General features: G+C 40.7%; 3 protein-coding genes across 4 annotated transcripts; 2 read left to right on the top strand and 1 right to left on the bottom strand.

Moving 5' to 3' along the window:
• Nucleotides 1-1,987: 1,987 nt before the first annotated feature.
• Nucleotides 1,988-19,343, bottom strand: CHMP4C (charged multivesicular body protein 4C). The gene is made up of 5 exons (XM_065668512.1): nt 18,990-19,343; nt 11,746-11,923; nt 10,684-10,798; nt 7,761-7,869; nt 1,988-5,224 (listed from the first exon to the last, which is right to left on the bottom strand). The coding sequence occupies exons 1-5, from the start codon at nt 19,183-19,185 to the stop codon at nt 5,163-5,165; spliced, it is 660 nt and encodes a 219-aa protein (XP_065524584.1). The 5' UTR covers nt 19,186-19,343; the 3' UTR covers nt 1,988-5,162.
• A 225-nt stretch (nt 19,344-19,568) lies between these two features.
• Nucleotides 19,569-31,615, top strand: ZFAND1 (zinc finger AN1-type containing 1). The gene is made up of 8 exons (XM_065668511.1): nt 19,569-20,161; nt 21,262-21,304; nt 23,378-23,417; nt 23,780-23,907; nt 23,993-24,084; nt 24,871-24,995; nt 30,755-30,910; nt 31,065-31,615. The coding sequence occupies exons 1-8, from the start codon at nt 20,107-20,109 to the stop codon at nt 31,233-31,235; spliced, it is 810 nt and encodes a 269-aa protein (XP_065524583.1). The 5' UTR covers nt 19,569-20,106; the 3' UTR covers nt 31,236-31,615.
• A 7,286-nt stretch (nt 31,616-38,901) lies between these two features.
• On the top strand, nt 38,902-53,070 carry IMPA1 (inositol monophosphatase 1). Of its 2 annotated transcripts, none has more exons than XM_065668509.1 (9): nt 38,902-38,979; nt 40,724-40,804; nt 42,019-42,152; nt 44,068-44,172; nt 45,469-45,514; nt 45,653-45,761; nt 46,483-46,591; nt 48,107-48,258; nt 50,460-53,070. In XM_065668509.1, exons 2-9 carry the CDS (start codon nt 40,742-40,744, stop codon nt 50,576-50,578), a joined length of 837 nt encoding a protein of 278 aa, XP_065524581.1. In that variant the 5' UTR covers nt 38,902-38,979; nt 40,724-40,741; the 3' UTR covers nt 50,579-53,070. The 2 variants fall into 2 exon arrangements, with proteins under 2 accessions (XP_065524581.1, XP_065524582.1); XM_065668510.1 differs by lacking the exon at nt 38,902-38,979 and adding an exon at nt 39,017-39,344.
• The last annotated feature ends 7,878 nt before the right edge of the window (nt 53,071-60,948 follow it).

The raw sequence follows: 60,948 nt of genomic DNA, 5'->3' as shown, positions 1-60,948 counted from the left end.
TTTAGAAGCACATTTTAGCTCTGAAAAAGAGGGGATCTGGGGGAAAGTCAGAGGGTTCCCCCCCTTTTTTTTGAGCAGCACTTCCAAGCAGGCCCTTTTCCCTCCAGCACAGTAAGACTGAAACCAGGTCCTGTGTGAAACACAGCCTTCTGAGCCCGTTGGTGTTTACTGCTGTACGCTGAATCCAGAGCTCCTCCTGGAGGTCCGAAGAGTCCAAGCCATGCTGCTGATAGAGCTCATCACTGCTGCTCGTCCCTAACAGCGACCACCAACCACCCTATGTACATATAGTGTGTATAAAACAGGTAGGCATAGGATAATTACAGTAATCTTACATACACCTACATGGAGGCAGTCCTAGGTGACTTCAGTTAGTTCAACAGCTTCACCAAGCTACCTTTGGCAAGCTGAACCCAAGCACAAAAGATAATAAATCTGGATATATTCACACACTAAATATATCTGAAGAGTTACATTCCTCCTTTATTTTTTTGAGGAAAGGGTGTTTAACTCAGGGGGTTCAGGTAAGTAAGGGGGGATGTGCATATAAATCCTACTAGAACCCACAAAACACTCCTCACCCAGTCAGACAGTACATCTTTGGAAGCTGATGTAGCAATGATAAGTATTGAGGCTCATTACCTCCATGGGAAAAGTCAGCTAGCTCAGACCAATTAGCCTCCCACCTCTTCTATTAAATTTAGCTCACTCGCAAACCACAGCTCCTCAATTTAGACACACATTGCTATTCAATGTGTGCCTAGCCGGGGGACAGAGGGAAGTCAGCTAAGCATAGAACACGAAAACACGAGGACACGTAGTGTGCAGGAGAGGGGAGCAGGGCAGCTCAGGGGCCATGGTGCCAGCCGAGTTGTACAGGGGTGTTTAGAAATTTCTAGGCACATACTAACATTTTACAACTCCATCTGTTACACTGCAGCTATTGATCCCAAGAGTTCAGTGATGGCCAGGTAATTACTTGTTGATAACAAAACAATAAACCACTTAAACCATGATCAGCCACATGAACAAGGCAGGTTTTCCCTACACTGCACGTCTGACTGTACAGTGCTACAACGGTGGGTCTTGTAATGGTCTCTGCAACACAGACGTCAGAAAATATGACAGCTATATTAGACTTCAAGTATTTGCCATTTCTTAAGATGTTCAGGCTATTCCCTGCTGCTCAGTCATTTTTGAGACTAAAGCTTGCTCCTGATGTTTCTAAAATAATAATTTAGGTTCCACATCAGGAAAAATTGAGATTTCCTCATCAGAAACACTCACCATCCCTGCCCACACACCCACAGCTGTACACACAGCTGCACGTGGACACACTGTAACAGTTCCCTGAGGTTTTGTGATGGAGGCTTTAGGCTCCATAAAGAAGTAAAGATGAGGTGCCCAAGCAGTCGAACTCTCTCCACATCAGATAATGAATGTTGGTCTTAAGTCACTGCTCCAACACTGTATACATGTGCAAACATACATGTATGCATGCACAGGAAGTGTGAAATGCTATGCACACACACTTCAAGATCCTAATGAGCTGCATTAAAAAGCGCATTACTTTATTTGCTTCAATTCAGCCTTGCCTGTAGTAATTTTTCATGTTTAAAAGACCTGGCTATTCTTCCTTTCCACTATGGGTTGGAAAGTGAAATAAATATATTTATGAAACAATGAAGAGATCATGGGTTGGGGTGTGGGGAAGTGAAGTAGGTATTTTGGACATGTTAAAATAAAAGAAGCGCTTGCTAAACAACTGTTAAGTGTGAAGGAATGCAGCCCAAAAACCACAGCATATGCTGTTTGGGTTTTTTATTGTTTGGTTGCTTTTTCAAACCATACCCCCTTCAAAGAATTCCTGGATTCCAGCCTGATGCTGAAAGATTAATACATTAAAACAATATTTCCTAATATCCAATATCCTCTAAGGAGCACTGTATCCTAATGACAGTGTAAGGAGAGTACTTACAGTCTTGCCTGATAGGAAAATAAATTTAATACAATCATATAAGACAAATATGACACCAAAATACTTATTTACAGCATATATTAACTCTCTGTTTATTGATACATTTCCCCCCCTTTTAAAGATATCCAGTTTAAAAACATCCAAGCCTGTTCAGAGAAGAAAACCTTCTCAAAACAAGCAAGAAACAAGAAAGGAAGCAGTTATAGTGCACCATCTGCTGCCAGTCCTCTTGTAAAATATGTTCCAGTCAATAGACAGTATATTTACAGAAACACGTTGACACTGTTCACTCTCATCTGCTTACATATTAAGCAAATATCATCTTGGCACGAAGAGAGACATATGTTCAAAGAAGGAAGAGCCATTTGTCATACTGTCATCTGAATTTATGAAGGAGAGAGCTGCCACCTCAGCTGAATTAAATCCCTAGAACCCCTCTGCTTTTGAAGAAAACCCATCACCTACTGCCTCCCAGACAAACCTGTCAACAAGCACTCCTGGAGACCCATACTGTATTTTGGTGTGTACACATGCCTACAGTATCCCTGAGTATAGCTTCGCCAACCACTCACATCCTAGCCTATAAACTGGTATGTGACTCTCTCCTCCAGAGCCACCAACCACCACACACAGGCTTTTATGGAAGCTCATCTGAATGAGCAGCTTATTTTCTTCACCCTTCAGAAATCTTGTTCCTAAAGTGCCTGGTTTGAAATCAGTAAGCTGAAGACACTTGAAGTTTCGCAGTATCAACCCTTGGCCAAAACATTGCTGAAGGTCAGCAGCCAGATGCTATCTTGCAAAGGAGAAGACTTTATCTAGATTTCTTCACCCTTGCAGAGTGTTCACATGGAAAGTTCTTACATAAAACAGCAGATCCACATTTTCCAAAGCAGACTGAAAATCACTTTAGTTTCAAACTGGAAGCTTAGAAACCTCTTTTGGCTAGGTTGTAGAGCACTTTAAATATATCAAGTGCTATGTGAAGTGCCAAGTATTGGAAAGCTAATTCAACCAAGAACAGATGCTAGAAGCCAACTTCTCCAAGCTACGCGCAGCACTATGTTAGTATGGCCTCACATTTAGAATACTAGATGTGTCCACAGGCACATAGCCAGCCTCACACAGTGGTGCAATCAGTGTACGTTAATACTTTCTGTACCCAGTTCAGAGACTTGCATAAACTGCATACCTTGAAAACAGGGTTCCAGCCAACAGGATTAGCAATTGGATTCTAAGTAACTCCAAATACTTGTTATTTTATTAAATATGCCTGCTCATCCTGAATATCAGCAAGCATTACAACTGAGGAACATTTTGTTAGTGTTTGATTTCCTACTGAGAGTTCAAAATGTATTTTTAAATTTAAGGCAGGTTGGGGTTTTGTGGTTTTGTTTGTTAAAAAAAAAAAAAAAAAAAAGAAAGACATAAATTAAAAATTATACAGTTCCAGGTTTTCTCCACTTAGCAGAAAGGCACAATTTTCTGGTACCTCCAAACCTTGGGACAGAATTAACACACTTGTGTTCTTTCCGAGTAAGAAATGCATCCAAAGTAAAGTGGCAAAGCTTGATTGTCCTTTCAAATGGATGCAAACCAAAAGCAATTCCACTACAGAGAATAAAAAAGTCCTGAAAAACTGAATCGCTCCACAGGGTTTGTAAATGTGGTGTTTCATCCATGAGCTCAAGTTGAAAGGTTCTGAGCACGCCAGCATGCCATGTCCAGAAACACACATAGCTTATGCTTTACCTAAAATCTAAGAAGCTGAAGCCTATTGCAGCCTATTTAAGCTGAACACCCAGCACATAGCCTAAAGCCTACAGCAGAAGGGGTCAGTCTTCCACTGAAACAGAACTACAGAAATCAAGTCTCTCACTATACCCCAAGTGGTTCAATCACCAATAAATTTAAATTAATACAGAAACAAGAAGAGTGATTGATGTCACTCTGCTTCCCACATTCCTCAGAACTCCACAGTGTTTTACTATTTCCACGTGACTGACAGCAGACTACTAGCATAGAGCTTAAGTTTCATTTAATAGAATTTCTTAGTACAAAGCAGCCTATTCAATTCTTGTTTTGTATTAGAACAGTGATTTCTCTATATATGTAGTAGTTTAGCACTCAGAGTGGCTTTTTTTCCTCAAGCTATAAAGTTGTCAGTTGGACAGCAACACTTTACAACTTTACAACTAACCCAGAATCAGCTTTTAACCAGGGTTAAAAAGGCATTTTGAATGCCACATGCTGGTATCATTTCTGTTCAGAAATTGAGTAAGAAAAAAAAACCTGAATGCTCAAAAGATTATTTTGAAATTGTATAATTAAAAATGTGTTACTAATTGCTTGGAGGATGGGTATTATCATACAAAGTAAAGACTCAGCCTAGAAAGAGACAGTAGAGTAAAACAAAGGAAGGTCAAATCTCTTCCGGATCTTCGACGGGGTTAGCAGAAATCAGTTTTGTTTGGCAGAGATCTGTAAGAACTTGGACATTCAATTTTCCCCAATCACTGTAAAACTGTTCTTTAACCAAGAAGGAAATAGTTCAAAATACAATTTAACCTGACCTACAGAAGTGCAGGGGATATTGTGACCAAAGTTAAACCAAAAATACCTATCCCACTTCAAAAACCTGCAGAAGAGTCTCCTCTTAATATCTAGGTCACCATAAATTGCTCCAGGCAGACTGTTTAAATCTCCATGTCTAAATGAATGGCTATTAGCTCTTGGGCTCAAAGGAACTTGCAAGTCAGGACATGAATAAAGCTTTGCTAATATTCAAATAGTCTGAACCAAATAACCCTCTAGGACAGGGCCTTAATGACTAACTTTTGCATTTCAACAACAAATCCAGCTGTGTGTGAGGTACATAGGTTTTACAAATCAGCCAGACATAGTACAACATCACCCAATAAAAACTGATACTGATAACAAAACAAATCTCTGGCCAAGGCTGAAAAAAAGTTTGATGCTTGCAGTTATGGCAACTATTGCATTTTTTAATTGTTTATTTTTAAAGTGGTTTTGTAATATGGCAGTAACACTACTCTTAGCAAGATTGGCCACAAAAAAACAGCCTTCACGAAATGAAACCACAGTACATCAGTAGCTATAAAACAGCTTTACAGCTCTGTACATCTGCACTGTAACATCCAGTGCTATAAAAAAACCCATGGTCTTATGAAGCCCAGGCAGCAAGCTTCTTCATTTCATCTTCATCCTCTGCTCTCTTCCTGGTTGCTGCAAAGAGAGAGTAACAATAACCATCAACTAAATGTGACAGTCAGAACCATTTTATTTGTTAGCATGAGGACTGGCATAGTGCTTCTCAGTCTAAATATCTCAGATTAATTTATTGAATAGCAAGCTAAACCTAGATAATACAGTAATGAAGCTGCTGAGGGATGCAACTACTTTGCTCTCACTGTTATCTCAAATATAACCCCAAGGTCAACAATATGGGTCTGATGTAACTCGGAGCAATCCCAGGCACAGCTACAGGCTGGGCAGAGAAGAGATTCAGAGCAGCCCAGCAGAGAAGGACTTGGGGGTGTTGGTTGATGAGAAAATGAACGTGAGCCGGCTTCAGTGTGCGCCTGCAGGCCAGAAAGCCAAACGTAGCCTGGGCTGCATCAAAAGGAGCGTGTCCAGCAGGTCGAAGGAGGTGATCCTGCCCCTCTATTCTGCTCTTGTGAGACCTCGCTTGGAGTATTGTGTGCAGTTCTGGTGTCCTCAAAATAAAAAGGACATGGAACTGTTGGAACAAGTCCAGAGAAGGGCCACAAGGATGATCAGGGGACTGGAGCACCTCCCGTATGAAGATCAGCTGAGAAAGTTGGGGCTGTTCAGCCTGGAGAAGAGAAGGCTGCATAGAGGAGACCCCATAGCAGCCTTCCAGTATCTGAAGGGGGCCTATAGGGATGCTGGGGAGGGACTCGTCGCTGGAGACTGTAGTGATAGGACAAGGGGTAACGGGTTAAACAGGGGAAGTTTAGATCGGATATAAGGAAGAAGTTCTTTACTGTAAAGCTGGCGAGGCACTGGCATGGGTTGCCCAGGGAAGTTGTGAATGCTCCATCCCTGGTGGTGTTCAAGGCCAGGTTGGACAGAGCCTTGGGTGAGGTGATTTAGTGTGAGGTGTCCCTGCCCATGGCAGGGCAGCTGGAACTAGATGATCTTAATGTCCTTTCCAACCCTAACTATTCTATGATTCTATGCTTCCTACTGAAAGGCTCCCAGAAGAAATACATTTAATCTCTAAGAGTTGTCACATAAAGCAAGTGTCCCCAGGAATGCTGCCAATTCTCTCACTGCCACTTGAGCAGGCGCAAGTGACCGATCCCTGGCTGGCTGCACATCCTGCTATCTTTCCAAATAGCACTGAAGAGCTCTGCATGCGCAGGTCCAGCCTCACCGCGTTTTAATGGGAGCTGCCATTTGTTAAAAGGAAGAAATTCCTGAACTGTCTTTGTTCAGATGATATCAGTTAACCAGTCCCTACTCTGCAAGTGACACTGACTCACTGTGCGACTAGGGAAGATCACTATGACTTGCTCCATCTCAGTTTCTTCAGTTCTGAAATCAGGAAGGTAACATGTATCTCCAATGAGAAATACTAACAGTTCTTATTTTTCTATTGCTGTGTAACAGTAAGCATGGAGTTTCAGAAAAGACAAGCTGGTTTTGCAAGGCCTTAAACTATAGAATTGTAACCAGATAATTTTGCCTGAAGCAGCCATACAGATAGATGAAGCAGCAAATTAAAAGAAGCACACAGAGATGGCCTGGGTTTAATAAAAAAAGTCAATTGGCACAGCTATATCTGGAAAAGGATGTATGAACAAGTCATAAACGCCCAGACTGTAACTTGCACTGGGTTTTCCTAAATCTGCTTTTTATTAGCTGTTTTACAACTGACTTCAGTAGATGAGGCCACAATCCCAATCTGAACATTTGCAACTGCTTCTCAGGATTTAAGTGCTGTCTGCTAAAACACATGTAAGAGTCTCTTAGCTGAACTGGTCTACATAACCTGTTCTGCAGCAGAAAGCACCATAAACAACCTTTGTAACGTGTGTGCTGTCCTTACCATCAAACATTTATACTGTTTTACTAGCATCAGTACACAGCAAGTCTTTCAGCTGGTAGAGGACAACAGGGACACAGTGAAAGGTGTATTAAAAGTCAACTGTCTCTGGCTTAATTTAAAATGAACAGGGCAGACCTACAGAAAAAGAAGGCTACTGCTTAATACCAGGAATAAGTCTGCTCTGTAGAAAGCAAGCAAAGGAATGACAATATTTCTTTAAATGTGTACTTCCTGCTGCTTCCTTAATTTCTCATTAAAATACCAGTTGTAAATATCAAACCCCTACCCTACAAAGCTGGATCTTTGTGATGCAAACATTTTCAATATAGGTCAGACTCCAATTTAAAAAGACTAAGGATTTAATTGTTAAAAAAAAAAAAAAAAAAGTATTCCCATTCCTCAATAATCTCACTCTGTTTCAGGAGATGCATCAGTACATGCCCAAGGTCAAGTTCCCCAAGTTTTTCTCCCCAGATCTACAGAGAATTTAGTGCTAAATGCTTTCATACAGGAAAGCAGAGATCCATTCTGCTTTTCCTGATAAAAGGATACAAAAATAGGAACAGGAATCTATAATACTTTAAAAGTTAAACCAGAGTTAAGTATATCTTTGAAATTCTCTCTTCCTCTCCTTCTCACATCATGGCTTAATCATGAGTAATGTAAAATGGCAAGCAGGCAGTTTACCAGGGTGAGAAGGCAGCGATGTGGACGGAACACTTGGCAGCCTGACATCTCTCATTCCCTTGTTCAATTCTTCTTGCTCCAGTTCTTCTAATTCTGCCATCAACTCATCCTAAATTCAAGGAAAACATTTACAGTTTCACTGACTTGACAGTGACCTCAGGCAAGGGCACATTTAATCACCATTAAACAAAGCACTACTGAAACAAACAAACAAACAAACAAAAAGAACAAAAACAAAACAGTTTACACCTGAAAATAAATATGAAAGACCAGCATATCACAAGTATGATTTTTTACTAAATGTGGGTGGTAAGAGTAAACCTCAACTGAAAGTTGCAAGAAGGATAATGGAAGTTAGAAACAGGACAAGGAATAAAATTAGAAAGAAAACTGATAGCAGTGTGATACTTATCAAAAAGGCAAACACAGGAAAAAGAGAAATCCCACTGCCATCCTCAGGTTTGTTCCAAACTGGAGCCTGTAGTCTTTAACAGATTCTGATTTTAATGTGCAATTTCCTCCATTTTAAAAACAGTTTCCACTGGTTACACAGTAGGCTGACACTGAATATTGTGCTTCAACCCTATCACACAAGTCCAGGATTATATATGATTTCAAAGTAGCACTAGAATCAGAGCTGTCCTTCTGGGTCCTGTTATTCACTCGTGAAGCATGTAACACACTTGGACTTTTAGCTGCAGAAGCTGATTTGGACAGATGATCTGATCCACTTGTATAATACTAAAAATAAAAATGGCTATACACTTTTTTTAAAAAAGCCTATTTGTTTGCTGGACTTTCTCAAAGAAAGGAAGCTAAATATTACATATTTGTAGAGCAATGGACCTTTGCCACATTAATAAATGGTTTAAAAAGAAACACTTGGCAAAAGTGGCTGGGGAAAAAGTGGCTGTAGGAAAGTGAGATCTAACAGGAACTGAAATGGGCTTTGCCTACCCATTTATACCTAACTTATCACCAATGTGGAAATTCAAATGTTAGCCACATAGTCACTACAGGCCTTCTCAGACTTGCTTCCTCATGTTTTTGTATCTTGAGGCCAAAGAAAGGCTAGTTTGCCTACCTGACCTAGTTCACAATGCAAATGCTGGGATACCATCTATAAATTTCAGCATCAGGTCAATAGCTGATGAAGTTCAATTGACAGCTGATCCCTCAAGGAAATGCGCAAGTCTGGGACCTCATATCTAACTTAGGCATTTAGCTGAAGAGCTAATGTGTCTGTACTTTTAGTGCCCCAGGCAGTGCTGTGAATACAAGCTTCTTTAAAAGTTAGTATCCAAGCTGCTGTAAGGTCAATGGAAACAGGTAATTCAGAAGACCTCTACATGATCATCTAACACCCTCCAATACCAAATTAGCCCTTACCAACCTCTGCTGAACACAAACAATTCAGAGGCAGTATCAGCCAGAACAGGCTCTCTTTAAAAAAAAAGAAAAGAAAACCATGATCATGACTCCTACAACTTTAACATAATAATGTAGTGGCTAGAATATTTGCTATTGAAGTGAGACAAGTTATTCTCATCCTCAAGCATGGATTTAACTTACATTTCCCACAACTCAGGAACTGCTTTACAACTAGGCTGTGGAGAATTGCAATAGCTATAACAAATCTCCTCTCTCCTCTTATCCTAGGCCAAAAAGAGCACAGGGGGAAGATACGTGAACTCTCAGGTTCTAGGCTTTGTCCATGGGAATGTATTTCACATCAGAAGCAGGCCTCCAAGAAAGGACAGCATCTCCTAGTAAGCATCCTGCTCAGGCAGGACAGAGCTTTTTTGCATTCTTCATGACATACACTGTATCAATGCAAAGAGAAAGAACCCTTAAGTTTCTGTGTCTTTCTGGAACAGTAGAAATTACATGCTTCCATGATCTCCTTACACCCATGCCACACATATGAAGAGGAAATCCAAGTGTGTGGTCAAAATGTCTTTCAAAAAAATAAAATTAAATGTCATTCTCCAACACAAATCACCTCCTAACCCAGCAATTAAGTCACTGATTCCAGTGCTCTCAAGCTGAAGTGTCCTGGAGACCAAACTTGCCAGTTACTGGAGAAGGGCTACAAGTATTAGGCCCCAGTACAAAAGCAGGTGCTGATAACATGATGCCCTATGTGACAGCAGCTTAGTCTCCCAGAACAGGAAATGTGCCCATCAACTTAGACTAGCATCTCTTAGGAACTGCCAGGTCAATCTACAACATGCTTACTAAGTCTAGATTCCTACAATTTAAGCAATGGTGAAAAGTAAAAGACACTGTATAGCTGTTTGGAATGGCAGTGTTTTTCAGTTGCTTGAAACCCAGTTTATACAGGTCAAATCCCATTCCTTGTGCCAGTAACAATTAAACTGTTTCTTCAAAAGTCTATTTACATTCAAAGTGGAAAAACAGGAAAGCAGATAATGGGAATAAAATACAGAGAATCATTACTGTTCTCAACAAATTATAACTGCTGAATGAAACCTCCCTTTCCCCAAAGTCAACCTAATGGATCTACTTCTGCAGAAAATCTGGAACACAGGGAAAGCACCTGCATCTCCAAGCACCAAAAATGACTTTAAAAAAAATGGTCCAAATATTCAGAATTGTGAACAGTTCATGGCATACAAATATGCACTTAGTCAAATGGATGTTTATTTGGAGCACAAAAAATTGTATGTTTCAGTGTCCACATGTAGCAGTACAAATCACATGTTTTAGTGACCTCCTCCCTTATTATATATATAAAAAGAATGCGAGAAGTAGGCAAACATCCTAGATGGGGTAAGCTAGAACCAAGGAATTTCACACCAACACCTTTTGAGAAACAAACCACCAGAACAAGCCACTAGACAACAACAAAATAGCTATGGAATCATTTAACAGCTATAACTCGCAGGCCTGAAGTACTAACCTCATCAAACTCATCACCGAAGGCAGCTCGGTTTGAGATAGCGTCTGAAATTTCCTGGGCAACATCTTGCTGTTCAGTGATATCTTGCATTAAATCATCGATTTTGTTCAAGTCCCTGGCAAGATAACATAGAAACATTTTTAAAAGACAGTTCATCATTCAAATCCTACAAAAGAGACTTAGAAAACCTTGAACAGATTCTATCTTCTTTTTATGCCATGGCTGCATATAAACAGCAGAATTTACAGGGAATAATTTCGCTCACCTACACCTTAATGTTTCCTGGCAAGCTTCTGTGTGTTTCAGCCAGTCAAATTTCTTCCACTTTGCGACTGTAAGAAAGGTCAAACTGCAGCAGTTTGTGTCTCTCTCCCTCTCTGTGCTTCTCAGCCAAGAGTCTCATCCTCTGGGCAGATCCCATCTCTTTCCTAAAGTCAGCATCTTTACAGATGGATCTTTTTTGATGTTAAACCGGGGGGAACTTAACAGGACTATACTCCATTTTAAATCTTCCCCTTATTGTTAACTTCATTATTGTTTCAGTTCCTGTTTACTTCTCCCAGAACAATCTTTCTCATTTAACTGTTTATTCAGGCAGGAAAACAGCTCATGAAACATGGAACATACAAAAATACTACATAGACAAAAAAAATGTCCCTCTCCTTTATTCAGGTCTAATTTGTACTTTGAATCACACAGCCCAGCTTACAGACTTTGAGGAAAAACGTCCACTTAGTTTCTTCAACTAAGTTTGCTTCTGAAAAAAAAAACCCAAACAAAAACCAACCAGGGATAGAGGCCAATCTCCACTGCCAAGGCAGACTTAACAAAAACCAGGTACTACATGGATCTCTCTAGTTAAGCGAGCTTCCTTCAAGACTAGCTGTTAAGAAAAGCCATTTTTCTGCCAAATATAACACCACTGCATCAACAGCATTCCTGACATTAAATGTCTGAGCCAAAAATAAAGTCAAAACAGTCTGATTTGTTAAAATATTCCTCAGTGATGAAACAGCTTGAAAGTGGTTAGTAGAGCTCAACTTGAAAGCTATTAGCACTTACATATTTTCATGTACTTTTTTCATAGCTTGTGCAGCATAGCCCATATTCTTGAGCACTTCTGTGTTGGTGTGGGAATTCTCCAATGCCTCTCTCTGGAACTCAATGGTTGAAAGTGTCCCATCAATTTGACTCAACTGTTTCTCGTATCTCTTTTTTCTCTTCAGTGCTTGTAAGGCAGCTGGAATGGGAAGAGGCAAAGTACACTGTGTATTTTTACAGCAAAATGCAAGGACAAGAAATTCAGCACCAAGCCAACCTGCAGAATTTATAATTCTCACCCTCCTACCTTACTAGTAGGGAGACAAACTTTGACCACACCAGATCAGCAGCCTGTTTATCACCAACATGCTGTTGCATGAACATGCTGGGAAGCCTCTTTTAGATTAACTCCTTTGAACACCACAGGGAAGAGCATCTTCTTCCTCCACTGCGGGAGATCGTGAACTCCATCCTGTGCACACAGGCAAAGCAGGGAAGACAGGGAGGAAAAAGAAAAATGTCAGAGCGAAGTCAGAAAGGAGGAAAAAGGGGAAAAAGAAGAGGCTACAAAACATAAGTAAAAACTAAGGAAGACAGTGTAAGAAGATCTGTCGTGATAACCACACCTCCATCTGTGCTGCTTTCTAAACTTGGTCTCAGCAGCAGAAACTGTCAGATGCAATGGAAAGCCCAAACAGCCTAACCAAGCAAGTCATTAGATCAGATGAAGACTCATATTTCTGTGGCTTTCAGCTGCATCTATTTCTTTACAATCACTTACGAGCATGACCTTTAAACCTTAGAACTTGAAAACATAAAAAAACCTTGTAAACACAGCCACGGTCAAGTCCAGCTACTCCCTATTAACTTTGTAAATCACTGAGATTAGTCTTTCACTAAGATCAGTCTTTTATATTTGCTAAATTATGAGCAGCGTACTTTGCACAGAGTAAATCATTACCAGAATGAATGCATGTGACACGGAGAAGGAGAAAAGAACTTTCTCTTGGCCTCTGGGTGTGGAACACACACAATCTTGCCACAAGTATTTCCTGACCACTGTCCTTTCCAACCTACACATGTGCCAGGCAAGACAACAAACAAACCAAACCAAGAGACTGAGTTAACCCATAGCTTTTTCAATGCTATTAATAGCCATGTCTTTCCCTTTACTCTTACATTCAATTTTTAAATGAGGTTCAGATCCAGCAAACAACAGCAGCACTGCAGCCCCCCAAACTCAACCAACAGCAGCAATTACTGTTGCTTTCCTATTGGAAAAATTGCCCACATGCAATAATACTGAACCTTGACACTGGGGTACACAACTTTGCAAATGAAGTTAGGATCCCTCCAAGAAGAGGCATAGATTTACGGTGTGCAACAACACACTAAAAAAAAAAAAAATTAAAAAATCTAGCACTTTGTTGACACATGCTTGAATCAACATGGTCAAGACTGCTCATTGTTAGCTGTGTGAAGACAAGCATTTGCACAGGCTAAGAGCAACCTGGCTTAACGGAAGGTGTCCCTGCCCATGGCAGGGGGGCTGGAACAAGATGATCTTTAAGATGATACTCCAACCCAAACTGTTCTATGATTCTAGCACCAGCAGTAAAATGTTTCAGGACAGCAAACCACAATCACAACAGACTAATAATCACAGTATTCAAATTCAGGATTTTCGCAGGTTTTGGGGGATGGTGCAAAGATCATGCATACTGTGAAAGCATGAACGCCAGGTGATGCCATGTAAACTGCAAGTGTGAAAAACTGTAAAATTCTCATTAGCAATTCCAAAATACACCAGTTTGATTTAATCCCAAATATTTTTTTACATACTTATTTCCCTACTTATTTATGCTTATTATTGTTAGTATTAGGACACCAACCACTTCCTTCCTTAGCTTCAGTTGAATCAAAATTTGATCTTAGGATTCTTATGTTAGGAAGCCAGAGATTTCAGGTAAATTTTATAGTCTAAAAGTGTGCATAACACTGGCTGTGACAGGGAGGGCTTCAAAGCCCTGTGGACTGAGGAACACTAGCTGGTGCAGAAAGACTTCCACTGGTGCAAGTAGCTACTACAGGGCGATATTTCCAGTTGTTGTTTTTCAGAAATGGGTCTCTGTAATGGTGCTGTTATTACTGACTGCTCAGAGAGAAAACGGATTTCCTCAGTTACATACAAAGAAGTTCTCAAAATCCTTAAGGTTCCTGTATTAACACTTAATTAAACCACACCCAAACTAAGAAACCATGGAAGAAGCTGAACTCTGTGTGACTTCAACTATTCGTAAACAGCTTTTCCTAATTACTGTAGTGCAATATATCACCTTTTTTAATTCTCTTTGGTTTTACCAGTGACTTATAGAACAAAGCACTTCACAGGAAATCAATTCATATTCCTTCCTTACCAAGACATAATAAATTCCCACACCACACTATGTGATTTTTCTCATTTATATTAAATGACTGCCCTTCATTGTGCAGTTTTGTTATAGTAGCTTCTATAGCTAAGAGAATTTCCTTCTTATTTGAAATGTATTTTTCTGGTTTACAGATTATCATGAACTTTAAGTGCTTTTCTATTGCACATACAAGCAGATCTAAGAATGGTACTGAAAAAGGGTGTAGCCCATTGCAAAGATTTCAAAGGGAGACAGCCCAGGGAGGAAGAGTCTAAACAAGGGTAGAGTGAGGAAGCAAGTGTATCTAATACCAGAAAGAGGTGGAGGTCTTCTTCTGGGGGGTAAAAAAAGCATCTCGTACACTGTCTTTGTTGTGCTCCAAAAAAGCCAATGCAACTCCTGCATTTCAAAATCAAATGGTCAGCACTTGGCTGGGCTTTAGCACATTTCCAGCAAGCAGGAATACAACAGAAGCTCATAGAATAGGAAACACTGCTTTCAATCTGAGGTTTTACTTCTAACACAAGGGGTGGAACATCAGTAGACTAATATATCAGTTTAAATATGCATATTAAAGAGCTACTATTATTAACATACAGAAGGACTCTTCCATTATCACTACTATGCTTCATTAAGGAATCAGAAATGGTTAGCTGGGCAACAGTAATCCTGGATACACTTAATATCGAGATTTCTAAAGCAAAGAACAAAAGTAGTGACACAAAGATCTGTGGCACCCTCTTCATGGTTTCATGACAGATCAGAATGAAAAGAGAATTCAGTGATATCAACACCTTTACCTGTCAAGCCCACCACCAACACCCATTAGTATACAAATTACAGATGATTTCATCTTTTGAAGTACAAACAAAAGCATTGTCTTTTAACCCTTAAAATTCCCAGGGGGGAACTGGGGAAGAAGAATGTTTCTTAAGGAAATATAACACCCCTGTGAAAATACTGAATCACATTCTCAGATACAGTTCACAGACCTCAACTTCATTCCTGCAAGGATTACAACTTCTGATCTCCCTTACATCACAGACAACCCAAAGAAGTGCTGATGAGGCTATAAAAAATTATACCACTCTAAGTAAACTCATTATCAGCATTCATAATCCTTAAAACCTTGAGGGGGAAGCCACATACAGTTACAACTGAGGGGCTAATTCAAGAACAATAATGAATTTGACTTGTTATAGCCACTCCAGTTCATGGCAAGACACTTGAAATGTGATCATGAAGATCAGAGAACAATAGTTGTAATTCACAGAACAAAGACACATGAAGGACTTCCTCATATCTCTCTGCCAGAAACCCTCAGCCCCAACCTGTCATACAGCCTGCCACAGGCACGATGGCCCTGTCTGTGTTGAAGTGCAACTACTGTACTGTTGTTTGCCTTCAACAGCCTTCTGGTTACAACTAACTCACTGAAAAGGAATGCTACATGGCCACATGAACCCTGTTCATACGTACCACACAACATATTTAGCTGTATCTACTTGTAAAAGCCTACCTGTTACTCCAACTTTCTATATGGGTTTTGTCCCCAGTGGTACTATGTGGCTCTTCATGGTTAAGATTTAATCCTATTCTAGATGGCTGCTTTTAACTTTATTCTTCTCAGTTAGCTATTTTTTTAGGTTCCGTGAAAGATTCCAGGCTGAACCAACACCTAGTCACGTGTATGTTACTTTCACAGGCATAGGTGCACTTCAGGAAATGCATTTCCTTTTAAACAGAGTTCTCAAATACTCAGCATCACTTTATGTCCTTTGAATTTTCCTGTATGATCTTCAAAATAATGAAGATGAAAGGCCAAACTGCACATGGTCTTGGCAGCTGTGAGCTGGTTGAAACTGAGATACCCAAAAAAATCATGACTTTGGATCTGGAATGAGGAAGAGATTAAAAGGCAGTGGTAACTGTGAAAACAAATGCTGCTTATCATGACATAACCTCTGCAGAGGGAATTCCAGCACACATACCTGTTTTGAAAACCCTTGAGTGGTCTAGCTACAGTAAGATATTAATGGGGAATACTGGAAATGTATCACAACAGGAACTGCAGAGCTACTCACTTCATAAAAGAGAAGCCAAAAATATTTACATGATGTTTCACGTCTATTAGCATAGCTAAAGTGTTACAGCTTTTAAATCAAGTTAAGCCTACTGATGTCACATGAACCCACTCAAGAATCATCTGAGCTAATGAAAAATTGCTGGTGCCTGAATCTGCTCTCTCCTGTGACAGTATTACAGACTCAGACTCACGCACCTAAAATGAAATGAGATCATGCTAAGTTGGTGCATTTTCTATACACAGATGCATCTGGCTCCAGTCTTGGACAGTCCCATTTTGGTTTCCACAGGCTTCTCCATAGATGCAATTAAGAAAAATCAACATTAAAAATTACCTGCAAGGTCCCTTTGAAAGATTCATTTTAACAACGCAACATAGATTAAAACTTTTATTATCTCATTTGTGTGTATGTTTACATAATGCTACAATATATGCTGGTTAGCACAGATTTCCTGTGAACTATATAGTACAGTACAGCAGCTAAATACACTGTCACATGTATTTACATACAGCAATCAAACTGTAAAGCAACTGACATATCAAACGAAGAGGTATTATTAGGGATTTAAGTTCATTCACTAGCCTGCTAAATTCAAGCACTTCAGCACATCAAGGTAATGTCTCTTGTTACTCCTCTGACTGTACTTATACTATCCCATTTTGGCTTTACAACCTTTTTTGGCACGAAAAAAAAACCCACTCTGCACTTTTTGCTCTACTCCTGTCTCTTTACTGTTGTTAGCTGTCCAGTCCTTAGCAAACAAGACAAAAGGGAGTTATTTTTAACCATGATCAGCTCAACAATCCAGTTTGCAGCATAACTCCACAAATAATCACATAGATAAACAACTAGGGGAATTGCATACTGAGCACAGCAGCAGACACAAAGATCTGGGAGAAAAGCTTCATATGTCAAACACTGCATGCTTGAAGCACAAGGCCAAAAAAGACCTGAAACCAGCATCACCCAGCCAAGTTAAAGGAGAAGCAGATCCGCCTCCTCCCAAGAACAAGTTCTCATTCCTGCCTGTGCACCACCCTTTCATTCACAGGTACCCAAGCACTTGCGCAGCTGCTGGGTCAAACAGGTAAATGGAACTTAACCTACCCTGGGTAAAAAAAATAACCCAGCCACAAAACCCCACAACATTATACAGCTGCATCCAGTTTTCTGAAATACACCCTTCAGGGAGCTCTGACAATGAAAGGCAGAGAGCATTTCTTCTTCCTACAACTATGACAGCTTAAAGTCCAGGCTTGGAATGACATTCCACAGCAGTGTGTCTGGATCTAAATAGGAATTGTTACAGTCACAGGAGCTGCCCTGTTCTCTTGCAGCCACCCTGATGCCCAGGCATGTGCACAATGAACCCAATCCCGGAAGCTATATGGTCACTGTCCCACAGCAAATTAGTTCTCAGCTGGATCACCTTCCTGAACTAGCTCACTGCATCCACACACAAGTGCCAGTACCTGAACAAAGGGACAAGAGAGACACTCCAGTTCCAGCCAAGGAAGTAGAAAGTGTGGGACTGGGACAGGCCTGACAGCTCCTGTGCTGCAGAGCAGCAGGCTGTTATGCTGCTGAACTGGCTTTACTCCCTCTGACTGACCGTGCCTTCAGATCTGTCCCATCTTAACTCATGCTTTTAGATCCTTTCTAACTAAAAGTTAGTTTATCTGCCTTTTGCTAATAATTATTAAATGCTAAATTATTACATGTATTTGGTTAGCCCATTAAAGGGCTAACCAAAACACCTTTAACACACAATTCTTCACAAGTTCTAAGTTACACCACAGTCATTTGTTAAATTATCAAGCAACAGAGAGAACAGATGAAAGAGCTACTCTTGTTATGCCACAAATTGTTAATTCAAAATGTTTTCCTTCTGTTTTGAAGTATGTAAAGAAAAATAAAGCTCAGAGTAGACAAACAGGTCTCCAGGTAACTTTAGGAAGTAATTTACTTGTTTCTCAAAGGCCTGTATAATCCCTCAGACATTGGCTACCATTATTCCCTTTCCAGGGGTACCAACATCAGTATAAGCAGGATCCAGACCTTATTATCCCTTAGTATCCTCTCCTCTGCAGATGACAGCAGCCCAGTAGTAACAAATCCGCTGAACTATCATTCATTTTTTAGTGGTATCATGTACTTCCTATGTGATTTGAGACAAATCACTGAATCACTTTGTTCCTCAGTTGCCAACAAGTATACTTTCCAACTCTCACAGTGGATATAACCTGTTTTTATCCATGAATATACTGAAGATCCTCACGTGCTTCAGCTCCTTTACTATCTGCACAACCAATGCTCAAAACCCAAGCTGTAATCCCCTTCCCACCTTGAACAGAAGTACTTCACACAGCATGTATCTAGCTGATGCCTGCACCGACTGTGATGCTAAGCACAAATGAACGTATGACACAGGGAACCACAGACAGTAAACAAGTGAGGAATAAAGCACCCCCTTATCATCCCACCACAGTAAATCCACAACGCCTTGAACACCAAGAGATGCCCAAGACTAAAAGCCACCGTCGTGTCCCAGCGTACACGCATCATGGCTATGCTTGCTTCAAGCCCACAACTTAACCACCAAACACGCTGCGTACCTGGACAGTGCAACCAGCAACGGCCCCCGCGAGACCCCCTCTTAACAGACACAACCTAGAAGAGTCTGAACCTTGGTATTTAAAGCCTCGCAAATCACCCGGCGGCAGACGGAGAGCAGCGGGCCCGGCCCACCCCAGCTACCGGGACTCACCTCGTTTGTTCTTGGTACCGTGCTGGCGGGCCAGCGCGAGCTCCCGCTCGATCCTCGTCTCCAGGTACACCTGCTTCTTGCTGAGCATCTCCTCTGTCTCCCGCAGCCGGGCCAGCGCCTCCTGCGGCGAGGGCCCCCGGCGGCCCTTGGAGGCGGACGAGCCGCCCCCCTTGAAGAACTTGGAAATCTTGCTCATGGCGGCAGCCCCTGCTCGGCACCCACCGACGACGGCTCTGGCCAGGCCGGCCCGCAGCAGGCTCTCCGCCCGGCCGTGACGGCACTTCCTGCACCCGCGGGCAGCGGCACTCCACCTGGCGGCGGGGCGGGCCCGACCCGGCCCCACCCTCAACCTGCCCGCCCAGGGGCGCCTCCGAGGGGACCGAAATGCCGCTGCCGCCGCTGCTGCCGCCGCCGCCGGGCCTCACGCGTGCCCCTTGGCCGCGCCGGGGAGGGGGCGGGAGGTGAGAGCGAGCTCTGTGGGGCTGCCCGCAGCGGACCCCTGCGGGGAGAGGGCCGCGCCAGGGTGCCCGAGCTCAGCTTCATCTCTCACTGCTGTGCCGCAGGAAAGAGCACTGTGAGGGGATTGCCGGGGCAACGCGCCCCGCCCCCGGACGGGCTGCTGACACGGGCGGCGTGACCAGTGACACAGCAGCACTGTCCAGTGAGAGGAGTGCAGAAAGCCGTGCTCCCCTCGCCTTCCCCTACGGGCCCTGCTGGGTGGCTGGCGCTACCAGCCGCACAGCTAAAACACACCAACTACTCTTCCCCGACACCAGCAGTCTGACGCACGAAAGGCACCGGCGCCGCGGCTCCGGGCGCACGGAAAGCCTGAGGCGCCGGTTAAGCCGACGCAGGCTCCTCACAGTTCATTCTCCTAAGCCCGGCGAGGCAGCCGCTGCCGCGTGACTCCCGGCAGCTCCGCGAGGAAACCCCGCGCCCTACCGGCTGAGCTCCGGCGCAGTCCCCTCCCGGCCCGCCCCGCCCGCAGCGCCGCCAGCCGCGGCCCGGGCCGCGGAACGCTCTGTGCACTGCAGCCTCGGCACGCACCGCGGCCCCTGCGCGCCCGGGCTCGGCAGCGTCCTCGCGCCGCCCTCCCCGGCTTCGGGCTGCGCGGAACATGGCGGAGCTGGAGCTGGGGCAGCACTGCGGCGTGGCGGACTGCAGGCAACTTGGTAAGGGACGGCGCGGCGGGGCCGCTGATGGGAGCTGGGCCGGGGCCGGGGGCGGGACGCGGGGCAGGGCCCAGGGCAGTGGGGCTGCAGTGGCCGTGAGGGGGTTGCGAGGTGTTTCCCCCTCGGGGCGTCCTCCTGCCTGCGGCAGCCCTGCACGACCCATTGACAGGGCCTGCCGCTTCAGCTGTGTCACTGGGCGGTTTGTCACTGTTTTGCCAGCCGTCGTTATGCTGGTTTTCCGTTCTTCATCCTTGCTTGCTTTCTCTGATCTCGGGAAATGATGTTGGTTGAATGTAACCGTTCAGAAAGAGGCCGCAAAAAAACCTGGAGTGAAAGATTTGTGGTGCGACCGCGCGGTCTTATAGAGGAAGTGACCAAGATCTTTGGACTTGAGCTTTGCAGTCCAGTCTTATGGTGGTCCATTGAGACCAAATCTGAAGAATGGAGAACTGGAGTAATGGCCTGGAGGTGGGTGTTTGCTGCCAGTGGTGCTGTGGTTTTATCTGTAGGAATTGGTGGGGGATGTGTGCACAGACTTAAGAAGTATGTGCAGTTTAAATTGCACAAGGACAGTGTGTATGATATGAAGGACAGAGAGGAAGGAGCAGGATCATCAGGACTGTCATGGAGGAGACTTTAGGCTTTTTGGAAGAGGTAGCATCTCCTCCAGTTGGCAACACATCTAATAAAAACGTAAATTGTCCTCTTCTCCAGCAGTCAGTATTCTGAGTGGTCTCACAATAAATTAAATTTTTAGCAAAACTGTTATGTTTAATGGCTAGCCACATGTTCTAGTTTCAAATTTTATATTGACGCCCGCCCCCCTCCCCCCCCTTAATTTTTAAAGCATAATTCCAGCTTCTCAAATATATAATTTACTTATATGTTTTTCAGTAATACTAACTAGGGGAGTTAACAGTGTAACTGTGTTACAAAAGCCACTTCTAGGTACTGTGTAGATGCAGTTGCTAAGTGTCCTTGTAAAGACACCTACTCCATGATACAGGTAAGGAGAAGTTAATCATGTAAAAATTAAGCTAGAAAGTATTACCAAATCAATGACCATGTTGTCTAAGTGAAAACAAAACTCTTTGTTACAGATTTTCTCCCGTTTGTATGTGATGGCTGTTCAGGCATCTTTTGGTAAGTTCATAGAATCGTAGAGTATCTCAAATTAGAAGGCACACCAAAGGATCACTGAGTCCAACTCCCTGCTTCTCACAAAACTAAATCATATGACTAAGAGCATTATCCAGACATTCCTTGTACTCTGACAGGCTCAGTGCTGTGACTGCTTCCCTGTGTTCTGAAAGGGAGGTTCCCTCTCAGTTAAGAACCCTTTCGTAATGCCCAGTCTGAAATTCCCCTGACACAATTTCATTCATTTCCTTGTGTCCTATTGCTGGTCACCCAGGAGAAGAGTTCAGCACCTCCCCTTCCACTGCCCACCTTGGGGAAGTTATAGACTGCAATGGGGTCACCCCTCAGCCTTCTCTTCTCCAAGCTGAACAACCCAGGTGACGTCAGCCACTCCTCATATGTCTTGCCCTCAAGGCCTTTCACCATCTTAGTCACCAACCTTGGGACACATTGTAATGCTTTGATGTCCATATATTGAGGCACCCAAAACTGCACACAGTACTTGAGGAGAGGCTACAGCAGTGCAGCGTAGAGGGGGGCAGTTGCCTCCCTCAACTCTTTAGCTATGCTCTGCTTGATGTACTCCAGGGCACAGTTGACCCTTTTGGCTGCCATGGCACACTGTTGACTCATATTCAGTTTGCCATCAACCCTGACCCCAGATCTGCTCTCCATCCTCTTGTCCCTCAGATTGTATGTATAACCAAGATTACCTCATACCAGGTGGAGAATCTGGCACTTGCTCTTGTTAAGTTTCATATGGTTGGTGACTGTTCAGCTCTCTAGTCTATCCAGATCTCTCTGTAATGCCTCTCTACCCATGAAGCAGTCAACAGCTCCTCCTAGTTTAGTATCGTCAACAAACTGACTTAATGTACTTTTGATTCTTGTGACCAGATCATTTATGGAAATAATAAAGAGCACTGGCCCTAAAATTGAACCCTGGAGAACCCAGTGGTGACTGGCTGCCAGCCTGATGTAAACCCATTTACTATTAACTCTGTAAGCCTGACCTGATCACCTGTTGCTCAGCCATCATACTTATGGACTTGCCTAGCTGTGTGCTGGACATTTTGAAAAGAAGGATACTGTGAGAGACAGTTTGCTAAAATCCAAACCCACCCACCACATCTACTGTCTTCCCTAGCTAAATTAGGCAGGTGACCTTGTCATAAAAGGAAATTAAGTTAGTTTTCCTATAAGATTTCAGTGTGGCAGTTGCGCAGACCTAACTGTTAGGTAAAAGGTTTTGTGACTCAATTCAGATACATTTAGTTAAAGTAGTTGCTTCATTGAAGTTGCCACTTTCTTCCCAAGCTGATGTTGTGGAGCTTTGAAGTCAGTGATTATCCTTAGGATACAGGTAGATTATTTTGGAAGGCATCTAATTTAGGCCCTGTTTTGTACTGATTTGGTTTTGGTGGAGGGAGCAGGGTATTCTTGTAGTGGTGGTGGGGGGGAAGTTTCTTCCAGTGTTCAAATCAGGGCTTGCACTTTCATTTACACTTCAGATTAGCAGAGGCCAGCTGACATCAAGTCCGATCAACTACAGGCAGACTTACCTTTTAACATCAGAAGCCTTCAAGGGATTTCTGTTGCTGTGGGAGGTAATTCAAAATCCATTAAAACAGACAAACTCCAGTTGCTTTGAGCTGAATTCTTAAGCATGCTAGTGTCCTATTCTCTTGAAATGGCGGTGTTCAAGGCCAGATTGGACAGAGCCTTGGGTAGCATGGTTTAGTGGGAGGTGTCCCTGCCCATGGCAGGGGGGTTGGAACTAGATGATCTTAAGGTCCTTTCCAATCCTAACTATTCTATGATTCTGTGATTCTGTTCTATATCTTAGGCCATAAGTTCCAAGAGCTGAATGTTTTACTTAGGAAGAATATGATCAATCCATTCAAGATATAAGTGCATAGGTTAAAACAAATTTTGGAGAAGAGTCATTATTTAACTGAAGTGTTGCCATGACAAAACTTGTCAGATCATTCTTTAAACACTTAAATGTTTTCACATGCAGTTTTATTTTACTGAAATGTAGATAACGCTGTGATATTTTCTTCTTTTGCCACAAAGCCTTCAGCACAGGAGCCGAGATGCTCATGGGTGTTCTGAGGTAATATAATAATATATGACTACCTTAAAATTAAAATTCTGTGTAACTTAACTATTTCCAGATAAGATATATACATACAGTGTATAAGTATGAACTATTTAATGTCTCATTGAGAATGTGACAAGCTTAAAAACAATGAATCTCCTCTTTTTCTGTCTGTCAGAAGTAAACTGAGTTTGATTAGGATGATGGTTCTTTTTCTAACTGAGCTAAACTTAACTAGGACAAAAGTAGGAGAGAATTGCTGGGCTAGTTTTGCCCACAGAATGGAGAGCTAGCACGGTTCTTTTGGAAAGCTGGGATGGTGACTTTTATCTGTAATATCCGTTTATTTACACAAAATATTTTGCACTAATACCTAGGTGAATATAAGAAACAATTCTGTGAAGCCAGATCAGCACAGATCTTATCCATGCTCATACAAGGACTGTAATGGAAAGGAGCTTTTGCCAGTTTTATGTCCTTACTGTGAAAAACATTTTTGTCTAAGGTAAGCAGAACAGAGTGTTTAAAAACCAATACTCATTCATTAGCGCATGAAAAAAGTACTAAAAGTTTTGCACCATTGTTTACAGACATCGGCATCAGTCAGACCATGAATGTGAGAAACTGGACACACCAAAACCTCGAATGGCTGCCACACAGCAGCTAGTTAAAAGTATTGTAGGCAAGTACAGTGGTTTATATATTCTGCATTTTTCTTCAGAAGGTTATTTGAGCTTGTGGCCTCCTCTGAGGGTTCAGATTTAATCAAATAAGAAGATTTCTGTGTTTAAATAGCCCTAAACTCTCATGTCACTATGTAATACTGTTCATCTAAACTGAGACAACAGTAGCATATGTCTATAAAGAGAATTTTTAAAGATTAAATAGGGCTCAGGTTTCTTTAAGAATTACTCCCAAAGACAGGCTAAGAAAATTTGGGCTGTTCAGCCTGGAGAAGAGAAGGCTGTGTGGAGACCTCATAGCAGCCTTCCAGTATCTGAAGGTGGTCTACAAGGATGCTGGGGAGGGACTCTTCATCAGGGACTGTAGCAACAGGACAAGGTGCAGTGGGTTCAAACTTAAACAGGGGGGATTTAGTTTAGCTAGAAGGAAGAAATTCTTTATTGTGAGAGTGGTGAGGCACTGAAACAGGTTGCCCTGTTCCATTGTGAACACTCCATCCTTGGCAGCATTCAAGGCCAGGCTGGACGGGGCTTTGAGCAACCTGGTCTAGTGGAAGGTGTCCCTGCTTATGGCAGGGGAGCTGGAATTAGATGATCTTAAGGTCCAACCCTAACCCATTCTATGATTGTCTTGTTATCATTCAGGATACCTGATATCATGATGTTGGGAGGACATGACAAGGATGGGAACCTTGGAGATGTAATGAGGCCAAATAGGCTAATTCCAAGATATATTCCAGAGACGGCATGAGTTATCATATTAACAGTAATAATATTGTTCTTAGATTCTAAAAAATGTGGGGAAGCAAAAAGCAAAAAATGCAGAGGACCGAAAAACAGTGCAACAGCAGCAAAAGTGGCGTTAATGAAGCTGAAAATGCATGCGTGCGGGGTCAAGTCCTTGCCTCAGGTCAGTGATGTTTGTTTTCAGTAGTGGAATTCTCAAAGGAAATGGAAAGTTTTCTAAATATCTTGACTTTCATCTAGTTCTCTCAGTTTGGTTTTGGATTTAATTCCTCAAGACCACAATCATTTATATGTATGTTTCAGCCTGGTACCCAAAAGCAATCTCACTACTCTTAGATATGTTATAATGTGTCTGTGGAATTTGGAGCAGTCAGGTCAAATTCCTTTATTTTACAGGAGAAATGTATTTGTCTGCCACACAGGTGTCACCCAACAATGTTGCAAGAATTTTTAAGTGGGGATTCCTGGTAGAATGACGACAGCAATCACAATTGCTGTTTTTCCCACCCAAGCTGAATTTGTTGGGGCATCACAGTGTACCATGGAGCCTTAGCATAAGAATGTGCCTTGTAAGGTTGCATTTGGTAATTTGGAGGGTCAGGAGTGAGTATGCCAGCTTAGGCTGGTACCAAGATATTTTCAGGAACAGGTTCAGCTATGCACCCAGAATTAGCATCTGAAGATTGAGGGTGGTATAAACAATGCCTACAGTTTGATTCATTACCCAGCTGAGAAATTATGTTTGTGAACTGAATTACATGATTATCATCCCATTCTTGAAATAGTGAGAAAGAGGGTACAAATAAGGGTAAGTATAATACAGTGGGTGTCGTGATCATCTTTTTACAGCTGAGGTTTCCGTGAAGGTAAAACAATGATTCCTTGGGTGCATTCCAGGTTTGTTCAGGCCAAATAATCTGTCCAAGTACTGTCCAAGGACCTGAAGTGAAAAGAAATTACTCATTCTTGGGCATTATCCAAGCCTCAGTGAAAGTTAAAGGGAGTCTCCATTTAGAAACAGTTTTCCATATGCCCTTTTCTCAGGGCATTTGAGACAGATATTTTAACCATCAAAGGGTATTTAATAGGAACAGTTTCAACCTGAGAAAAATGATGGGCTGACAGTGGGGGTTTTGGATGTTTTATGGATTGGAGAGCAGGAAAATGAACTTGTTCCACCAGGCATCCAGTCTGCTGGTTATGTAGGCATCAAACAGCTTTAGGTAGTGCTTTCCCTCATCTTCCTGTATTTAATCTTTAAAGCTCCTTTTAGTAGACTGTTCCGCTTGTTAACTGTTCCATTACTTTGGGGTCTGTGGGACCCTGGAACACCCAGGAAACCCCACAGTGTTCACACCATTCCTGGATTTATTTATTTTTAAATGAGTGCCATTGTCAGAGTGCATAGCAGAGGGAATGGGAGGACATTTCCCTGAGCCTGGTATTATTTCAACTCCAGTGAGGATATAACACCACCACTCAGGTGTTTGAGGGAGAAGTCCAACATAATCTATTTGCCAAGTGGATCAGGCGACTTACTTTCTCTCCCCCCTATCCATTTGGTCCCCAAAAAGGTGACTCCTGGCTGGAGCCTTGGCATTGTTTCTTCATCAATTGTTTCAATAGCCCAGTTACTGTTGCCCTATATCTAGCTCACAGAATATCCATACCAAATATATTTAGGTTTCCTGGTTCCATTTGCTATTTTCAGGGGGGTTTCATGATATTTTTCTTGGTTTGTTTTTTTTTTTTTTTTTTATAACTTGTGGCACTGTTTTTCAAGAGACACTCTTTTTTTTCCAGACTATCAGTCTTTAATTTGGTTATACCAATTCTGAATCCTTTGCTGATAATTCACCTTTATATTTCTTCCTTTAGCCTTTCAGCATATCTGTTCTCAGTTTTCCATACTGCAGCTAATAGCCAGCACATTCCTTCCACCTGTCCTTCTTAACTTTACACATATATTTCCATTTTTTTAAAACTCATTACGTACGGCTTTTAGATTGTGGCTTATTGGCTGTAGCCATTTCCTGGGATTTTCCCACCTATTTTTGTAAACCCTTTCTCCAGGAGTCCCATTTACTGGGGAAGTCAGTCATCATTCTGACCCAAGGGCTCTGCCAACTACACCAATTTATTCTGTCACCCAACAAGGTGGGGACAGACATGTTCTTTCGAGGATCCCTGACAGAATGATGACAGTACTAAATTGTTGTTAAATCTGTATTATTTTAACAGAATTTTTTGATCAAAGTAGCACAAAATTTTTATAATCACAGTGTAGCACAGTTTAAGTGGTGTAGTGAATTTTATAGCACAGCTTAGCTTATTGTTCTTTATCACCTGGACCCTCTGCAGATCGGGTCAAGTGTTACTACTTGGCGTGCAGTATCAACATCGCAGTCATCTTCATTAGGGACTGTAGTGATAGGACAAGGGGTAACGGGTTAAAACTTAAACAGGGGAAGTTTGGATTGGATATAAGGAAGAAATTCTTTACTGTAAGGGTGGTGAGGCACTGAAATGGGATGCCCAGGGAAGCTGTGAATGCTCCATCCGTGGTGGTGTTAAAGACCAGGTTGGACAGCGCCTTGGGTGACATGGTTTAGTGTGAGGTGTCCCTGCCCATGGCAGGGGAGTTGGAACTAGGTGATCTTAAGGTCCTTTCCAACCCTAACTATTCTATGATTCTATGACTCTAAACATGTAAAAGAATACAAGTCACTCACTCAGTCCTTGGACGAAGCAGATGACAGTGTAGGTGTCCCTGGCCACTGACTGTGGGTTTTGCTGTCCAGCAGCAGTTCTGGTCCAAGTCCCGCTTAGGGTTTGTAACTGCTTGATTTATGGACAGTGATCTGTATGCTGCTGCACTTCCCTGTTCTGTGACAGGCTCATCACCACTGGCTTGGCTGTGTGCCTGGGACCTTCAAGGCCAGCAAGGATGGGAGTAGTCGTCCTGGTGCCCAGGGACCTTAAGGCTGAAGGGGAGGGGAAGAGAAGTCTGCCTGGTGTGCAGGACCTTCAGGCCTACAGGAGAGAGGGAGAAGGACTGATACATGACCAGTTTGGTCACAGAGAATGTCTGATTGCTGTATAAAATGGCATTAGTTATACCAGCGTTATTACCAGGGGGTATCAGTCACACATGGCAAACCCATCTCAAGGGATGCTTTTTATGCTGAGTAATAAGAGGCTTCTGACGCAGATAGGACACAGCTTGCATAACTCTATACCAGTCATACTGAGCCTGTCTCATACAAAACTTAGCTTTTGTTCTGCAAAGCTCCATTTTTATTTCTGCTACTTAGATATAATAGGCGTATATTGCATTGCTGGATGAAGTATGAAGGGCCAGAAGTCAGTTTTTCCTGCCTTTGGTGTGGAATAGGGTTTTGACAGTTGCTTTCAGCCTTTCATTTCTTTGATTTTCAGAGTTATTTCACAGATTCCTTTATTTTTTTTCACTACTGTGGCCAGTCAAACCTGGTATTCAAGTCTTTTTCACATATCAGGATTATGCTGGGTTTAGAAACTCCTTGATTCTTTCATCAAGAGTTTCACTTTAGATCTGTACTTATACATCCTCTTAAAAGAACTGTATTTAAATTGTTTTTCACCATATTGTTATGTTGCAGCACATCACGTTCAGGCCCATTAAATTTATTTATAATACTGAGAGCATTTTATGTGATAGTTTTATTGTTAGTTCTTATCTTAGTAGAGTGCATTTAATTACTGTTTTTAAAATAACTACAGCTACTCCATTATTGAGTCCTCTTATTAATTTCTTTTTTTATACTTTGTTATGCTTAGAAAACTGCTTATGCAGAAGTCGTAATACAAAGATCTGCTTATAGCATTCATCAATTAGCACCACTGTAATAAATATGTGCTGAAGGGAAAGTGATTAATTTAAAATATTGTGGAACATAATTTAAAAAATCCACCCTGAATATATGTAAGAAATTTTTAAAAGTGTCTTCCTAATTCCAGAGCTAGTAAGCTCTAAAAAGTGTAGTACAAATTACTGTATGCTGATTTCTCTTACTATTCATTATCTCATGTGGATATTAATTGTTTAATCATCCACAACAGTGATAATTCTGACTGATAAATTAAGCCTATTAATCTCTAGCACCTTCTATTTAAATTGCTAGACAATTCCTAGCTGCCTTCTGACTACCTTGTTCTAGTTCGATAAGATTTTTTTGGATATGAATTTTCTGGAATGCCTCTTATGCACATCACTTCTCCCATCGTGATTATAAAGAAGATTGACATATTTTCTTGGAGGTGCACAGGAAAAGGAAAGGGGGCAATGGGCACAAGCTGCAACATGGGAAATTCCAATTAGATGATAGGAAGAAAAATCACAGTGAGGCTGGTCAGACTTCGGAACAAGCTCGTTTGAAAATTTGTGGAATCTGCTTCTTTGGGATGTTCAGAACTTCTTTGAATCTGACTTGGATCAACCTGATCTGCCTTTACAGTTAGGTCTAGCTTTAAATTTTGCCCCTGTTTTGAGTATGGTTTTGGACCACATGACACCAGAGGTCCTCCTTTCTGATCTTTCTTATTCTATGATCAGGAAAATCAGGCTATCTTAGAAATACCTTTCCCTTGGCTTCTTTATTCAGATTAGCTTTCTGCAGATGATTGTTTCTTTTAGTGTCAGACTTGATATGAGTTACAGACCTGACCAGCTCAAAACAGGAGGGCCATGCTGCAAAGTAGCATTAGTTGTTGTGTCCCTGCCCGACTGGTATTTTCTTGGATATGGCACAGAAACTCCAGGAGGTATATGCCATAGGTAGGTGTGCAACAGTAGAATGAGCTGGTTTGTGAATTAAGTTCCAGTGGACTGGAGGAGCAACTGTAGGAAGTGTGGGGCACTGATAGCAGTTGGGTGATGTTGGCATGTGTCCGTAACAGAATGGCCACTGTGTTAGCCAGTTTATGAATTGTTATTTACATTTTGGCAAGATACAGGGCCTGCTTCCATTGCCCCTTTGTAATATTCCTAGATGTTAAAGATTTTCTTGTGTGTGGAGAGCATTCAAGTTTTGAGAAAAATGCACAGATTGAAATTCAACCTCAGCTTTATGAACATAGCTGGGGAAAAGGTAGTTCTGTATTTTTCTAGGGAGGGCCTTTGTAAATCATTTAAAAAGAAGACTTCTGTCTTGTTTGATCGTGTCTAGGCTTGGGCTCAGCAAGAGCGGTTTTAACTGGTGAATATACCAGTCATGTTTGTGCTGTGTCTTCTGTTGAATGTCAAGAACAAATAAGCTTGGAGAAGGGATTGTCCCGATCCCCTTCAAAACCTTTTCCTCACAGGTTACTTTTGTTTCGGTCTATCGGACACAGAAAAAGTGTTTAGCACAAAAAAGGTGGAAAAACAGGATAAAGGATTAGCTTGCCATGACTGGGAGTGTTGGTTTGTGAAGCAGGCATTTCCGGTACAGTGAATTGTTCAGTTTTAACTGCCTTTGCATTCCCATTTGAGACATTATACTGCTGCCAAAAGACAGCATTGCTTATTTATATTCACCTTCTTCTCCCCAGAGTAGTCATTATTATCCAGCAAACCCAGGGCAGACACATTTTCATGTCTCTCTATATGTTGCAGTCTAGCTGTGGGACTCTGGCCCAAGATGTCTCCAACTCTGTGGACTTCTTGGCCATCATGCATGTGCCTGCAGCTGGAGGGGATTTGACTTGATCATCTCAGTCATTTATATTCTGCAGAAAACTGGGGCCTTGGTTTTGATGGAATAGTACAAGTTTGAGTTAGTAATTTTGGGGTTGAAATTTAAAGGTTTGGGGTTTTTTTACAGAAAAACTGTTTAATGTGTATGACTGGAATTATGTGCTGCTTCTGTGAATAATTTTTGTTTATTTTTCATGTTTTTCTAGACAGAAAGAATTTATTTTCAGGTATTTTTGCCAAAGGGAAACAAAGAGAAAAGCAAGCCCATGTTCTTCTGCAGTAAGTGGAGTATTGGCAAAGTAGTAGATTTTGCAGCTTCCTTAGCAAGCCTTAAAAATGACAACAACAAATCAACATCCCAGGTAAATCAGTAATAATAACAAACATTTTCCAGGTTGTTGGATTTTGATTTTGTTTTGGTGGGGTTTTTTAACCACTTAGTCCCTCCCTCACCCTCCTCATTGCATCTCAAACAAGCAAATCCTGATGTTAATTCCTGTGCTGTTTGTTTTGCAGAAATTGAGATTATGCCATGCTGCCTCTGGAGAAGCCTTGCCATTTGAGCACACATTGGAAACATGGCTATCTGATAAAGACTATCCATTGTACAATGGCGGAAATATAATTTTGGAGTATCTTAATAATGATGTTCTATCTATAGAAGATACAGAGTCATACTTTAGTTAATCAGTAAATTATCACAAACAAAAAAAAAAAGATTTTTTTATTTTGGTGGGGTTTTTTTGTTTTTGTTTTTTTTTTTTAAGAAATGTGGTATTTAACAAAACCAAGTCCAGTTTTATTCTAAAGTCACTGGTATGCCAGGGTCTGTCCTCAGTGGTAAAGACAGACTTCCCATCAATTTCTCAATTTTTTGACTGACAGAAGGGCTATGTCCTGAAAGGAAAATTAGTTATATTATTAACTAACATCATAAATACTCACTTTCTATAATAAATTCTCACTTTATTTAGCTGTATCATGTCAATATTTTTTCTTAAATTTTATATTTTATGTAAATTATGGGAAAAGTATGTAATAAAATCTATAAATAATGAAAATGTAAACTTGCAGTGTATCAGTTCTTTGAAGGAAAGAAACACACTACAATATTGCAGCATCTTTTCTATATCTACAAGAACATATTTCATTGAGTTTGGCATCCAGCACTGTCCATGCCCCTAGTCCATGTTTTCATCTCGTAATAGCGTAACAACATTAGAACTTCTGAAACAAAAGTAAATTCACACAGATGTCTGTCTTGTGTTTGTAAATCTCAGCATTATTTTGTGATTAGAAGGAGGATAAGAAAAGAGAACCTGAATTTATCCTTTTCTAATTCTTGTGTAGAAGAGGAAGAAATATGGTAAGAGAGGAAGAAATACAGCACAGCATTCCACAGCTTGCATTTTCATCCTGACATTTCCAGCCTTACATAAATCTGTATTGTTTTCTCTTCAGCAGTCTGCAGTATTGACTTACTAAGGTGTAAAGCTGTTGTTTACAGTGACTGTACATAAAGTTATACCTCTGGGTGCATAAGTATAGAATTAGTGGATTTCTCAGTTGTCAGTGTCTTGAAGGTGTTTGGTGCTAATGAAGAAGATTGTTCAGAATATCAGTAGTTGATGTGCTCCAGTTTTTGGATGTCGTGGTGGATTTCAAAGCTGGACTGTAAATTCAAATGTAACAAAGAAGTTCCATAACATTACTTTTACAGCTGTTTTGAATTACTGCAACATAAACTTGCAATGTCACACGTGGATTTACAGCCAGCACTTTCCTAACCATAAATTCTGATGTATGACCAAGGAGCTTTACTTCATCCTTCTTGAGTGGGCCTGTTACACCCTAAACTCATTCTGCAGTGGCCTTGACTCTTTAAGCTAGAGGAGCGGAACCCTTTCAAAACTGATCCCTCTAATTTTATTTAATCTGTTTACAATTTTTTAGCCAATGTTCTTCATTTGGGAGGAGCTGGAAAGACAATCCTGGAGTGATAGAAAGGACAGTGTATGAACAGGTGTAAACAGCAGTGGAAAGCACAAGACTAAGCTCCATTTGAAACGCTATATACATCTCTACTGCTCTGTGGTGCTGTTCAGTATGAGTGAACTACTGAGGCAAACCTAGTCATCAGATACTAAATAGGTTAGCAAGATTTTCAGCTGGAATAAGGTGCAGCATGTAAGGTATGATCTAGTGGCTTGTGAATTGGGTGCAGTATTCAAAGTGAGAGAAGTCTCTGCCTCCCCCAGCCTGTCTCACTGCTTGATCATTGTGACTCACCTTTCAACACATTTTAAAAGAGAAAGCTACCTTTCTTTTTCAGGCATGGGCCACTTTCTTCCAGGCAGTGATCTTCATGTGCTGTTCTCATGTTTGCAAGGATGTGTGGCTTGTGTGTGCACTGTGACTTAACATACTCAGTTAATGCCTGGAGGTGTAACTGGGCTTCAGGGAGACTGAATATCTCTATTGTTCAAAATGTCAGTATGATATTTCAGGAACATTGTCCGCCACTGCAGGGAAGAAACTCTAAGGGGAGGCCAGGAGACATAAGACTAAGCAATATTGCTAGTCATATGTAAATGGAATTTTGCTTCAAAGAACATGAGGCAGAGAAGTGTACTCAGAGCAACAAGTGGAGGTGAACACTGCACCACAGTCTGTTGGGCTGTCACAAATCTGGATCTGGTGTTTTGGGTCATTCAGTTATCATGTTCACTAACTGAGAAAAATGGTCTTGGTTTTTCCCTAGTACATACTTGCCTAAAAGGAACCATCGTCTACTGTTACCATATAGCTAGATTCTGGTTCATTTGTACTGGTTTGAAAACAGCCATGCATGACATACACAGCTGCAATTAAAAAAACACATTACAATGTAAGAAGAATCTGCTTAGCATCTTTTTCAAAGGTACACTCCAATTGCAGAACAGTAATGCTCAAAAGAAGCATCATGGATTTCAATACCATCATGTAGTATACCTTTATAGCAATTTAGGAGTACTGTAGGATTATTATTATTATATATGTGTTATTATATATTGATTGAAGTTGCATAAACCCCCAGAACATCTCAATAAGCATTTCACTGTTAATTGTCTTATTTTTATTTACAGTACTCTTTACTGTAAGTGTAACATGACCTAGATATTGATAAATTATTTTACTGGACATGGTGTGGGTGTCACAGAAAGGAGAGTGACTCTGGTTTCCATGAGGTAAAGGGTCTTCAGTGGCTAAATATTTTGTGAGTCAGTTGCTTGGAAGCAGGAAGCACACACGCATTTCTCCACTTTCCCCCACCTATCCCTCCAGCTGCTTCTCATCTCCCTTTCCAGCGCAATAGGAGGAGTTCCCTTTTCCCTTGTTATTTTGTTTTCCTCCCTTTCCTCTGCAATTCTCTAGTCATCTTTCTTTCTTAAGCTGCTCTGGTAAGGAATATGCAGAAAGAGGCCAGCCATCATCGTGGTACAATTAATCATAGAATCATAGAATCATAGAATGGTTAGGGTTGGAAAGGACCTCAAGATCATCTAGTTCCAACCCCCCTGCCATGGACAGGGACACCTCACACTAAACCATCCCACACAAGGCTTCATCCAACCTGGCCTTGAACACTACCAGGGATGGAGCACTCACAACCTCCCTGGGCAACCGATTCCAGTGTCTCACCACCCTAACAGGAAAGAATTTCCTCCTTATATCCAATTTAAACTTCCCCTGTTTAAGTTTTAACCCATTACCCCTTGTCCTGTCACTACAGTCCCTGACAAAGAGTCCCTCCCCAGCATCCCTATAGGCCCCCTTCAGGTACTGGAAGGCTGCTATGAGGTCCCCACGCAGCCTTCTCTTCTCCAGGCTGAACAGCCCCAACTTTCTCAGCTGATCTTCATACGGGAGGTGCTCCAGTCCCCTGATCATCCTCGTGGTCCTCCTCTGGACTTGTTCCAGCAGTTCCATGTCCTTTTTATGTTGAGGACACCAGAACTGCACACAATACTCCAGGTGAGGTCTCACAAGAGCAGAGTAGAGGGGCAGGATCACCTCCTTCGACCTGCTGGTCATGCTCCTTTTGATGCAGCCCAGGATACGGTTGGCTTTCTGGGCTGCGAGCGCACACTGCCGGCTCATGTTCATTTTCTCATCGACCAGCACCCCCAAGTCCTTCTCTGCAGGGCCGCTCTGAATCTCTTCTTTGCCCAACCTGTAGCTGTGCCTGGGATTGCTCCGACCCAGGTGTAGGACCCTGCACTTGTCGTGGTTGAACTTCATAAGGTTGGCATCAGCCCACCTCACAAGCATGTCAAGGTCCCTCTGGATGGCATCCCTTCCCTCCAGCGTATCAACCGGACCACACAGCTTGGTGTCATCGGCAAACTTGCTGAGGGCTCACTCAATCCCACTGTCCATGTCAGCGACGAAGATGTTAAATGTTAAGTCAGGGAAGAGCCTCAAGCTGAACTTGTTCCTGCTGCTGTTGTTACAGAACCAACAGTTCTTACTGTAGCAACGTCTGCTGCTACAAAACAGGGTAAGTTTTTCAGCATAAAAGCCTTTTTCTCTATTTACCCCCTTCCTTCTACCCCTGACTTTTCTGCCCTAGCAGTTACAGGCAAAATTATTAAAATGACATTTGTTGTGGATAGAGGGAAGATAAAACTTGGGATGCAAGAAGTAAATCTTTGGGGAGATCTCAAAGGTTTTACCAGGAAGGCTGCTTTCATCACTTGCCAGTTATTGCTAAGGGCTAGCAGCCCGTAAATGGCAGTACAAATACAGCAAGTCACAGTTGATAAGACTGCAAAAAGTTTTCACATTCATCTTATTCCAGGAATGTGTCTGGGGTTGTACAAAGAAGCTCATCCCACTTAGTTTTCAGAAGCTGAGAAGTAAAACTAAATTAAGCTAGTCTGACAGAAAAAATAATTGAGGACAGCTGAAAACTGTCCTAATCATCGACTCGAGGAACAGACGCAGAAACTTTCCCAGGGCGTCAGTATCTTGCCTAGGCTAGAACTGCTCACATTTCAAATGTTTAGCCTCTATGATATCTTTACCTAGCGTATACAATTTTTTGTTTTTATAAAGCGTGTTATCTTGGCACATTTTCATAGGGGAAGTTAAACAACTCGATTTGGAAAAAAAAAAACAACAAAACCAAAACCAAACCAACAACTCAAAACATTGTGGAGAAGACACCAACATTTGAAACCATTTTTAATTTTACAAGCTTGTGTTTAGAAGTGGCTGAATTATTTAACTTCAAAGTTAATAAATAAAAACTTAAACCCACTTCTAGTAGATGCAAAGAAAATGTATGCAAAGTTACTTCACTGACAAGTGGAATCTGTAAAAAGAAATATTTAATGATTTTATAATAAACAGTATTTTCATCCAAACTATTAAAATAGGTAAATATCAAGCTTTTTGGTTGTTATATCTGTATAGCAATTGTAAAGCATGCACAAGGTCAAGGCTTTGCAAACACTTTACCACTGAGAATGCTCTTGGTAGCAGCTCCTGGTCTTGTTCCATTTCAAATACTGCTGCAAAATCACTTCGCATTTGTGATATACCCAAATACTGCTTGGAAACAATTATGTTAACATCAAGAACTCAATTTTGCCCGGATAAGTGACCAGTTAAATCAGCCGGGCAATGCTATTAACAAATTAACAAATAAGAAATAAATACTATTAATATTAATAAATATTAACAAATAAGAAATAAATATTAACAAATAAGAAATAATACATCACACTAAAAAAGCAGGCAGCAATCTCTCATACTTTTATTTTCATCAGTTTCCTTTTGTGTGTCTGTTTTAGAAAAGTATGTACCTTGGAGTGTCATCAGTCTGGTCTGAAGACTTTTATTAATAGAGCACCTCTGTTCATCTCACTTATCAAGTGTAACACACAAATACAGCTCCTTGCAGCTCAGTTCTCCTCCTAGTAGTTTCTTTCATTAAATACAAAATTTCAGCTGGAATAGAAACTGTGGTTTGGATCAGGAAATTCTTACACTTTTGAGGAGAGAATTCCAGGCATTTACTTCTACTGATTTTGGGATCAATGCAGAATTTGAAATCCCCTTATAGACCCTGTAAAACGTAATGTTAAGTGTATTATTAATGTCAAAGAAGACATTTTCCCATGTAGCTTGTACTGAGAAATACTTGGCATCTTGCCTCAACAAAAGATGAATCAGAGCCAAAGTGACTCTTTCAATTGGCTGTATGCTTTTTGTGTAACCTTGTAAAGAATGATTTGCAAAATAATTGATAAAAACACCCCTTATCATCTCTGTGGTTCTTTAATGACTGTGAATACTTTAAAGAAACAGGCTAATACGACTATTCCTGTTTATGAAATGGGAAGTGGGAAACATGGAAGGGTGCATTGACTTGTCCCACACAACAGCACTGCTGGGGATGGAAACCACATCATCACTGATGTGGAAAGTACAAATGTACTGCCATGTGGCCTTCGGCAAGTACCGTACTGTGGGTTGGATTGGCACTGGGGGAAGGGGATAAGGCTGCTTTTGGTGAAGTAGGTATTTTATGCCAGGTTCAAGTCCTAAAGGAAACTACAACCCCCGTCCTGTTTACAGTAGACCATCATTTTACATATGACAGTAAATTTACATATGACAGTTGCAATTTGTGAACACAAGACAGCACCTCAGTGTTTTACTTGATGAAAGACAATAGGAGACTTTATAGCAGCCTTCCAGGACCTAAAGGGAGCCTACAAGAAAGCTGGGATGAACATTTTACAAGAGCATTTAGTGATAGGACATTGCAGAAAGGCTTCAAACTGAGAGGGGAGATTTATATTAGATATTAGGAAGACGTTATTTCTCTGTGAGGGTGGTGAGGCACTGGCACAGGTTGCCCAGAGAAGCTGTGACTGCCCCATCCCTGGCAGTGTTCAAGTTCAGATTGGACAGGACTTGGATCAACCTGGTCTAGTGGAAGGTGTCCTGACCATGGCAGGCATTGGCACGGAGGGAACTGGCTTTGTGGCCCATTGCAGGGAGGTTAGAACTAGGTGATCTTGTAGGGCCCTTTCCAATCCAAAACATTCCATGGTTCTATGAAAGACCAAGAAAAAACAATGAAACTGTTATCAGTCAGCCTTGGAAAGATTTTTTTTCCCTCTGCATAACTTGAATCATAGTAACGTTGAAAATGCATCATTTGTACTGTTTGGGTGTTTTGGGTTTTTTTTTTTTAATTATCAAAAATCCTTGTTTGAAAGCTACGCAGTTTTCTGTAAAATGTGCTTACCATATATTTAAAAAGTATTAGTTGTCTCTGGTCACCGATTTGGCATTACTCTAATTGGCAGAACTGTCAGCAGGAGCGACTAGTGGAGGGGAGAGGAAGCTGCTTCACTAGAGTTTTTGGGGAAAAAAACCCAGACATAATGGAGAACCACTTGTTCATTTTACTTGCTCATTTTACTGTTTTAAGCACTGTGAACTGGATTGATTAGATGCTGTTTTACTTGGAGAGGTCTGTTACATAATGTTCTTTCTCATGGGCCTTTGTACTTTTTTCCACAAGCTGAGTCACACAGCCTCAACAGCAGTACCTTCAGCAGCCAGAAGCCTTGGTAAATGGCACCCGTGTGCTCCATGGTAGTTTATACTGCGTTCAGTTCTGGGCTCCTCACTGCAAGAAAGAAGGGGGTCCAGCAACGGGCAACAAAACTGGTGAAGGGTCTGGAGCACAAGTCTGATGAGGAACAGCTGAGGGAACTGGGGTTGTTTAGTCTGGAGAAGGCTCACAGCAGACCTTATCACTCTCTACAACTAGCTGAAAGGAGGTTGTAGCATGGTGGTAGTCAGTCTCTTCTCCAAAGTAACAAGGAACAGGACAAGAGGAAACAGTCTTAAGCTGTGCCAGGGGAGGTTTAGACTGGATATTAGGAAAAATTTCTTCACAGAGAGGCTGCTCAGGCATTGGAACAGGCTGCCTGGGGCAGTCCTGGAATCACCGTTCCTGGAAGTGTTCAAAACCGTGTAGATGAGGCCCTCAGTGACATGGTTTAGTGGTGGTGGTCCTGGCAGTGCTGGGGTAACAGCTGGGCTTGATGATCTTGAGGGTATTTTCCAACCTAGTTTATTCTGTAGGAGAATATTTACAGTATACTCATTTTGACACGTCCAATTATTATAAATAAGCCGACATCAAGTGCTGATTTAGCCCCTTGACTGTAAGCTCGAGAGCACAAGCCCTCAGGCTGCCCCACAGGCTCCCGCTACCTGTCCCGCCGCGGGACTCAGCCACGCCTCCGGCGCGCAGCCGCAGCGGCGGCCGCAGGGCAGAGGGAGGAGGAGGCGGGGTCAGCGCTTCGCCCCTGGCGCCTGCGCGCCTCAGCGGGAGTGGGGACGGCGGCGGAGGGCGGCCGGGGTGAGCCTCTTCTTCCTTTTTTCCTCCCTTAGCCGCCATTTCAGGGTGCCGTGAGGTGGCTACGCCGCTGCCCTGGGGAGCTGTGTGGTCCTGCTGCCGCTCGGTCCGGACCACACGGCCACGGGGCAGGAGGTGCGCTCACCTCGGGCGGGCGATGTGGGCCGACCTTCAGCCCTTCCGCCCCGGGGTCCAAACCTCAGTGTCGGGATTCAAACCGCTCCTCTGAATGCGCTCCCTGATTTTGTGGGGCGAACTCCTCACGGGGCATCCGAAGAAGGCGAAACTAAGCCTGGGGGGCTGAAAAGACTCTTCTGCTAATCAGTTTAGGCGCTGGTATTTATACATGTCCTGCAGTTATTGTTTCGGTGAGGTTTTAGGCATAAATGAATTATTTTTCCTCTGCTACACGAGTCTGTGTCGTTGTACTCGGTGTCGGTGTACTTAAGGTTCCACTAGTGCTACTAGTCTCTTATGGATAACTTAGTAACTTTATATAGAGCTGTTATACCCAGTTCTGTGTCCTGACAAGTTATGTCTGTGTTTATGTAACCTGTACTTCAAAGGCTATGGCAAGAACATTATCAACATAATTGAAGCATCATACCCTTTGCATGTTATCTGGCTTTTATAGCCATGTTTACCCGTTTAGGACCAAGGCTGAAAGAGGCAATGACCATTAGATCAGGGCGATTGGGCTGGGGACTTATGGATGATGTTAATTGCACAGGGCTTTTTATACTTTTCCAGTGCTGAGGGGTTTTATTATAGTATGTGTAATCTTTGTGAATCTGCAAGTGTTACAAAACAGTTATCCAGGTCATCACTTAAAGGCTGAATGACTTAGGTAATACCCAAGAGGCTTTTGAAAGGGCTAGGGTTCAAAAATCAAACTTTCAAAAATTACTTCTAAAATTCAGGCAACATTGATTTTTTTCTCTGAATTGAATTGTGACATTGAATGAATTTGTGGTCTGTTAAGGTTGTATCAGAGACAGTGTTATGACATGCTGATTTGTATTTCACATTGCTCAAGAAAGCATAGAAGATAATGTATCTTGTATTGCTTCATAAAATGTAAGAATATAGAAGACACTTCTAAATGACTGTAGGGTCTTGTAACTTTCATGTAGAATCTAAACCATTTCATATTTGTGTTTGAAATAAACCCTTAGAAAAAAGCATGGAGGACTAAAATACAGAAAGGGTGGATTTGGGGTTTGAGATTCTAACTTTCTAATTCAAGATACTCAAAATAATTTAAATCATGCTTAATAGATAAAGCTGCATGTGAGCAGTCTTCTGCAATGAATTACAGTGAAGATTATAATATTTTAAAGCAAAAAGGCCTTGAGCTGTACACTGTGTTTGAGAATGTGCTTGTGCGTACCCACACTACTGCTTTTCAGAGACATTATGTACCTTGAGGTCAGTGTCTAAATGTGGAACCTTGTATATTCATGTATCTTTCAAGACTGAGGCTCTGTACTTGTTAACGTTTTTGTTTCACCTTTCTTGTAAACCACAAAATATGGGGAAAAATATCTGGTAACTTTAAGCTTTTAATACTTTCTAAGTTTGGGTTGTTTGGGGTTTTTTTTTTCAGAGTAAAGCTAGAACAAAATTCCATATTTCAGCAAGGAGAAAACAGTGCAGTCCAGAACAGCAGCATGAGGAAATTAGAATTTGTAAAAAGAAATAAAATTGAAATAGCTATAATTTTTGTGTTAATCTCTCATTTTGGTAGGCTGTATATCTAAAAAAGATGGCAGATCCTTGGCAAGAATGTATGGATTATGCAGTTGGCTTAGCAAGGAAAGCTGGGGAGGTAAGTATAAACTGTTTACAAATAACATTATTTATAGAGCTGTGTATATATATATATATATATATATATATATATATATATGGGTTTTGAAGGAGTTAAATGTTAGATATTCTTCCAAGGAGTATTTTGTCAAAAAAAAAAAAAAAAAAAAAAACAAAACATAAACTAGCAGAATTCTTCAGTGATGTTCACGATTGAAGTGTCTTTCGTGTTTACAGCTTGGTTAATTTAAGAAAGCAACTTTGCTCTTTTCTTTGGAGCAGAGTTCACGTAAAGACTGAGGAGTATCTTTTTGTTCCTTAAATTTGATTTAAAAGGAATAAATTCTGAATTGTGGTAAACAAAGAAGATCTCTGATTTAACCTTTACACATCACCTATCTACCACCTGAAAGCAGTTGACAGACTTTCTTGCAAACACCTCAATCAGCTTTACACAGTTCCTTGTTATTGACACCAGATACCATATCATGTTCTCTACATGAAGATTGCTTTTCTTCTGTAAATAAGAAGCATCCCTTGCGGTGTGGTATTTGGCCCGCTTGTGATCTAAGAAAGCTTAGAACAAGAAAAGAGTTTGCACATCTTGGCAGAGCTTCAGCCTAAGAGTGGTTAGGAAATGTTCAGTTCTTGGTAGTTCTGCTTCCTGTATTCGAATGCTGTTTCAGCCAGACAAGATGGCACATGTACTGATTCTGTCCCCTGGAGCTGCAGAATCTGTAGAACATTGTCCCTGCAATGGCCTCATTAAAGTCTTCCCTCAAAAATCTTGCTGTATTATAATAAAATACTTCTGTGGGCTGTGAGGCATGTATTCTTGCATGAGCTGATTCTGATCATTGTAAGATCGTAAATGCAGAGCCTGGCTAAAAATAGATGGCTTAAGCTTAGGCTTAAGTGTTTCATTCAACTCTGGTACTTAAATGTATAAATCTAAAACTTGTCCTAACAAAATAGAGTTTGGTTTCATGTACCAGTGGATCTTTTTGTAGTATACAAATTTAAGGTCCCATTGAAGTTTTTGTGTTGAGTAGGGACTGAAGATAGATGCAAGGGTAAGCCCCAGCTCCTGCAGTTAAATCCAGGTTTTGTCACTGCTTGTGTTTTGTATGTGCAGTACAGAAAATTACAGTAAAAATGATGCTCAAGTTTTTAGGAAAATTGGTATTATCCATAAATGGATAAATTTTTTTTTCTTGCTTGCTTTTTTAACAGATAGTCTGTGGAGCACTCAAAGAAGAAATATCTGTTATGACTAAAAGTTCACCAGTAGATCTCGTGACAGAAACTGATCAAAAAGTAGAAAACTTCATTATTTCTTTGATAAAAGAAAAGTATCCTTCTCACAGGTACGGCTTCTTATCAATATACTTTTGGTAGAAGAAGGGAAGAGGTGTCTGGAAGAAGAAGAAAATGGAAAGTTTATGATTTTGCATGTTAAAATTTCATTACGATTGGCATGATCGAAAGTTACAGAAATCTTCCTTACCCTCATTATTTTAAGTATTTTAGAGGAGTTGTGGGTTGACATTTTGCCCAGGGCCGTAGTGTAAAGACAAGGTGTCCCCAGGGTCCCTTTCCGAAGATATATGTTGACAGTCACTTCCACTTGAGCCAGCTGTAAATACATTTCTGTAGGAGAATCAACAGTGGCCCCCAAATTTCTTGTCTCCTGTTGGCTATTGAAATTAGCATGCCTTTGCTGTCTGTGTGGGATGTGTGTGCCTTTGTGAAATCTCGTACAGTTTAAGAACATCAAACGTACTTGAAAGAAGACATGATCAGATTCTTCAAGTCTGTCATACAAAATACTGATTTTTTTTTTTTTAATGCCTTTTTCTTTTCTTTTTTTTTTTCCCTGCCCCTCCTTAAATAAATTTATTCTTGAAGGGTGAATTGTGTGTATTTCACTTACTCACATAGCATCAACTAGGTTGGAAAAGACCTCTAAGATCAAGTCCAATAGTTACCCCAGGACTGCCATGTATGGGACTGTCTCTTCCATTTTGACATAATGGCTCAAGTTTAAAGTGGGCTTGCTAATTTTTCTTAAGTTTTCTTCGAGACTCTATTACTGTATATGTATATGTAAAATGTAATAAATCTGCACAGATTTGGAGCAACTGACGTGATGCAAAGTGTCAGCAACCCAATTAAATTAGTGTAAGCATACAGACTTGTGGAATGACCTTGACATAACAGTTTCTGTGATATTGATAAAAATTTTAGGATATTTTAGCTTCTTTTTGTTACGTAATTGATACCACATTAGACATACTGGTGTTGAACTTCTCCTTCTAATGAATTATTCATGAACCTAGATAACTATTCAGTCTCTTTCTTATCTTTGTGAAGATTTGTCACATGCTGTTTCTTTCTGAGCAATCATCTTCACTTCCATAGTTAATCATAACCCCCTAGTCAATATTGAAGAGACCTTATTTGTTTACTCCCAGCGGTTCTGATTTTACATGTTTGTGGAGGAAAGCATGTGTTTGCATACTTTTCATAGGTTGAGTAATACGTGATAAATTAAAAAACATGCAAAAGGCACAGAAAATAATTCCACCCACTTAGACTCATCCACATAATTTTGCAGTTGAAAATAAACACTTTCATGTGCAGCTAAAACTGTGAAATTTGAGTTCCTGTAGCACTGTGCCTTGTGTGGCCTTTGTGTTGAGTATGTACTTTGCTGTCTTCTTCAGGAGGAGCTCTGGTTTGGATTTTAGCCCTTTACCACTTTACCATTTTGTAATGCTTGTAAAACTAAACAGTTTTGAGAATAACAACTGTCATACTTGGACTGAAATCAGACTACAAATTTAACTGTTACTGCAGTGGTCTAACCACAAAGGCTTTCTTCAGTTAAAACACAAGCTAAAGAGTAGTGTTTTGTAGCACAAGTAAACTGAAAGGTGTAAACAGCTACAAATATTCTGACCAAAATTTGATGATGCTGTTATTAGAAAAAATAATGAAAACTTCAATGTTCTGAATGCTGAATTTGAGTAATGGGTATTAAAATGTGAATTTCTCTTCCCTGCATACTGTGCTTATCTCTGACATCATAAATATTGATGAAAGCTTGGTCAGATGTGGTTGGTGTTTTCCAGATAAATTGTGTATTTCTTAGCTTTTTACATTTCATCAGTGGTGGTACAAAAACCTGGATCTCACTTTAAGAACTTTGCTTTCAAGGACAGTGTTGCAATGCAGACATTTTAATTTCTTTGTATCTTTGAAATGTGTTTGCTGCTCTAGCTTCATTGGAGAAGAATCTGTTGCAGCTGGAGAGGGCAGCATTTTGACAGATAACCCCACATGGATTATAGACCCTATAGATGGAACTACCAACTTCGTACACAGGTCCACCTTTCATTTCTTTGGTCAACTTCAACCATTATTTCTTTCTCTAGTTCTATGAAAGTACAGTTTTTTCTTGCATTTAAATTTAAGTATTAAAGATATTCTGAACCTGTTAATAGTTACAAGTTATTATTTTGATTTATTAAGGGTCATGTTATGTAATCATTTTAGTATTTCTGTAAGAACTATCATAGCCTCCCTCTGTCACCAACAGCAGTTGTTCCATGAGAGGCCTGTGCTACATAGCAGGGGTCAGCAGCCTTTAGCACAGGTGCCAAATATAGGTGGGCAATTTTTAACAGTAAAACAATAAGACTCATAATTAGGAGTTGTATGATCTTCAGAGGGGTGGTAACAGCTTCAAGTGCTGATTGCTAAGAAATTTCAAAATTCATTGAGATCTAGGAGCTGCTACCATGAAAGGAAGCAGAATATTACCAGTAATTGTCTAGTGGTATTTTGCAGGAGGATGAGGAAGGGATTTTCAGTGTAGTGCTCCCTATTCCTTCTATCTACAACATGATAGATTTTGGCCCTGATGAGATTTTCTGAGTGTACTTGACTCCCAAGTTTCAAATGACTGCTACTATGTGCACCACTGCTTTAAACAGCTGCTGAATCCTACTAAATAACACATTCAGAAGCTGTAAGAAAATAACCTATTCTGCTGAATTTACAAGCTTCAAAGCCTGTATTTTTTTGCAGTTAGTAATTAAAGCAAATGTTGTAGAATGCAAATTTTGAAGAGTAAAAATAATAAATGATTGATTGTTAAAAACTTAGACTGCGATGCAACCCACCCTGACCCATATACTCCCACTGCCTTCACTCTTTCCCATGCATCCTTCCTTCTCACTCCAGTACGTTTCTCATTGCTTTGGTGTAGGAAGTGGAGGTGGGGGAAAAGCTGGCTTGCTTTTTTTGACAAGGCCATTTTGGCCAGCTTGTTCCTTGTGAGCATGGTTAGTAGCATAGAGGTTTGCTTGTATTCTTTGGCTATAAAATGTTAGTCCCTGAGCTAGTAAGAGTTGTAACAGGGATGGCAGTCCCTAAGCTGTAACAGGCTTAGTTTCAGTGGGTGGAAAAGTGTGTATTTTCAATAGAAATTGGTGGTGTTTGGTCTGTTTTCATAGCAAATCGTGCAAATTCCAGAAAACTAGTATTTCCTATATAGTCCAAGTTTCTTTTTGAAATACACATTACATTTAACTGAATATTGTTTTCCTTAAAAGTAAGCATGGTAATGAAAGAAGCATAGTACCTCACTGTAAATTAGTGAAATGTTTTGTTTTGTAGGTTTCCATTTGTGGCAGTTTCAATTGGCTTTGTTGTAAACAAAAAGGTATACTTTTTATTACTTAATATCTAATAAATCAAACCCAAATTAATTCCTTGTTGCTAACTATAACTAATCTATGTATTTTCACAGTAAATAGGAAGAAAGGGAAAAATGCCAAGGTACTTTTACTTTTTCTTGCAGATAGAGTTTGGAGTTGTGTATAGCTGTGTAGAAGACAAGATGTATACTGCCAGAAAAGGAAAAGGTGCATTTTGCAATGGTCAGAAACTTCAAGTATCAGGTCAAAAAGGTAAGCTGGACTGAGTAGTTTATTTCTGGTGATTACATTTATTTTTGCAAATGAGGCATCAACAGTTGTAGACCTGGATATATTCCTTTTTCTTAGCTCATAGTTTTGTTTTGCAAAGAGGCTGGTTTTGACCATGGGTTGTTTGGCTTTGAGAAACAGCGTTTATATTCTTTGATGCATATAGCATGCTTGTGATCTTTGCAGAATCGGGACTCAGCAACTTAAAATTTTATTACCTGTGTGTTGTGGTTCTTTGGTTGGTTGGTTTTAATTTCTTTTATGTCTATAATCCTTCTGTGAGTGTTCTTTAAGAGTCCATAACAAATCTACCAAACAATTCAACTTCTTCCAGGTGTGAGCTTCTGGTTTGAATCAGTATCACTCTTGTAGACTTACTACCCTATGTGAAGTAAAATCCACTCTTAAAGTGGGACCTTAAAGATCTGAGGACCTTAAAAGATCTATTTTATAGCAATAGAATTTTATCTACTAATGGCACTGATTAATGTAGCTGCACAATTCAACCAGATCATGCTTTATTTGCTGTATTTTTTTACCTGCTATTTTCCATGTAAAGAGATTTTTTTTATACATTCAATATGTGCAATATTTATATTAAAATACCTATTATTCAGTCTTGTAGGAAAAAAGTAAAATCTGCTAATTACTTTTACTATGGAAGTTGCACTGTTCGAAAAGTGAGGTTTTATTTCTTTTCCAGACATTACAAAATCGCTTTTAGTAACAGAATTGGGATCAAATCGTGATCCAGAAGCTATGAAGATAGTTCTTTCTAACATGGAAAGGCTTCTCAGCATTCCTATTCATGGGTAAGATATTCCGTATTTTTCATACTTGCTGATAGTGTTACTATTGTAAACATGATCATCTTTAGGAAGGATTGGTTGCGTTACACCTTAAATGTGAAATGCAATTTAAATGTTTTCGTCTAGTAACTTCTGCAAAGAAACTCTAGTAAGTGTGTTTAACTTTTTCAAGCTGGGACATATATTAGAGAATCCAAAGAACCAATATTGAGAAGCAGAGCATGTTTGATTTTGTAGGACTAAAAAGCGTTGCATTTACTGTTAAAAAATGAAATACAACTCTGTGCCTCTTTCCTCCCTGCACAACTCCTCCATTCCCTGCCCCCCCTCCCAAAACCCACAAGGAGTAAAACTGGATAAACAGAAGCTGTGTTACATTTCTTAGGTTCCCTTTCCTGTAGTAATGAAAATCATTGGGTTTTTTAATATGTGTCAGAAGACAAAAAAGATCTCCCTTTTCTGCTTCAACATTATGCAATTTTAATTTGTCCAAGTAGTTGAAATTCTCCATAAACTGCTCTTAATTAGGTTAAATTCCCTGCTTCCTCTCCTACAGAAATGTAGCCAAAGCCTACATTTCCACAAACCATTTTGTACCTGAAACTGGTTTCAGTAGACAGTTCCTTGTCTACTCTCAACGCTACTCGCATTTCTGGTCTATAAGTGGTTGTACTTTTATGCTGAGATTCTCAGGAATCTTGTTTTGACACGTAACATATAGATTTTTTTTTTCTACTTCCAAAAAGTCTTCTGATGTCATTAAAGGATCTATCCTAAATTGTAAGTAGGGAATACATTTTCGGTGTGTTGTCAGTTCAACTTTGGTATTTTATTTGGAAACGATAAATTGAGATTGGAATTGATTTAGTTGCTTCTTGCAATAACTTGGCTTCTATCAGTTAACAATTTGATGTACATTTTACTGATAATTGAAATAACTGCAATTATTTGTATCAACATTTCCAGAAGAAACTGGGATTTGTAGCACAAGGGTTTTGATGAGGTTATCCAAATTTAGACTAAATTTATGCTGTGTAATTTATTTTTTGTGATTACTGCTGTTAGGGTATTTTGTAAGTCAGAGATGCCTGCTGAGCATTACCAGAGAATCTGAAGTAACTGTTTTTTCAGCACTGACAGCAGTGTACACTCCACTTGAATTCTTGTATTCAAAAGCAGAGTATCTGTTACTGTTCCATGGGTAGCTATCTTCCATAATATGTTTTAGGTTAAAAAGTTGTTTAAGGTGTCTTTTCACTTTAAACTAAAATTGTGTAACAGAATACATAAATGTGATTTCTGGAAATTGTCTATATTTGTGGAACTTTGCAAGCTGCTCAAGCAAGACTTCATTCCCAGTTTTTTATTTCACTGCATCACATGTTCACATCTATCATGTTTTGTCTAGCTCAGTTCACTTTGCATGCAATACTTCTGTGTTCTCGGGTGCAGTGTACACAGGCACTGTGGCTTTCGGACAAGCTGTTCTCAGTTAAAAGAATCATCTTTCTCCTTTAGGATTAGAGCCGTTGGTACAGCAGCGGTGAACATGTGCCTCGTGGCAACGGGTGGAGCTGATGCCTATTATGAAATGGGGATTCACTGCTGGGACATGGCAGGGGCTGGAATCATTATTACTGAAGCAGGTGGAGTACTGCTAGATGTATCAGGTAAATACACTGAATGCAAGTTTAGCTTTTAAATTAGCTTTTAAGTAGCTAATTGGGAGCAAAACATAGCTGAAATGAAAAAGCAAATAGGTTTTGCAATGCTTTTTCCAAGTTGCTGCTACTGAGTGGAGTTAGAATAGAATAGAATCATAGAATAGTCAGGGTTGGAAAGGACCTTATGATCATCTAGTTCCAACCCCCCTGCCATGGACAGGGACACCTCACACTAAACCATCCCACACAAGGCTTCATCCAACCTGGACTTGAACACTGCCAGGGATGGAGCACTCACAACCCCCCTGGGCAACCTATTCCAGTGCCTCATCACCCTAACAGGAAAGAATTTCCTCCTTATATCCAATTTAAACTTCCCCTGTTTAAGTTTTAACCCGTTACCCCTTGTCCTGTCACTACAGTCCCTGACAAAGAGTCCCTCCCCAGCATCCCTATTGGCCCCCTTCAGGTACTGGAAGGCTGCTATGAGGTCTCCACGCAGCCTTCTCTTCTCCAGGCTGAACAGCCCCAACTTCCTCAGCCTATCTTCATACGGGAGGTGCTCCAGTCCCCTGATCATCCTCGTGGCCCTCCTCTGGACTTGTTCCAACAGTTCCATGTCCTTTTTCTGTTGAGGACACCAGAACTGCACACAATACTCCAGGTGAGGTCTCACAAGAGCAGAATAGAGGGGCAGAATCACCTCCTTCAACCTGCTGGTCACGCTCTTTTTGATGCAGCCCAGGATCCACGCACACTGAAGCCAGTTCATGTTCATTTTCTCATCGACCAGCACCCCCAAGTCCTTCTCTGCAGGGCTGCTCTGAATCTCTTCTTTGCCCAGCCTGTAGCTGTGCCTGGGATTGCTCCGACCCAGGTGTAGGACCTTGCACTTGTCATGGTTGAACTTCATAAGGTTGGCATCAGCCCACCTCACAAGTGTGTCAAGGTCCCTCTGGATGGCATCTCTTCCCTCCAGCGTATCAGTCGAACCACACAGCTTGGTGTCATCAGCAAACTTGCTGAGGGCGCACTCAATCCCACTGTCCATGTCAGCGACAAAGACGTTAAACAAGACCGGTCCCAACACCGATCCCTGAGGGACACCACTCGTTACTAGTCTCCAGCTGGACACTGAGCCATTGATCACAACTCTTTGTGTGCGGCCATCCAGCCAGTTCTTTATCCGCCAAGTGGTCCATCCATCAAATTGATGTCTCTCCAATTTAGAGAGAAGGATGTCATGTGGGACAGTATAGTGTCAAACGTTTTGCACAAGTCCAGGTAGATGACATCAACTGCTCTACCCTTGTCCATCAGTTCTGTAGCCCAATCATAGAAGGCCACCAAATTGGTCAGCCAGGATTTCCCCTTAGTGAAGCCATGTTGGCTGTCACCAAGCACCTTCTTGTTTTTCATGCCTTCCAGGAGAATGTGCTCTAAGATTTTGCCAGGCACAGAGGTGAGACTGACTGGTCTGTAATTCCCCGGGTCTTCCATTTTCCCCTTCTTGAAAATGGGGGTTATATCTCCCTTTTTCCAGTCGTTGGGAACTTCACCTGACTGCCATGATTTTTCAAATATGATGGCCAGTGGCTTAGCAGCTTCATTCGCCAGCTCCTTCAGGACCCGCGGATGGATTTCATCAGGTCCCAAGGACTTGTGCATGTTCATGTTTTTAAGATGGTCTCAAACCAGATCCTCTCCTACAGTGGGCCCAAGGTCTTCATTCTCACAGTCCCTGCATCTGCTTTCCAAGACTTGAGTGGTGCGGTCGGAGCCTTTGCCAGTGAAGACCAAGGCAAAGAAATCATTCAGAACCTCAGCCTTCTCCAAATCCTGTGTAGCCAGTTCTGAGAGCTTTCTCAGGGGGCCTGCGTTGTCCCTAGTCTATTTTTTATTTGCTATGTTAAAAAGTTCCCATCCAGTTAATACACTAAGAGTCAATTAATGTTCTTAAGCTACCAGACAACCTTTAGTCCCTTTGTTAACCTCTTGGAAGAGTGAAAAAAAGATAGTAAGCAAACCCTGAAGAGAATTTAAATGTAGCTGTTATGAGGTACCTGTTGTGTTAAATGCATTTTTCTCCAGGGGCAAAACTTGGTCATTTACCTTGCTTTTTTTGTTTTTGTTCAATGCTCATTTTCTTACTAACTTTTAATTTTATCTAGATACAAGCTGGTTACTTTGCTTGCTTTGATTTCTAGGTGGACCATTTGATTTGATGTCTCGAAGAATAATTGCAGCAAGCAGTCAAGCTATAGGAGAGCGAATAGCCAAAGCACTTCAAGTAATTCCTCTGAAAAGGGATGATGCAACTAACTGAATGCCAAAGCTACACCTTAAATGTAATTATATAGTGTCTCATAGTCCCATGTGGTGGTTATTCTACACCTTGAACCGGATTAAAAAAGATAGATAGATGGTAGTCTTTGAGTATTGGTGTGACTGCTATGTAGTGTTTTGAGGTTGGATCAATGTTCTAAGTTAGCTTTTACTATTAGGCATTTTATTTGACACCACAATTACATAAAGATCTGTAAAAAGAAGCAAATACGTACTACTAAGTTTTTCGAGTTTTATACTGCAATGGATGGTATAGCAAGAGTTTCTCTGATGTGTAGATAAATAAAAATATCTAGTTCTGTCAGTGACAAACCGAAATTCACTGTCTTAACACCACATCATCAAATCAGATCCTGAACCCAGAAAGATTAAGGCGTTGCTGTTTAACCAGTCTTTCTCTAACTTGTCTGTTGTTTTCTTCAGTGTCATCAGTGTATCTGTTTCCTTACCTTGCTACACTTTTTGTAGAGGTAGTCCACACATTCCCAAACTTTTTTTAGTTGTTCTGAGTTTTGGCTCTAATTTTAAGCCTTTATTACTTAGCTGTCATTGTTTTTGTAGTCATTGTTCTACCTTTCTTAGTCATTGTTCTACCTTTCTTATGGTAGATGAACACAGTCACATTTTTAGCCTCTTAAGTGGCCAGCGCACTTGCAAATTCATTGCAGTTGCAAAAATAATACTTATTGTGCCAGAAAATGTGTATCTCCCAGAAATAAGTTCTGAGCATACCTTCTATCACCAAATGGACTTAATTAAGATGAAGTATGATTTGCATTTGACCATTGGAATCAGCTGATACTATGTCCTCTATTTTATTCTCAGTGGTTATAATTTGTGTTAATTTTGCTTGGGTTCCTTATGGATGAGTGTGTTTTAAAGTCTAAGGAAGCATTACAATCCAAAAGAGTTTTCAGTAAAATGCTGGCAAAAAATATAAGCCCATAGTCCAGATTTTTTACATAATTTTCTGTAAGTTAGGAAAGCAGTGACCAACCAGGATCAGGTTTCCCCTGTGTTAGAGAGTGTACAGGCACAAAAGAAGATGCATATCTAAACCTAAAGGGTTTATAAATCTAAGAAATATTAGTAATTTCATTCTTGGTGTCAGTTGTTCTGAACTTTGAAACTATACTGGTTCTTTGATCTTTTGTATTTAAGATTGTTAAAAGTATCAGTGTACTGTTCAAATAATTAATGCACTTTAAAAAAAAAAAAAAAAGAAGGTTTAACTTAGATCGGTTTTCAGACTGATTTTTTCCATGTCTAAAGTTTCCTAAGGAAAACTGTCTCATTGGTGGTCCAGTCAAGACACAGCAGTGCTTTGGAAAACCTGGCTTTGTACTGCTGTTTTTATTTTGGAAAATGGTGTTCTCTGTCTTGAAATTTTAACAGATCTCATCTTATAAATTTCAGTCCTTTATATCAGTTGATTTTTGCATATTTTGTAGAAATACTTAATTTGAAGTTGATGCCAGATGAGTAACATTGAGATCAGCTATTTAATGGTCTTGTAAAACAGACAGACTTAGGTTAATTGTTCTTTTTAAATTCCCATTGACAAGGATAGAAAGGTTTTGAGTATTTCACTTAACTTTATTGCTGCAAGTGAGGTGGGACCATAATTATTTCTTGAGAAGTATATTACCTGTACTATTTCTGTTGCTTTTGTATAACAAATTCTGCATAACTTTTTTTAAACTGATTTATTTGTGAGATGGAGACATGTCTAAAAAATACTTGAGGTGGGAGAACACATTTGGAATAAATACACTTTAGCAGCAGTGGCTTCCAATACGCTTCCTTTTATAACATCTATCAAAGTACAGTGCTGCATCCCAGCAAGCTGGGTTTGTGAGCTTCAGACTGTCCCTGAGTTGCATACTTTTTTTCTTGATATACATAGATCATAAACCACTATGCCTTCAGATAATGTGTACACCTGCAGGAGGTTTTTAGAGTGAAGATTCCAACACCTTGCAACGTGATCATGGTGCATTAATCATCTCCAACCTCAGAACTCAAACTTTACAGGCTATATTAGCTGTGATTCATTTTGAAGGCCCATGAGCTGGTTGAAGCATGTAGGTTTCTTGCTGTTAGCTTTCCTAATAATGCTCTTCAAGGAAAAATGTATATGAATTTTCCATCTTGGCCCTCTCACTATTTGCATTGGATACGAGCCTCTTCTATTATATATTTTTTTTAACTCTATAAATGTAGCTTTTATCAGTTGTCTGCTTTATTTTTAATTTCAGTCTCACTTTCGGGGGGATCAAAAATCCCTGTTGTTTGCTGCTTTGCTAAGCATTATCTTCTCAGATACTCATCTAATATTCTTTCGTCATGTGACAGGACACCAAAATGCAATTTTACAATTTAAAGGCATTTTCTTTATTGTTCTGTGCTAGCATGCAATTTTGGCAAATTTTTGTAGTAATCTGTTTTTCTAGTAAAACAGAGAAGTTATGATTGCTGTGTAATCAAAATGTTTTTGAGAGACAATATATGAAAGGTAGTTCCTGAATGTTCAGAACAATAATACTTGTTTTTTTTTGCTTTTAAAGATGCAGTGACAGAGATAATCATATGAGATACTTTTTTTTTTATATATAAGTTTATATATTTACAAGATGTCTCATTGCCCAGCAAAAGCTAATCAGAAAAGAATACTGGTTTCTACAGAATGAACAGATAGACTGTCAAATTAAGATCACAAATATTCCTCATGAAGACATCAACAGTTCAGTACACAGAAACCTTTCTCACACAGCTTTTCAGTGACTAACTCGTGACTTCTGATGGCAAAGTTTGCTATGGTTTGAATCTTGCCAGACTTAAAAGTGCTAGAAGGAAGACATCAGCACAGATTCAGCAACTGGAGCAAGTGAAAAACTGCTGGAAATGAAAGGATCATTATGAGCAAATTTAACCAGCCCCTTCCTTTTACTTTGAGAATTTGACCGAATGGCCAATATCACTATGGTCGCTACAGAGCCTACTGCTAGTTTTAACAAAGGTTTTTGGAGTAGATGTGCTGATTTTTTAGCCCAAGACTAAAACAATCAATACTACAAAATAGATAATACTGATTTTTTTTTTTTTTTTTTTTTTTTTTTTGCGCTGGTATGCATGAAAAAGGGGAGGTAGCCTTAGTCTATCACTGTGGCTATTGGTAGACTACCACCTACCATCCCTGTTCACTAGCCCTCTCCATTAATTAATTTGCTGATAGTTTGTAGTTGTTTGCTATGACAGCCTTCAAAGCTTTGTTGCTTCTTCAAAGCAGGATTTTCCATAGGTTCAATCCATCAAAGCTTTCCCAGAACGAAATACTGCCAAAGTCATTAAAGGCTTCAGGTTCTCATCCAGCCCTGTTAAGCAGCCTGGTGGAAAACCTGCAGTGAAATGGATTATTCATCATTGTATCTATGACCCAAAGCTATGATTTTAGGTCTGCATACTCTGATGCCTCAGTGTGAACTAGACTTTCTGACCAGATATAAAACAACAACTTACGATCTCAGTATAAAGCAATCTGAATAAGGGACATCTCTTTCTTTTCTTGTCCTTCCTGTCCTGTCAAAGCCAGCTGCTAATTCAGCTCTAGTCATTATCTGTGAGTGAATTGCTTCACAGGTCTGGTCCTGTTTCTAAAGTGCTGACAGGCAACTCTCCAAGAACACGTTGTTTTGGGACCTACAGCAGTTGGCATAGCTTCCTTTGTTTGCACAAACTCCAGACATCAGAAGGGTATTGTCAGTGGTGTGATACTTCAAAAGTCTCTACCAGAGCTAGAGTCAGCCAAATCTGGACAGTATAATCCATTCAATCTCTGGATTATTGCTTGTCCACAGCAAAGGTGACAGTGCATATGGTCTGTCCCATCACTCTTTAGTATCTACAGTCCTCATACAAAGATCCCCAGCTTCTGAAAGATCAGCAGGAGCTTCTGAAATGTCTTCTCTGCCTGCTGTCCACTGTCTACCTGCTAAAACAAGGCAAAATCTAACATGCTACAAAGCCCTACGCGACATTGGAACAAACAAACTGGAGGACTGAACTCGGCTGAGAAGGCATTATGTCACTGTGTTAGAGCTATAAACTCTTGCCTGTTTGAGGAGGATGGATTAGATCTTCCACAATAGAGCAGAAATAATTTCCTGGCACAATTTAAGTTAGTAAGGTGCTGAAAATTATGGTGTGAATATATGTCCTGTTCCAGAAGCTTATTGCCTGTTGATGACTGCTACATTAGTCTGAGTTTATACATTGTGTGTCATTCTTGTTTTGCATAGTTGCAGTGATGGTTTTTACACTGGGATGATTCTCTCTACACCAGTGTTGCTTCAGTTAGAACTCAGGCCTTCTGTACACCCATTGAGGTGAAAGGAAAATAAGCACAGAATACAACAGCAGCTACTGTATCACAGCAGCAGGGAAGAACAGAAGTTACCCCTTTTTCTACAGTGAAGGGTTTCTGTTTTGTTATGTCTGTCTTTAACTCAGCAGAGTTGAAGATACACTCAAAATCATGTAAACCAGTTAATTCGGAGAATGTGATGCTACCTCAAATACTTGAGAACTAATTTCACAGAAGCTCATCCTCAACTTGCTGTGCCAAATATTCCTCCCCTGGGAGAGGTAGAATTCAGTCTTTGGGGCAGAATTCAGTCTGGAAGATTCACACAGGCTCAAATAAGCCGTGCACTCCACCATGCCTGGTGAAACACTAGATGGCAGCCGGAGCTAGGAAAACACCAGAGGGACCAGGGTTCCTTTTATAGCGACAAGATTCCCTTTTCTGCTCCTCCCTCCCACCCTCCTTCTACTCTCTATAATTACTGTTGGATACAGCTAAGAGCGTATCTGAGAACTATTCAAAAGAATTATACCACTAATGTTTGAGGACTTGGGTTCTGTTTTTGTGACTTGACAAGAAATTTGAAACAGGACTTGTGTTAGCAGCCTTAACATCCCCTCCTTTTCAATGTAAGCTATTGAGGATTGTGATAAGGAGATGAATCTGAATTCTAAAATAAGATAAAAGCCATACAAAGGATCAGATTATACTGTATTTAAGGCTGTAATAATTTCTCCGAGATTTTTGCTGTCATAAAATTGTACTTGGCTTTTAGAAACCTTTTTTTAAACCTACCAGATAATCTCCTGGGCAAGCATGCATCAATCTGTATACAGATACAACAGCCCTTGGAGCACAAACCCAGGCTTAAATGAGCAGCTCTTTATGAGACCAGTGACATTTCCCTGTTAGTGGCCTGGTTTTCTCTCCTTCAACTTTTATCACTTGTACTTCATAAAGAAAACAAATCACATTTTCCTTCCTTAGTTCTCTCATTTATACCAGCTCTCTTCTGCTGTGACTTCTCCAAGGTGTGGCAAAACAGTTACACTCTCCTTCCTCCAGCTATCCTCAGTTGCAAATTCCCATTTGGACAACAGAAAAGCTCCAAATGCTGTTTCTGGCAATAGTGACCTTGGCTGAGGGCAAATAGCTGCGCAAAGTAAGTAGCTGCTGCAGGGATCTGCCAACCTGGGGAATGCTTGGGGTGTGTGATCTTGGGGAAGGCAGGAGAGTGGCTGGCCAGAGAAGACCAACAGCAGCAGGTAGCCTCAAAAGGGACAAGAGCTCCTAGTCTGGGACCAGCTTCTACTAGTACCCAGTTTTAGAAAGTTCATCCTTTTCCAGCTCCCCAGTGAACAGGCAGGACGACATCTATACAGTTTTTCTACATAGCCATATAGAGCACCTCTGCAGAGATTTTAAATTTCCTATAGCTTTTGCAGAATAAAATAAGTTAATTCAGGCCTTTAAGTTCATCAGGATGACTTTTTTTATTATTAATAGCAGAAACTTCCACATTACTGGATGCTTGCATTAGCCTCTTGTAGGGAAACAGCTAAAAAATACTTACTATTTTCACCACTCTACTGAAAGCTAAAAATAATAAAACCCTTTTTTTCTGCCTCATTATACTTGAAATTGTGATTACAGTCTTGCAGCAAAACACATTTAAAAGAAAGTAATGGTTAATGTTATTAGAAATTCCCCTTTCAATATTTATTCAGGTGTAATTAGGAATGTATTAGCTGTGTAAAAGTAAATTGTATCCCACTTCATCTGTGCACCTTGTTCAGCTCACTATGCTGAAATGGAATTCATAATGATAAAATGCTATAGCAGGGGGAGGTTAAAAGCTTTACTTCTGTAAGCACTTACATCTTAATAGCAGTTTCCACTGGAAGGAAGTGCAAGCACAGACATAATGATTCCCATCAACAGCCATTTGTTTTTCTGACACTGAAAAACACTGCTATTCAGACTGCCAAATCAATTAAGAGAGAAAATATGTTTTCCACTTGTGCGCACTCCTGTTCGTTTAATTTCTCCTATCTTTTATTTAAATACCATGGAAAGTGAATGACTAATAGACTATCAGAAGTATTTCTTTCTGCCCCTTGTGTACCTGCCAACTACTAAGCCTACGACTTGACATTTTAGGAAATGGCAGCCCAAGTATATACTCAGTTTTGTTCCTGCAGTTCAGCAGTCTCTGTTACTAGTACTTATTTCTTCTTCTTCCCGATGTTTTTATTGCAATCTTCAATGCATCTCAAGTGAAGTCATGTTGATTATGTCTCCTCGGAAGTTGATGTCATGGTTTTCCTATGCAATAAACATGGAGAACTAAGGACTCCTCAAAACAGCAGTCTTCAGCTGAAGTTCTTAAAATTAATCAGCAGGCAGAGCTGAGGAATCACAATGTATCTTGAATCCTATTCCCACTAGAATAAAACTAGACCTCAAAACAGGATGTGGTGGAAAATCAAAGTTGCCAGTGAAATGAAATTCACTGGGAGTTGCTAAATATAAATCACATCTGTCTCAGGAAGTTCTTGAGCTGAAAGTAGGTGATAGCTAGGAGCGCATAGGGTGGGATGCTTTTTGTGGTTGTCTTCTTGTGGTTCTGAAGCAGAAACAGTCTGTTCTCATGGTAAGACAAAGGCACCTACCTTGTGCGGGAGGAATACACATCTCATTCTTTCCCTGCTGAGGAGACTCAGACTCCATTCTTAGAGAGTCTTCTCACTACTAAAGAAAAATTTGAGGTTCATTTGACCGAAGAACAAGCAAGAAAGACTTTAAGGGTGTAATTTGCTGGGTAGGCTGTACACCCAGGTATGAACTGGATAATCCTTGGTTCCAGTTCCTGGTTCAAGAACTGCTATGTGTCTTAAACAAAAGAATTACAGACAAAATGTACAAACAATAGGAAGGAAAGAGAAAAATCACAGCCTCCTTCCCTCTCTCAAGTAGGTGCACTCTTCTCTGGAGTGCTGATTTGTTTAAGCTGTGATACCCTCCTCTCTTCCCCTTCAGAGTGGCACAACTTTAAGAAGTAAAAAAAAAAGACAAGACCATAAAAGTACATCCTGGTCTTTAACCTTCAAAAGAAGGTGGTGGCCACAACTGTGTTTTCTGTAGAGTCCGGTCCTGGTGCCACCAGCCAAGTATGCTGGCAGAAATTCTGCACTGAGTTCCTTAAGAGGCTGTCTGATTTTTGGTCTCAGGTAGGTAAAACATATGTCCAGTTAGGGTGCCCAAGATGTTCAGCACTGGCAGTACTACTCCATTCTGGGCATTTGCAGACTTGCACCCTCTGGGCACCTGGGGAATTTTCAAGACAAATCATGCACTAATAAGGGAGATTAAGTGCCTCCAATAGGAACTACATCTGTGGGGTAACGTGGATAAATGCACACCTACCCTTTACTGTCCCTTTACTGTGCTGCAGATGCTCTAGCATCTTCTCTGTCCATGGCCATCAGTGCTTGTGGGTGTCTAGTACCAGTGGGGAGCTCCAATCCCTGAGTTTGGAAAGGACACAGCCCAACTGCACTCAAGACACCACCTCCTTAGTGTCACGCTGTCATCTTCACTCCCAGGAAACAGATGCTACAAGAAAAGTCAGTTATATTGTTCCTGAAAACTGGAAGCCATGACAGTCTTTTTTCCTTCCACTTACAGAGTAAAGAAAATAAAATATACAGAACAACTATATACCGTACAAAAGCTCATATTTCCCAGTCACTGGCATGCAAGTAATGCAAGATAGAGACTTGTTATAGAGGGTTCAGTATAACCTTGGCAATTGTGTGGAGATGTTTGAGGGGTTTTTTCCTCCTGTTTCTTGATTCTCCTGTGGTTTCCTGTTCACTGAGAATTACAATTAAACCATTCCTGGAATAATCCTGAGTTAATGAGAGATTTGGCTTTTACTTCTGCAAAACAGGATCAGATCCACAGTCTGATCCAGCAAAGACATTTGTACATATTTAACTGAAGAACATACTCCCTGATTACAGTGAGATGGTTCAACTGCTTTAGCATGTGCATGTGCATTTAACAGACTATCCATACAAAATCTCTCAGATGTTTCTTACTTAGCTTGTATTCTGTGGTAACAATTCTGACTGAATACCTGGAAAACATGACATGAACATGTTTTGTGACATGAACGTCATGTTTAGTGACATGACTACTAAACCCAGTTACTTCCTACTCCATGCGTGACTCTGCTTCAGAAGGATGTGCCTACACAGCGCCCTGTGGTTCTGATGTAATACAGTATGCAGCTTTCAGATAGCGCTCTCTGCAAAAGAGACATTTGCATCTATTAAAAGAATAATTTTATTTCAGCAGAACATCTAGGAAAAAAGTCATCAGTTTTCCCACAAATATTTAAAATCTTTATATTGACTTAACCTTCACAAGAAAAGGCACCATCTGCATAGAAGACAGAAGATAAGAAAGCAGGACAGTTATGGTTTTAACCTATAAAAAGACTAACGATTTTCTAAAGGTTACATCAGTTACAATAAAAAGCTCCCAAATCAAATTACAGCTGTTACATTGCAGAGATAATGTTACCACCAAGTAAAAGAAGTGAGATTTGCAATTATATTAATATTATAAGGATTATGGAGGCAAGACTCAAAGACTAGATAATACTGTGGGCAGATTAATAATAGTCTTTCTGTCAGCCTAAGTTGTCTTGGAAAGGAAATTTTATTGGATCAATCACATATCAAATTTTCTGCTGTATTCATCTGTACCTGAGCATACTCGTAAAAGAATTGTTTCATTTGAAGGGTTTTTCATCCCCTCACTTGCTTCATACCTTCCAAGATATGCAAGATAACACACAGAGGCAGTGTCTTGGGTATGTGATTCTTCCATTGCAGGCTGTGAAAATTTGTCCCTAGCATTTCCAAAAGCAGTACGGTAACTGTAAACCCACACCTACCCTGCCTGTTGTAATGTCTTCTGTCAACAACTTCAGAGGCAACATGAACTCATTGAACTCCGACAGGGTGCATTTATATTTTGAATAGGGCATGCAAGGGAAGGCTGTCTTATGGTGGCAAAGTTCTTGCATGCTGTCTTGGTTTAACTGCAGCTGGCAACTGCTAGCTCACACTCTGTGCCCCGGTGGGATGGGGAGGAGAATCAGAAAAAGGTAGAACCCATGGGTTGAGATAAGAACAGTTTAATAATTGCAATAAAGTAAAATATATTGCTACTACTATTACTACTACTACTACTACTAATAATAATGTGAAGCAGTGGGAGAGAGAAAAATATAACCCAATAAACACAAGTGATACACAGTGCAATTGCTTACCACCCGCTGGCTGATACCCAGCCCATCCCCCACAGCGATCCGCCCTTCCAGGTGACTGCCCCCAGTTTATATACTGGGCATGACGTGCTGTGGTATGGAATACCTCTTTGGCTAGTTTGGGTCAGGTGTCCTGTCTCTGCTGCCTCCCGGCTTCCGGTGCCCCTCCTCACTGGCAGAGCATGAGACTGAAAAGTCCTTGATCAGGGTAAGTGCTACTTAGCAACAACTAAAACATTTGTGTGTTACCAGCACTGTTCTCAGACTAAATTCAAAACACAGCACTGCACCAGCTACTAGGAAGAAAATTAACTCTATCCGAGCTGAAACCAGGACACAAGCTAATGACAGAGGCCATTTTGCAGTAGCTTTTCTAGAGGGAAGATGTTTAGGCAGCTAAAGCTTCATGCAACAGAGTTACTTGGTTTCGTTTCATTTCAGCTCTTGATTCATGACTTTCTAAAGCAGATACATTCGCAGCAGGTATGTAGGTGGGCCTGAAGAGACGTACAGCAGGTACTTTGTCATATTAAACCAGACTGTAGTTGGTAATTTTAGTCGATCAGGTGACTGAAAGTAGGGAAGGAAACAGAAGGGCAAGGTAGCTCGATGTGTATCTCCACTGATTTCATGCTGAAACTGTAAG

The sequence above is a fragment of the Lathamus discolor genome, chromosome 2 (genome assembly GCF_037157495.1).
Source record: "Lathamus discolor isolate bLatDis1 chromosome 2, bLatDis1.hap1, whole genome shotgun sequence".
In the NCBI taxonomy this organism is placed as follows: domain Eukaryota; kingdom Metazoa; phylum Chordata; class Aves; order Psittaciformes; family Psittacidae; genus Lathamus; species Lathamus discolor.
This window is presented reverse-complemented; position numbering and strand designations above follow the sequence as displayed.

Excerpts from the sequence above, each read along its gene's own strand:
- IMPA1 (XM_065668509.1), top strand. The coding sequence starts at position 40,742 with ATGGCAGATCCTTGGCAAGAATGTATGGATTATGCAGTTGGCTTAGCA. Across the intron at positions 42,153-44,067 it reads GAAAAGTATCCTTCTCACAG|CTTCATTGGAGAAGAATCTG; the intron begins GTACGGCTTCTT and ends TTGCTGCTCTAG. Across the intron at positions 48,259-50,459 it reads AGTACTGCTAGATGTATCAG|GTGGACCATTTGATTTGATG; the intron begins GTAAATACACTG and ends TTTGATTTCTAG.
- ZFAND1 (XM_065668511.1), top strand. The coding sequence starts at position 20,107 with ATGGCGGAGCTGGAGCTGGGGCAGCACTGCGGCGTGGCGGACTGCAGG. Across the intron at positions 20,162-21,261 it reads GGCGGACTGCAGGCAACTTG|ATTTTCTCCCGTTTGTATGT; the intron begins GTAAGGGACGGC and ends TCTTTGTTACAG. Across the intron at positions 23,908-23,992 it reads GAAAAACATTTTTGTCTAAG|ACATCGGCATCAGTCAGACC; the intron begins GTAAGCAGAACA and ends CATTGTTTACAG.
- CHMP4C (XM_065668512.1), bottom strand. The coding sequence starts at position 19,185 with ATGAGCAAGATTTCCAAGTTCTTCAAGGGGGGCGGCTCGTCCGCCTCC. Across the intron at positions 7,870-10,683 it reads TCGGTGATGAGTTTGATGAG|GATGAGTTGATGGCAGAATT; the intron begins GTTAGTACTTCA and ends CCTTGAATTTAG. Across the intron at positions 5,225-7,760 it reads ATCGCTGCCTTCTCACCCTG|CAACCAGGAAGAGAGCAGAG; the intron begins GTAAACTGCCTG and ends CTCTCTTTGCAG.